Source organism: Carassius auratus, unplaced genomic scaffold, assembly GCF_003368295.1.
Source record: "Carassius auratus strain Wakin unplaced genomic scaffold, ASM336829v1 scaf_tig00007940, whole genome shotgun sequence".
Taxonomy (NCBI): Eukaryota; Metazoa; Chordata; class Actinopteri; order Cypriniformes; family Cyprinidae; genus Carassius; species Carassius auratus.
In genome coordinates, this window is record NW_020523892.1 from 36 (window position 1) to 72,124 (window position 72,089).

Here is a 72,089-nt window from a genome sequence, read left to right on the forward strand (position 1 = left end):
GACGCGGGTGCAAAATGGTGCCAAGCCCCTGAGAGAGGAGGTCTCTCCTCAGGGGGATGCGCCAGGGAGGGGCCTTGTCACGAGGAGCATGAGTTCCGAAAACCAGGTCCGGGTGGGCAGTAAGGCGCAACCAACAGGACCTGTTCTCGTCCTCCCTGACCTTGCACAGTGTCTGTGCGAGCAAGGCTCACTGGGGAAACGCATACTTGCGTAAAGCCTGAGGCCAGCTGTGTGCCTAGGACAGGGAATAGTACAGCTGGCAGTGAGGGGTCGTGGGAAGCAAACAGGTCTACCTGGGCTTCCCGAATCGACTCCAGATCAGCTGGACCGTCTGGGGATGGAGTCGCCATTCCCCGGGAAAGTGAGCTGTCGTGAGAAGCGCGTCGGCTGCACGATTGAGCTCCCCCGGATGTGGACAGCGTGCAGCGACTTGAGCCACGTCTGACTCCAGAGGAGGGAGATGGCGGGCGAGTTGAGACATGCAATGTGATCGTAGACCGCCCTGTCGGTTGATGTACGAAACAGCCGCAGTGCTGTCCGTGCAGACCAACACATGCTTGTCCGCAACACCGGACGAAACCGTCGCAAAGCTAGATTTCACTGCCAGCAACTCCAGACAGTGATGATGCCAAAGCAATCGAGGTCCTGTCCAGGACCCTGAAGCTGCCTGCCCCGTTGCATGTCGCGCCCCCAGCCCGAGTTGGAGGCATCTGTTGTGACAACACTTGTTCTAAGGCACGCCGGCCCGTAGAAAGGCAAGGTCCGACCAGGGCTGATAGGCGCCGACACATCGGTGTGGTGGTGACACGGTGTGTACCGCGGCGCCATGCCCATCTCGGGACTCGGGAGTGCAACCAATGCTGATGTGGCCTCATATGAAGCAACCCGAGCGGCGTGACTGCGGCTGCGGATGCCATATGCCCCAGGAGCTCTGAAAGTGTTTCAGTGGTACCACTGTCCTGCTCTGAAGGAACTCAGGCAGTTCAGCACTGACTGGGCACGCTCGCTGGTGAGACGTGCCGTCATACTCACCGAGTCTAACTCCATACCGAGATAAGAGATTCTCTGCACAGGGGAGAGTTGCTCTTCTCCCGGTTGAACCTGAAGCCCCAACTGACTGAGGTGCCGGAGCACGAAGTCCCTGTGATTGCACAGCTCGTCTCGGGACCGGGCATAATGAGCCAGTCATAAAGATAGTTGAGATCCTGATGCCCCTTCCAGAGTGGGGCAAGGGCGCCCTCCGCAACCTTCGTGAAGACATGGGGGGACAGGGAGAGCCTGAGGGGAGGACCTTGTACTGCCTCGCCTGACCTCGAAGGTAAACCGCAGAAACGGTCTGTGACGAGGGAGGATCGAGACATGTACGCGCTTTCAGGTCGATTGCTGCAAACCAATCCTGGGGCTGGACGCATTTGATAATGCATTGCGAACTGAATCGCGTAGCCGAGTCGGACCATCCGCATGAGCCAGCATGACGGGTTGGGCAGCGCAAGCCACGCTCCGAGACTCCATACAAGTGGCACCAAAGGGACACTCGACGCACCCGCAGTGGTGCAGCGATGGGGAGTCGTGTCGGAAGGCCCAGAAGGCATTGCGTCCTGAGTCATCACAGCCACACTCCCAGTGTTCCAGAAGAACTCTCAGCACGGGCGGAGCTGGTGTGGAGGATGCAGGGGGGCGCCCACGGCGACGAGCATGCTGAGGCGCTGCCAGCGACAGAGTGGTGGCAACCGGAGGAACACGTCGGGGCAAGATGTGTTGGATGGCCTTAGTCTGCTTTTGTACCACCGAGAACTGCTGGGCAAAGTCCTCGACAGTGTCGCCAAACAGGCCTGCCTGGGAGATGGGAGCATCGAGAAAGTGGGCTTTGTCCATGTCCCTCATCTCAGCCAGGTTCAGCCAGAGATGCCGCTCCTGGACCACCAGCATGGACATCGCCTTCCCGAGGGACCGCGCCGTGACCTTCATCGCCCGTAAGGCGAAGTCAGTCGCCGTGCGCAGCTCCTGCATCAACCCCGGGTCGGTACCACCCTCGTGCCTTGGCTTGGTGTACCTGCATGATAGCAATGGCATGCAGGGCAGAGGCAGCTTGGCCCGCAGCACTGTAAGTCTTGGCAGCGAGCGCGGCCGACAGCTTACAGGCCTTGGACGGGAGACTCGGACGATTCCTCCAAGTGGCGGTGTTTTGTGGGCACAGGTGCACCACAACCGCTCTCTCCACCTGGGGAACCTCCACGTACCCCCTGGCTGCCCCGCCATCGAGGGTGGTGAGGATGGAAGAGGGAGACGAGCGGCTTCTGGCCATGAAAGGGGCCGTCCACGACTTCGTCACCTCTTCATGCACCTCCAGGAAGAAAGGCACCGGAGCAGAATGAGGTTGTGAGCAGCGTCCCGCGCCGAGAAACCAATCAGCCAGCCGCGAGGGCTCGGGACTGGGCGGTGTAGTCACCACCAGCCCGATACTCACTGCTGCCCGGGCAAGCATGGCCGACAACTCCAAGTCAGATTCGGCAGCAGCGACAACACCCGAGGGGGGCAGCCCCTGCCGAATCCTCATCATCAGAGGTCGATAACCCATCCCCCAATGCAGCAATCGACATCTGATCTTCGGGCGGTGCACCGAAAGACACGCTGGGACCGCTGTGAGACGGCCCAGCAGGAATCAATCAGCAGCTGCACGGGACAGCACTGCGGGAGGAGTGAGAGGTCCGTGGGGCGTGGCCCGGCGGAGAAGCTCTCACTGTAATCCTCAGATCTCCCAGAGCACAGCCGGCGGTCCTCTGCTCGAGTCAAAGAGACCGGGACGGGTGGCGACAGAGGGGTCTGCTGCACTCCCCTTGAGGAGTGAGAGACGCGATCGCAGCGCTGCCATGTTCATAACCCCCACAATAGACGCACTGAATCATCCCACGAGCACAGCTTCAGCGTGTTGGACGCCCAGACACTGCAGACAACGCTCGTGACCGTCAACCGAAGACAGGAAATGACCGCATCCAGAAGGACACGGACGAAACGACATCTTGAAAAAGACACGAATCATCCGTGATTTGCTCTTTTAGAATACTCTCTCTTTTAGCCGAAGCGCCCAGGAGAATCGCCGTCACAGGGACACCGCTGTACCGCGCCGTCACACCGACCAGGAACAGCTTTCTTAACACAAAGATGAATTGGCTTTGTAGTGACTGCTCTCATCAACTACTCAGCTCCGAAGCAAAAATCTGAATGAGTGGATGCACCCTGTCGCCCTATTTATACCCGTTGGCACGGGGAGTGGCTCAGGTATGTTAATCTACTAGCCAATTTTCATTGGTGCTTTCTCTTAAATTCAGAGATGATTGGCCCTCCCAGGTGAGACCCATATGTCGTTCGACATAACTCCGTAGTGACCGACAGATAGGGAACCCCCTTTACACAGGAGATGCAAGTAACTCGTCCAGACATTTGCACTGGTGTATCTAATATAATTTTAATCTCATTGAGGAACTCAATGCGAGGGTAAATTAAGTTATTGATGGCTGTTCATGTCTATGCTGTAAACTTGGGATTCCACATTTTCGTTCTCATAAACCTCATTCTTCCCTAACTTTCTATCTTCCTGCAACTTGTGTGAATGTGTGAGTGCGTGTGCTTATGTGTTAGATTAGTTTATATGTCTTAGATTTATCTAATAAAGCCTTATTCATATTGAAAAGAGAAGTATCTTGTGTTTTGTGCTTACAAGTTAATGTCTAAGGGGCCGTTCACATATCGCGCCTAAAAAACACGTGGAAAACGCTAGTCGCCGCCGCTTTCTCCTTCTTTCCAAAGCGCTCTGGCAGTTGCGCCCCTGAGGCGTCTGCCTTTGCTAAACAACCATGACGTGCTCTCTCCATGAAGACGTGGAAAATTTCAGCAAAGGATAAATGAATTTGCAGCACTAAAAATCTGTTGCAGTAGCTCTGCTACTAAATTTATGTCAAAATGGCAATCCATATACAACTATGATCAGCTGTTCCTTCATCTTGGCTGAGCTTTCAACGTTGTTAAGGGAAAGGATGAAGCTGATTGGTTAGTTCTTGTCACATGACCCAAGGTGCGCTTGCGGCATTCTGAAAAGTTGAAATGTTTTTAACTCGATGCGGTGCGGACACGCCTGGAAAAAAACGGGCGCGTCGCACCACGTGCGCGTCGCGACCACTTTGCTTCCATTATGAGCGGGCATACTGAGCGCGCAAAAGACGCGATATGTGAATGGCCCCTTAAACTGCCGATCTTGTTACTGTGTTAATTGATAGTGTTTTCACTATACTTTGGATATTAATATCCAGCGCAGATTTGATGTTAAACGGCTCGTTCAGTGAATCGCAGGGCGTCTCAGTAATCAGCCGTGAAACAGTGATTCTGTTCAAATTCCATTTAAAATCTTAAATGATTCCCTTTGAGCTAAATTGACCTGTTTCGCTTACATCGCTGTCCCTTCAGAAAACTCGTGCACATCCCTAGTCCTCCTATGTATTATATGTAGCTGTTGTTGTAATGCTTAATTATTATTGTTTGGGATTTAAGACAAGTCTGGGGCTGTCTTAAATTTAAGAATTTATTTAAGATGATTTTTAAGAAGATTCTTTTCAAGAATTTGAATTATTCTTAGGTTTTGTCTTAAGAATAATTTTAAGAAAGAAGGTAAGAATATTCTTAAGATACATTTTTGGGAATACAAAATATTCATAAGTTAAAAATAAGAAGAAAATTAAAGTTAAGAAGAAATTTCTTAAGAATGTTTTGTGAATCCGGCCCCTGATGACCAGGTCATGCTTACCTACCGATTTCCTTTCCATGGGATCATGGTTAACGGCAATCACAGCGACATAGACTTTCAGGGTGGACAGAGACAGCCTTCGCTCCAGCCCTTGCTGACCATGTCATGATTACCTACGGATTTCCCTTCCACTGGGTCATGGTTAGCAGCGATTGCAGTGACATAGACTTTCAGGTTCCAGCCTTGACTGCAGCCCTTGCTGCAAAAAAGACAGCATGGCCCTGACCGGGCATCTACAGGGGTTTTCTCGACAAGAGGAACTTTGCTTTGCTAACTTTTCTCACTGTCCTCTATCAGTGTGCCAAATTTCTATGGACTACCAGGGCACTCCAGCTGGTGATTGTAACAGACGCATTAAGGTAGTTGCCCAGAAAAAAAAAATTAAAAAATTATATATATATATATATATATATATATATATATATATATATATATATATATATATATATATATATATATATATATATATATATATAATAATTAATTATATTTGTCCGTTTTGATATATCTGTTCGCCTAGCCGTCTATGTAATATTTAGGTGGCCATATGTGCCATTCATACGGGACACGTCCCGGACAGGATTTTAAAGCTGTCATGTGATGCGATTCCATGAAGTTTCTACTTGGCTTATATCAAAGCTGTCTTACATTCTTCTTTAATTTTTTTAATTTTATTTATTTTTTATTTAGTTTTGAAGCTGAAACATGCATTATATGCAGAGATAAAGATCTTTTTTCCCCAAAAAGTCTTAATTTGTGTTCATCTGAAGAACATAAATAAATGGGGCGGCATGACAGTACAAAGGATGGAATTTGCCTTTGAAGGCTTTATTTTTTGTGTTAAACTTTGTTGTATTTTAATTGCTTTTCTATGCACTAGATGACATGCAGTCATTGTACTTTCAACCAAATCTTTGTATTTCTGTCTGACCAAATATTTAGGAATTATTTTTCTTAAGCATTTTCACTTAGCATTGAGATGATTCAACGTGATGAAACACGCACCTCTTTATTTATTTATTTTAATAACCATTTTAATTTTACTCAAGTCTTTTAATTGAGTAAAATGCTCACTGAATATATGTATTTTCACTGGAGTATAATTTTTGAGTACTTTTTACACCCTGTTGAAACAGATTAATGGTATTAAATAAAACTTTTTACACTTTTCTAAACAACTAATGAACACAATCTATGAAACTTAAAGCACACTGTATATATATTATAAGACCTCAAAAGACAAGTTTTCTGTATATAAATCTAATACCTCACATATTCTATTTAACCCAGTAAACTACCGTTTTACACAGAATTGTATGCATACTAGACTTAAAACAGATGCCATGAAAATAGGTCATGTGTATTTTATTACTAGCTAAGTCAATAACAAATAGATTGTTTGGTTCCAAAGAGGAGTCTGTTGCCTAAATCTCTATATTAGTTTTTTAAAAAAGGATGTAAATTATAAATTAAAATAGAAATAAGCATTTTGCATCAATTTGACATTCAGCAGTACCTACTGTACATGACACGAGTACTAAAATATTTTCCCTCCACATTTACCAGTCAAGTCCTGTCATACATTGAGTGCATTGATAATATGCTAATAATGTATCAGTAAATATTAATTTGGTAAACTGGTATTAATGTGTGAAGCAATCATTTTTAAAAGGGGGTGAATGTTTTGATATAGTAATAAAATTGTTCTCAAATGACCCCTTGAGTTTGAGCTGCTCTCTGGACCCAAGATAAAATTATTAACCCTGAAAAATATTTTGTGTCACTATTCTTCTAATAATTCTGCTGTTTTCTACATCTACATTTCGATGAAAAAATGGTAATAGAATCCATTGCAGTCTTTTAGGTCTTAACATAATTCGTTTTTTGTTATTATTAAATATAGAATGGCGTATGGATGACTGTAATTATTTTGTTGTGTGCCGGGAAATTGATTTTCTTTATTTGACTTGAAGTTAAACATTGACCACTGAATGTAAATATAATCCTCCTGCTGACTATAAAAATGCCCCGTCCATTTGCTTCTGTATTTGCTTCTTAATCTCAGCTCAACTTGGAATAAACAGCATGGAGTGTAAGCAGCAGTTGAAATGGTTAATACTTGCAATGATATGTCCTCTTATTGCAGGTAGGTCTTTTTGCTTATTAACAATGCACTCTGAAATATACAGACAAAAAATTTTGGAAATAAAACAGCAAAAACTGACAAAAGTTACTTCCGTCATATTTTTTCGTGGCTTCCTCCAATAATCTGTCTGTTTCTGCTACAGGTGCCCCATCCTCCATGTCCAAACGAGATAGTTCATGTCCCAAAGAGAATCTAAACATTAAAGGAGGAACGATTGTTCTTTCTAAAGGCTATTCAGAAGGGAGTCTTCTAAAATACATATGTCCGGATGGATATTACCCGTCGGTTCAGTCACGTCTGTGTCAAGATGGACGCTGGACCTCAAAGATCAAAACCAGAAAAACCCCAGAGTGCAAAAGTAAGTAATTAGTAAAGTCATTATTTGTATCATTATGTCATGAATAAATGCTGGACTTATTTCTTTTTATTATACTTTTCTACTGTATGCATTTATCCATGCATTTATCCTAGAGATCACATGTCCAAATCCCCGTGTTTTCGAGAATGGAGAGGTGATTCCATATAAAGACAAGTACTATGTAAATGACACAACCACCTACTCATGTCATTCCGATTATACATTCCGTGGCACAGCCAAACGTGTTTTGCAAGCCTAATGGGAAGTGGAGTGGAAGCACACCAATTTGTGGACGTGACTGTGAGTAAACGCTATCGATTTTTAAATATGTAAGCACACAGAATTTTCCATGTGCTAGTCTGATTTAAAATAAATCTCTTAAAGTAAAATTCATATAACAGAGTCCTTGGGTTCATCTTAAAAATAGACTACTTTGTACTTCTATTCTGTTTTTATCTGATGACACTTGAGTTCATCAGGGTTTTAGCAGAAATTTCTCTCCATGCATCTGACTAAAACATGGTTTTTCAAACGTAGGTCCAACAATCTCCACTTCCATTTGTCTGTTTATTACTGTCTCACAGCCGATCACTGTCCTGATCCTGGTGTTCCCCCTGGTAGCAGTCGAACAGGGAACATGTTTAACATAGACGACAAAGTCACGTACCGCTGTCAGAGTCCATTGACCTTGATTGGCTCTAAAGTGCGAGTGTGTCTGGATGGAGGCCAGTGGTCAGGAACAGAGCCACAATGTTACGGTAAGTCTTCTAAAAGTTACATCCAAAATCATGTGCTTTACAGTACATGTTTTCACAAAAATAAGTTCTTGTAAGATTTAGCTAATAAAAAAATGGCTTTCCTGGACAATGCACCTATAATGTTGTTGTTGTGTTAATACTGTACAGCTGATTACACATATGACACCCCAGAGGAAGCATCAGAAGCTTTCAGCAGTTCTCTTAAGTCAAATCTAGCAGTTACTCAACAGCATGAAAAAGAAGGTAATTTTGTGTGTCTTAAAGCATAATCCTACAGACTCACAACTTTTTAAAATCTTTATTAATAATTGCAGTGCTTGGAATAAAAGACAAAATCATATCAGCATATTTAAAATGTTGTGTTCCTTCTTTCTTCAGATCAGCAGGGGAAGAAATTAACTATGAATCAGGGTGGAAAACTTGATATTTACATTGCCGTGGATGCATCTGAAAGCATAGATGAGAAGGATTTTGAAAAAGCAAAAACCACCATTAAAATGCTTATAGACAAGGTATGTCACTTGGTTGCTGTAGTAAACCACTTATTTAAGCATTGTATTTAGGCTACTGATATGTATGTTGTGCATCCTTTCCTAAAAAAAAAAAAAAAAACTAAAACAAACAAACAAACAAACAAAAACTTGTGACAAGATGCAGTGAAAAATGAACCTAACTTAGACTTATATTGTCAGAATCCTCCAATCTGAGCATTAGTGTGTTTCAGGAGGTTATAGTCTCTCAGAGTGCACTACAAACTTGCTGCATCTGAAAATCCTGTTTCACATTATGGAAACATGAACTGCACTGAAATCCAGCATTTTGATCAGAAAACAGACATATGTCTCAACCATCTTTGAATTCTCAATGCTCTTTCCCCAAAAGATTAGTTATTACCCGGTTTCCCCAAACTATGAGATCCTGATATTTGCTACAGAATTTACACGGATAATCTCTATGAGGGACTTCAAAACTAATGAAGATGCAAGAAACCTAATGAATATTTTTAAAGAGCTTGACGACTTTAATTATGAGCGTAAGTATTCTCTTTGAATTTCTCTTTTTGAGTCTTATTGTATAAATAGATATAATTAGATTTTTTTTATTATTATAACAGAGTAATGTACTATGCAAAAATTATACATTTAAACCTATAGTAAATTGAGAAAAATGCAATTATTTATTGTTGTCCAATGTGAAAGTAAAAATGATAACAAATGTTACATTATTATTATTATTTTTTTAAATCTCCTTTTATTTTCTGATTTTAATTCAGATTTAATCAGTTGTTTCTATCAGAAAATGTTTATCATAAAATTCTGATGTAAAAAAACAAAAAACAAACAGGTCAAGGTCAAAAAACAGGTACCAATATCGCCAAAGCCTATTCAGCCATTTTGGAGAGCATGAAACTAGAGGAGATGAACAATGGCACGATCTTCAATGAGACCCAACACATCGTCATACTGTTCACTGATGGTATTAAATTTTCAGTATTTACATACAGTACAATTCAGTATATGCATATATAACTGTACTTAATAAACATTTCCTACCTAAGTTCTTTATCGGAGCAAATAAATTAATATATTAATAAAATACTCAATGCACAGTATTACAGATTTTCAAATGAACAAATATTCACTGGGATTTCATCTTGCTTCATAGGTCAGGCAAACATGGGGGGGAATCCCAGACCTAAAGTGGAGCAGATCAAACATCTTGTCACTAAAAATCTTGCAAACAGAGAGAAGAATCTTGGTGAACATGAAATTTATTAATCATAATTATATTTTTAACTGAAAGTGTTTTTTTTTTTTTTTTTTAGTGTCTTTCATTTACAAGCAGGGACAGGAAAAAATACACATATTAGTTTAATCTTTATCATTGATTTCATATTGATATGGATGCGTCCTCTCTTTCCAGATCTTTATTTATTTGGAGTTGGAGATGAGGTGAATCAAGATGACGTTAATGACTTAGTGTCACAGAGGGACCAAGAAAAATATTTCTTTAAGCTTAGAGACTTGACAGAGGTGCAGAAGATGTTCGACGACATGATTGGTACTGTATCTGCACTTCACCCAAAAGTGACATTTCCGTAATTATTTATTTAATTAATTATTATTTAATCACCTTCATGTTGCTCATGTTTCTGTAAAACATAAAAAATAAAAACAAACAAACAAACAAAAAAAACAACACTTTTGCGTGACACTTTTGTTTGGATGAATCAGTTTCACAGTTCTTGACCTCTTGTAATAATTCTTTATAATTTACTCAGTGTTAATTGCTGTTGTTATTATTATTAACCCTTTATACCTGCTTCCTTACACAGATGAGAGCACCAGTGTAGGATTGTGTGGGATTGTGTGGGAAGGCTTGGAAAATAAACGCCGTGCATTCCCCTGGTTGGCAAAGATTAATATTGTAGTGAGCATAACATTTTTATCACTTTATTATAGAACTCAATGAAGTTAAAGGAAACATTTTCTCCCACAAGTAGAATTAAATATGCATGTTATGGCTAAAGAGTTGAATCATGCCAACAATATGAACATCAGACTTCTCTGCTCTTCATGTAGCGTCCTCCTCAAGGTTCCAATTGCATGGGTTCATTAGTTTCCTCAAGTTACATCTTGACAGCGGCTCACTGCTTCAAAGAGGGAGACACACCTGATAAGATTACAGTTAAACTGGAAAAAGACCTGGGTATGTCCTGAAATATTTTCATATTTCAAGACTGAAATAAAATGTGTCACAAGGTAAATCTTATTAATGATGTTTAATTTTCTTTTGCAGTAGTAAAAGTGAAAAATTACACAATTCATCCTGAATATAAACCAACAGCAAAACAGAATAAGGGAATACAAGAAAATTACGAATTTGATGTAGCTCTTATACAGCTGGAAAAAGCTGTTGAGATGAGTTTTAATTTACGGTGAGGAGCACAGACCTTCAACATGTGATGTTACTTTATTAAGAATATGAAAAAAGAAGAAGAAGAAAAAAGCTGAACTAATTAAATAATATCATGTGTATTTCACTTCAGACCAATCTGCATCCCATGCACAAGAGAAACCAATGGAGCTCTGAAACTTTCAGAAAGTGAAGGGACTTGCAAAAAACATGGTAAAGTCCCTGTCAGAAATTATATATACATATAAGAACCATATAAAAAATAAGAAACATAATTTAATTTAAATGATTAATTTAAACATGTGAATGCGTTTATACAATGAAACTTACCAAACATAAAATGTCAAACTTTTTTCTCCTTGCATTTGTTACAGAGGAAATACTAATGAACAATGAGCTTGTGGAAGCTGCTTTCACGTCTGATATGGATACTGATAATAGTCCAAAAAACATAAAAAGCATCACAATCAAGCGTGGAAAATATGTAATGATTTTTCTTATTTATAATATTTCCAATTTGTGTAGTTTGAAAAGCTTAATTTAAGATGATTTATTAATGCAGAGGCTGTCTATCCATACGGACCTCCATTATAGTTATAGTGTACAATAAAATATAAATCAACTAAAAGTAACCAATCTTTACCTTTGACTTCATGGGGCCTTTAGTGTCATGAATTTCTGCACAACCATTTGTAAGCGCTTGAATTATTGTTTTCGTATTGAACATTAAATAGGTGCAATATTCATCAGAAAACATTATGTGAATCTCTTATGTATATATATATATATATATATATATATATATATATAGAGAGAGAGAGAGAGAGAGAGAGAGAGAGAGAGAGAGAGAGAGAGAGAGAGAGAGAGAGAGAGAGTATATATATAGTACAGACCAAAAGTTTGGAAACATTAGTATTTTTAATGTTTTTGAAAGTTTTTTCTGCTCATCAAGCCTGCATTTATTTGATCAAAAATACAGAAAAAACATTTATATTGTGAAATATTATTACAACTTAAAATAATAGTTTTCTATTTAAATTTAAATTTACTTATTTTATATTATACTTATTATATAAAAAAATAATTTATTCCTGTGATGCAAAGCTGAATTTTCAGTATCATTACTCCAGCCTTCAGTATCACATGTAACATCCAGTCTATCACATGATCATTTAGAAATCATTCTAATATTCTGATTTATTATGAGTGTTGGAAACAGTTCTGCTTTCTAATATATTTGATGAATACCTGCATCTATTCAAAATAAATAAAAATTTCTAATAATATATTTTCTTTACTATCAATTTTTATCAATTTAACACATCCTTGCTGAATAAAAGTATTGATTTTATTTAAAAAAGTGAAATAAAAAATTACTGAACCCAAATTACTGACCAATAGTGTATATTGTTATTACAAAATATTTATATTTTAAAAACATAGCTTCTTTTTTTCTTCTTTTTTACTTTTTATTCATCAAAGTATCCTACAAAAGTATCACGTTCTGAAAAAATATTAAGCAGCAGAACTGTTTCCAACCTTGATAATGGAACATCATATTAGAATGATTTCTAAAGGATCATGTGATAATGATCCTAAAAATTCAGCTTTGCATCACAGAAATAAATGATAATTTAAAGTATAATGAATTTAGAAACAATTATTTTAAATTGTAATAATATATCACAATATTACATTTTTTTCTGTATTTTTGATCAAATAAATGCAGGCTTGATGAGCAGAAGAAACTTCTTTCAAAAACTAGTAATGTTTCCAAACTTTTGGTCTGTACTGTATATATATATATATATATATATATATATATATATATATATATATATATATATATATATATATATTTCAGTCATCAACAAGCTAAAAACACTTCTTGGTGTACTTTTTCCTCAGCGGGATGCTTGTGTTGAAGATGCAAAAAAAGCAAAAGGAATCAATGTGGAAAATGCCAGAGAAGCAGTTACAGACAATTTTCTGTGCAGTGGTGGTATTGAACCAAAAACAGATCATGTTGCCTGCAAAGGTATGTTTAATTCTTGCCGTCAAGATGATTAATTCATACAATTCTTATATAGTTTCTTGTATTGTGTTATTTTGAAACAGGTGATTCAGGTGGGGCCACTTATGTGAATAAAAAAGGTCGAGTGATTCAGGTGAGATTTCTGTTTCCTTTGAAAACAGTTTTGATGCAGCTGTAAAATCTCATGTACAGTGAGTTACATTTTACAGAGTGAAATTAAAGACTGATCTGAGAAAAGCTGAGAACTAGGAAAGTTTTTGATGTCTGTAAAATCTTTGACAGGTTGGTGTTGTAAGCTGGGGAGTGAAGGATGTCTGCAAGGAAAAAAGGAGATTCACTTCGGATGCAGACTCCAGAGATTACCATTCAAATCTTTTCAGTGAGAAGATACGATCATTCCTTAAAGTACACCTAGAAAATGATCGCATAGGACAACCTCTTACATTCTTGAAGAATGAAACTGATGAAAATATTCAACTTTAACTCAAACAGCTGGTCTTTGTTAAGAATGTTAAACATTTATTATCAACAGTCTTTCATGTTTTACTCATTCAGTGTTCTGTCTTTATGTCTATGTTGGAGTGGGACAGTCTGTACTGTGTATCAAATCACTGGCAGGCAGGGGAGTTTCATTATTGTTGCAATTTCACTACTTGTTTCCATCTGTCTTGAGAATGATAATAGCAAGACAGAAAAATAAAGCCTAACAGGCACTACACCTGGGCCCGTATTCATAAAGAATCTTAATGCAAAAAGTAGCTTAGACAATTCTTAGAAATGTGGGCGTTTACTCTTAAAATTAAAGAAAAAATCATAGTAAAGAAAAAAGTAATTCAGAAAGCATCTTAACCCTCAAAAGAGGTCTTAAGGTCAAATTTGTTAGGAGCAGAGACGAGGACTTTTAAGTGGCTTAAGAGTTTCTTTAGCAGAGGAGAAAATGGCAGAAAGATGAAGAGGCAGAAGAAATGTGTTGCAGACAATGGATGACAGTGAGTTAATAAGACGCTAGCTATATATTATATAATAATTTATAATTTAATATATAAATTAAAGTAATCACTACATGATATTTGGCAACTGGGAAAATGCAACAGTGCAATAATGATGATTTGGGTCTGTCACAACCTTCTGTAAGCAGTGATCACACAAACAATTACAGCATTTTCAGAACATCTTATTGTGTCGCAGTTCATTTCGTTTCCACTGGACATTCCCACCTTGCATGCTCAAAAAAATGCATTTATGAATATAGCAGGCTTATAGGTGCACACAAGCAGGGGGAATGGACCGTTAATAGTTTGTGCTATACGCTCCCATGTCTGCTTCTTGTCCCTTGCTGTGACACCTGGCCCAAATTTTCCTTTAAGAATGGCCTTGTGTTCATCCACTGGGCTAACAGTAAACACTGTTCCTCTGTCCAGTTTGGCTTTCTCGCCCTTCTTGGTTTTGATTCCATGTTTGATACATTAAAACCAACATTCAAACCGCCAGTTAAATAGCACAGCAATGACTGTAACTGGAAAGAGTGGAACAATTTTTTTCATTCTAAGCCAATCAAATACCTTATAGGAAATTAACAAGCATGATAAATAAAAAAAGGATTTATATACACACATAAAATGTGTGTGTGTGTGTGTGTGTGAAAGAGAGATTGATCAAATAGGAAAAATTACGCATTTAAATTCAAAGTGAGAATTAGAATAGACCCTATACTTAAAATCACTCTTTTTTTTCCTTCTTGGACAACCAACCAATCACAGTCTTCAAAAGATTGTGTCATACATAGCAACGGGGTCAACCCCGCCTCCTCACTAAGATTAAAGTTTTTGTCTTTTCCTTACTCAGAGTTGCTCTCAGATCGGTCCCTTAAGGTAAGACTCCTACATAAAAGTTTTTAAGCTAAATTAAGAGTTTTCTGAGAGGATTCTTAGAATCTTTATGAATACGGGCCCTGCTGTATTAGGGCTGAAGCGTAATGGAGAGAATATTAAGATTATCATACACGAAAAATGAAAGCTATGGCATTGATCAGACAAGAACCATTGTCGTACTAATATGAATTCCAAACACTTGTCAGGCTGGATATCCTAAAGTACAGTCATTATGTGCAAATAGCTGATCTTTGATAAAAAGAATAAAAATGTTAAACATTTATTGTGAACAGTCTTTCATGTTTTACTCATTCAGTGTTATGTCTGTGTGATGTCTATGTTGGTGCGGCAAAATAAGGGACACCTATTCACAACCAACCAAACCCCCCCCCCAAAAAAACAAACAAACAAACAAACAAACAAAACAAGAACATGCTCAAGCATTAAACTTCCAATTGAACGTACTAATATTATCATTTTAAATTAGAATATTTATTATTATTACCTATTATAAGTCTTTTTTGTCAGATTTGCTGCTGTTACCTGGATGGGATTAATTATTTAGTTTTTATTAATTTGCTCAAAATTAGGGCAACATGTATTTGTCCCATTTTTATGTAAATAATTTTGCATTTAAAACACTTTTTAAAACTCCAAATTGTATATGACATTTTTTGTATTATTTATTATGTGTTTATTTATAATTAATATAAATGATAAATTAATAAATAGGGTCTAACATTAATTATAATTTATGAATTCATCTGTCTTATAATGTCTAAAAATATAATAATTCTGTCTGACAAGCTCTGATAATGTATGGAATATTTTATTAACAGACTATCCAAATTTGTATAAAACAATGGGGCTATAACTTGAAGCATAGATGTGTCTGTCACTTTAAAGGTATGGTTCACCCAAAAATTTTAATTCTGTCATAATCTACCCAGGTTGTTCTAAACCTGCATAAAGTTCTCTGTTCTGTTGAACACAAAAGAAAATACTTTGAAGAATGTGGGTAACCAAACAGCTTCTAGTCCTCAGTAACTGAAAAAAAATAATACAGAGTAACTGGGGACCAGAAACTCCTTGGTTACCCACATTCTTCAAAGTATCTTCTTTTATGTTCAACAGAAAAAAAATATATATATTATTATGGTCTTGGGTCTTGGAACAACTTGTGGGTTTGTAAACAATGAAAATTTTTTCATTTTTGTGTGAACTATCCGATATTTACAATCATTCTGGTAGCACGTTAAGGCAGCATTAAAGCTGCAGTAGGGAACTTTTGACGCTCTAGCGGTTAATAAACAGAACTGCTTGCGTCTTGCGGAAGATCATTGTAGCCGGAACTACTTCTCTCTGTTTATGTCTATGAAGAATCACAAAGGTACTGGGTTACTCCGCCGCGGTATCCCCGAAGCAATCTAAAATTGTCCGAATATAAACACTTATTATAGGTGCACCCTAGTGATTCAAGACAAGCTAAAAACACGGTTTGGAAAATGGATTCATGGTGTACTCGCTTATTTTATACATTCTTCTATATTTTGAACACAAACAAAGTTACGGACCGCAGCTCTGATTGGTTGTTTTTTACCAGGAGTGCATGACTTTCTGCAAATGGCAATAGGACCACTGGGAGGAGCCAGAGGAGCTTGATTTTTTTCACAGATTATCTGTCTCATATTCTACTGTCAGGACATAATGACAGGTTTAATAAATATGTACAAAATATTTTTTTACAAAAGTTCCCTACAGCACCTTTAATGAAAACAGGGAAAGACAATGGTAGCTTTAGCAACATTAGCCTTACAGAGAGCCAAGAAGCTCTTTTGGAAAACCAAATATGACGTGTGATGCTTACTTTGTCTGGAGTCTGGAAGTTTGCGCACGAAGCACTGGTATTGATCCCTCTTTTAGTAGTAATATTTGCACTGCAGCGCTGAACTGGCCCCGTTTGTGAGGCAGTCACAACATTAGCATGTTTGTAAGCACAAAAGTATTGGATTTTTTTAGGGTTTTTTTTGGAAAATGAATTTTTTACCACCGTGTCCTCTGTGGTCTATAGAGACTCCTGTCTGTTGGAGCATTCGAACACACAACACTTGTAATGGCTCTCTTGTTTTTTTTTTTGTTTTTTTGTTTTTTTTACATTTTGAAACAGTTCTAATGCCATGGTAAAAGCTTGAGACCAAACATGCTAACTATTCTGTCTTTGGTTGCACAGATGAGCACAGAACACTATTTAGAGTCCCAGCCTCAGAGGAGACAAGCGAGCAGTGGATTTATTGATTTATGTACTGTATATTGCTGCTGCCAAACAGATCTAAAATAAACATGTGATTTATTTCCCAGTCATTTTACCTTCACAGACATAACCGACTGTTTTTGTAACTCATATGTGTTTTTAACATAAACTTATATGAGAACTTATTTTACTACTCACATTCCGTGTGACAGCTGCTTTCTGTCCGTGTGCTTCAGATGTGTGCTCTCAGAAAACTGTACATCAGAAGTTACACTAATATGGTTTAAAACACATGATTTCAGCGCAATAAACATGATAATCACAACCAAAACAGGAGGTACAAGCTGTAATGATGCAGCTCTATTCTGGAAAAGGGGGCAGGGAGCATCAGCTCATTTGCATTTAAAGAGACAGGCACAAAAAAACAGCGTGTTTCTGCTTCCATTAAAAATGGGCATTTTCAAAATAATATATAAATTATTATTGGGGGTAGTTGGAGCTGAAACTTCACAGGCACATTCTGGGGACACCAGAGCCTTATATTACACATCATAAATGCGGCATTTGTCTCCTTTAAATTTCCATTTCCTTTTCCCTTATTTCATAAACTGTGAGTCAAGTGAGTTTTACCTCGACAAATTGTTTGACAGATTAGTGCATGTCTATAGTCACTTCCTCTGTTTACCTTGCTCTATAAATATGTGGGCTTCCTCGGTTGTTGTTTCACTTGCTGTGTGAACCTGACAAGAACATCATGGAGGGTGAACCATGGCTGAATCTATTCCTGCTCGCAATACTGTGTCCTCTCATAACTGGTATGTCTTCTGGACTTGGATTTAACCAGAAATATAAATATAAACTTCTGTTTTGCTTTTTAAAAGAAAAACTGATTTGAGGGAACTTTAAACCCATAAATGCATTAAATTATTAATTTATTTTCATTTTACAAGAGCAGCAATTCACATTTAATAGTCTGTAGTCCAAAGCAGTAGTCCAACATTAGTCTGTGGACAATTTATTGTGGTGTTTACACATTATATTGAAACATCATGTTTTTTAATATTGTAGCATTTTTTTTATTATCACAATTAATTTGTAATGACACTGATGGTACATTTTTATTTGATAAATAAAATGTAATGTAATGACACTGATGGTCCTATAAAAAAAAAAAACAAAAAAAAACTTTAATATCTATGGAATCTTTCCATTGTACAGTAGACTATTAAAATATTATTAAAATGTTAATAGAACTGTTCACTGAAAGATTCTTTCAATCCAGAATGGTTCTTCTATGAATGTGTAAAAAACCTTTTGGAATCTTTTGAATTTTTTGAAGAGTTTACATTTTGTGTTCTTTACATTGCACTTCCACAACACCATTTTCTTTCCCATCTGGTTCTCTGATATTTCTTGTAGGTGCACCATCCTTTATTCCATGCCCTGATGAGAATCTCAGTATTATTGGGGGGAGATTTGCTTTCTCAGAAGATGGGAGCGCTGTAAGATACAGCTGTTCAGAAGGCTATTACCCAACTGTTAGAATCCGTCTCTGTGTTAGGGGGAGATGGAACCCGTTGCCCAAAAAAAAACTCCCAGAGTGCCAGAGTAAGCAAAACATTATCGGACAAATAAGATCATTCATAACTGAAAACACAACACAGGTTACTCAGACGCACACAAAAATCCTTTATTTCAGAAATCACATGTCCTGATCCTCGCGGATTTGAAAATGGAGAGGTGTATCCATTTCAGAGGCAGTATTTTGTGAACGACACAACCAACTACTCATGTAATTCTGGCTATGATTTCCGTGGCTCGGGGACTCGTGTTTGCAAGGTGAATGGGAAATGGAGTGGAGGCACACCAGTCTGTGGAAGAAACTGTGAGTGGGAAGTCTCTCTGTGCTGTTTAGTGCAATAATAAACATGAATGCTTCATGAATACTCTCCAGATTAAATTGACAATTTAAGCACTCTTAGAAGAATATAAGCAAAGATCGTGTCTCAATTCACTTTTCTTAACTTCTTCACTTTCATTGTCTGTTCCTCTTTTCAAACAGCTGATCTCTGTCCTGATCCTGGGATTCCTGCCGGCTGTACAAGAGAAGGCCACAGGTTTAATATAGACGACAAAGTCACGTACCGCTGTGAAAATAAATTTACTCTGGTTGGTTCCAAAGAGCGAGTCTGTCAGGAGAATGGCCAGTGGTCAGGAACAGAGCCACAGTGTTACGGTAAACCTGTCACCATCCTTGTTTGAAGTACAATGCACTAACTGAAAAGTATCATTCAAAGCTGAACTGAAAAGTACAATTCAGCTTTGCTAATGTTGTTTTTTGTGTAAATACAGCTGATTTCACATATGACAGCCCAGAGGAAGCATCAGAGGGTTTCAGCAGTTCTCTAAAGTCCAGTCTAGCGGTTTCTCAACAACATGAAGGAAAAGGTAGTCTTTTGCAACTCATTTGCCTTCTTCCTGTGCAAGACAATATTTAGTCTTAGGTTACCACTAAGTTCTCTGTGTTCTCTGTGTTTTCAGATCAGTATGGAAAGCAAATACATGTGAATATAGGGGGAAAACTTGACATCTACATTGCTCTGGATGCATCTGCCAGCATAACAAAAGATGACTTACTAAAGGCAAAAACTGTCATTAAAACACTTATCGAAAAGGTATATGAAATAGTATGTTGATAAGACGGTCACAACCTTTCAACTGATTGAACCCTTTAAGCTATCTATTCTTTAGCTAGCTATTCTTTGATATTTCTGCCTATGTTTCATTGCTAGAACACTAGTGTCAATTCAAAATCTCGTCTCTTAATGTAATGTTTTATATTCCTAACGAAGCTCTATAAATCGAATGAAAATTTCACCCTATGTTCATTACCGACAGATCAGTTATTACGAGGTCTCCCCAAATTATGAGATCCTGATTTTTGCCACAGACGTTACACGGATAGTCTCCATGAGGGACTTCAAGAGCGAGCAAAGAAATAATCTGTTAGAAATTCTTCAAAGACTGGAGGATTATAACAGTAAGTGTTTTGTTTAGATTTTAATCCGCTTTAAAGGGCATTCATACGGCAAAAATGGAAATGCGTATTTTTGGTGTTGATCAGCCTGCGAGTAAAATGTCTGACACCATATCTTTAAGGACATATTTTAATATTTCACCGATTTGTGACTAACAGGTAAAGGTGAACGAACAGGAACTAATATCGCTCTGGCATATAAGAGCATTTTAGAAAGCATGAAAATCGAGCAGCTGAGAAACAAAGAGGACTTCAAGAAGACCCAACATATCGTCATCATGTTCACTGATGGTATTAGTGATACCACTGTTTATTGCAATATTGATTGGATTTTTTAATTTTTATAAATAAATAATAATAGTTATAATAATTATACTCGTTGGTTAGCACTGCATCTGTTTAAGTGTCTTTTGTTCTTGATGTAAACAAAGGATCACTTTTATTATTCGTTCTTTAGGTCAGGCGAACATGGGTGGTAATCCAAGACCATGGGTGGACGAGATCAAAGAACTTGTAAAACAGAATTCTCCTTCAGAGGAGGAAAATCTTGGTGCGGAAAGACATGAATGATCTTTGACATTCAGCAAATCTTCAAATGCAGCTCAATTGCATTTAACAACTCAGTTCCTTTTTTTCCCCTTTAATTATCGGTGATACCTTTTTTTTTTTTTTTTTTTTTTACAGAGCTGTATGTGTTTGGGATGGGAGATAGTGTGAATGCTGAGAGCATTAATGATTTGAAGACTGACAGGGGAAATGAGAAGTTTTTCTTCAAGCTTAGGGACTTGACAGAATTGCAGAAGACATTTGATGAAATGATCGGTAATTCCTTATATCTGTTTTCCATTTAGAAACATGTGCTTTGTTTAGGCTTGGTAAACATATAATGTTAAGTTAATTATTGTCCTCCATGTCTTTTTGTTTCTCATGTTCTTCTTGCCTACCTTTGATCAGATGAGGGCTCCAGTGTAGCATTATGTGGACTTTACAGAGATTATGACGATGAAACTGATTCCCACAAACGTTATAAATACCCCTGGTTGGCAAAGATCACTGTGGCTGTGGGTATCTCTATCCTTGTCTTATTTCTTATAAAAAAAAAAAATAAGTGGACAAATAAATGGCTTAGCATCACCATGCTAGTTCATCATTTCATGTTAAAAACCTCTACCTTTCTCTGATGCTTTTGCAGCGCAGCAATGGAAAAATGTCAAATTGCATAGGGTCATTAGTCACCTCAAGCTTTATCCTGACAGCAGCTCACTGCTTCAGGTTTGACGACACACCTGATAGAATAACTCTTGATTTCGGTTCAGATAATAAAGGTAATATTGCATGATTTAGAATAAGGGCCTTTTTAATATGTAATGGTGCAAATCTCATCAGTGGTGTTTCCTTTTCTCTTCTTAGGAATAAAAGTGAAAAATTACATACTTCATCCTCGCTATGATGTTGCAGCAAAAAAGAAAATGGGAATACCTGAATATTATGAATTTGATGTGGCTCTTATTCAGTTGGAGGATCCTGTTATTATGGGAGTCGGTCTTCGGTGAGGAGCGCAGGAGTGCATCGTTTTATGCTACTAAAACGTGTTAAAGTAGTGTATTGAATTAATGCTTATTGTATTTGTCTCTACAGAACAATATGCATCCCCTGCACCAAGGAAACAAGTGGAGCTCTGAAACTTTCAGATAGAGAAGTAACATGCAGAAAACATCGTGAGTTACAAACAGATATGTCTGTCAGAAATGTTGCATGTTAGGCACATGTATAAATTTAGGGTAAGATGACACAACCACATTTTTTTTTTTTTTTTTTGCTTTTGACCATGGACAGCACAAAATCTCATCTCAGAACTTTTGATGAATTACTGTGCTCTTTCATCTGAATATCTACATTAGTGAGATTTAATCAGCTGAAACAGTTTGGGGGTTAAAAGTTCCAGGTCTTTGGAAAATAGTAATCTATGACATCACATGGGAACACTTTCCAGTAAGGTTCATTAGTTAACTATTTCAGTTAACATGAACTAAGCATGAGCAATACTTCTACAGCATTTATTAATCATAGTTCAACATTTACTAATGCATTATTAAAATAAAAAGTTGTGCTTGTTAACATTAGCTCATACACTGTGAATAAAAATGAACTAACAATAAACAACTGTTCTTTGATTAACTAACATTAACATAGATTAATAAATGCTGTAATAAATGTGTTGTTCATTGTTCGTTCATGTTAGTTAATACACTAACATTAACTAAAGGAACCTTATTGGAAAGTGTTACCCATTATATTATCATTTTTAAATTATAAAATTATAATTAATTTAAATTATACCCTTGATTTGGCCTAGAAGCCCCCAAGTATGCTTAACTTAATCCTAATTGATTGAAGTCATTCAATTTAATTTAATAGTTTTGCTTTCATGACAAATCTTCAAATAAATATGATCAGTTACATATGTAAATATTCATATACCTGTAATAAACTATAGATTAAATGTACCATTCAGATGAATCTCTTTTACTGGGATTCTGCTTTATCTGGTATCAGTTATTCAGTTATTACAGTTGTTTTAATATTTCACAATATCGAGTGGCAGTACAAAATATGTATATTATTTACATCTAAAGACTTGCATTGCTAAAATGAAACATACATTTTAACTGTGTTTTTTTTTACAGAGGAAGAGCTAATGAGTGGAGAAACAGTGAAAGCTTCTTTCATGTCTGTCGTGGATAATGACATTGAAAATAAACTAATTACAATCAAGCAGGGAAAATGGGTAATGATATGTGGTCTTCTTATCCTTTATATTTTTATTCATCTGTGGTTTCATCATGTTTTTTAAGTTTTTAATGTCAAAGAACTCATAAGAGCAATTAACTAAAAAAAAAAAAAAAAACGTAATTAAATGCATACTTTGCTCAACAGTTATGATTTTATTTTGTCCAAAACTGATACGTCCCTTTTCTTCAGAGGGATGCTTGTGTTGAAGATGCCAAAAAAGCTAAAGGAATTAATGCGACAAATGCTAAAGATATTGTTACAGATAATTTTCTGTGCAGCGGTGGTACTGAACCTACTGTGGATGATGTTGCATGCAAAGGTAAGTTGGATTTTTTAAGAGGACATAATATTTGGCAGAAATATACCATATATGATGCTATTAAAATCACCATAAAATGTCATATCTTTAGTATCATTATCCTTAATAAATTGAATTTGACACAAGATCTAAACTCATAATGTTGTGCATATCATCAACAGGTGACTCTGGAGGGGCCACTTATGTGGTTCCAGGCAATCGACTAGTCCAGGTGAGTTTAAAAAAAAAAAAAATTTCTCATGTTTGATGATTGCTTTTAACAGCACACTGAGCTATTTCAAATCATGCATCCCTCTTCAGGAGACTAAATTGTTGTTATTCATGTCTAATTTGAGAAATGTTTGTTTTAATAATATCTGAATAATCTTGGACAGGTTGGTATCGTAAGCTGGGGAGTGGAGGACCTGTGCAAGGACACCAGAAAGCCTAAACCTCGTTCATACACCAGGGATTACCATACAAATCTGTTCAGTGCAGAAGTACGTGAATTCCTTAAACGCTACCTAGGAGATGAGAAACTGGGAACCCCTCTTACATTCCTGTGAACACTGTGTTTAACAGTATTCTATTTGCCTGCTCAGAAACATTATGCACATCTCTCAGTTAACTCAAAATGTATTTTCCTGCTCTGGAATTTGTAAGAAATGTGACATAATAAAAGCATTGTGAAATAATGAACATTTTTTTTTTTTTTTTTGCATTATTATTAATGTGTTTTAATAATTTTAAGAATAACTTTTTTTATCCAGTGCATGTAATCAGATGTGGTTAATTAACATATTCAGTGCAATCATGAGCAACACTTTTCATGAGTGGGGTACAAAATGAAGCTTGAAACTTAATTTCAGTTGATTTAATTGTCTTGCACAATAATAACATGGATATATACAAACATATAATAACACTTTTTATGTTTTTTCCCCTTTTTTCCGATAAAAAAAAATTCAGTAAAACAGTGAAATATTATTGGAATAAAAATGAAAAGTTTTTTATTTATTATAATTTATTTTGTCCCTGTGATGCAAAGCTGGATTTTCAGCATCATTAGCCTACTTCAGTCTTCAGTGTCACATGATTCTTCAGAAATCATTTTAAAATGCTAATTTGGGGCTTAATTCTTCAATTATTATTGGTGTTAGTTCTTATTATTGTCAGTGTTGACAGTGGAAAGCATGCTTAATGTGGAAAATATAATTTGAAAATGATTGAAAATAATTTAAAATATATTCTTTGATGAATAAAGTTCAAGGAACACAGCATTTCTTTAAAACAGAAATAATATGTAACACTATAAATGCTGAATAAAAGTATTATTTTGTTCGACTTACCCTATTATTATTTTACCCTAAACTTTTCAATCAGCACAACTGTTTTCAATAAATGTTTCTTGAGCACATCAGAGTATTAGAATGATTAAATGATTTATATTGAATATAATGTTATTTTTAAAAACACATTTCATTGCTTTTGATAACAAATAAGTTAAAACGGTCCGAGAACACCGAACTATTCGTTAAGACGAACTATTCCTGTTGAAAAGGTTCAATGTAGAGCACTTGTGGCTGCCATATGGAATGAGGAAAGCCGATCTAATGGTTACAGCAGACAGACAGTCCAAGCAACTTGATTATCACAGCTTTAAATCATTAATAAAAAGCATTTGCCATGTCCTATGTTTCCCAGGAGCTTAAAGACACATGAGAGGTTATATGCTGATTTATGAGGCTTAGAATTTCCTTAATCAATCCTTTTTTAATAGCAGGAGTGTATGTTTGGACACAACTAACGTTACTCTTATTTGCCCAAGTATGGCGGCACAACACAACAGAGTTTGTGTGTTTTCAAACCCAGTGCATAAAAATTAGTTCATATGCAGAGATGAGTTTTTAAGCAGGTCTATTTGAAGTAACGTTAGTCTTCCTGTGCTCTTGTAGTTCAGTCTCCAGTTTCAAATGGCTTGATGCTCACTATGACCCGGTCGCCAATCTATACACATTTTTCTCTTGCATTGGTGAGTCACTGTTGCATAACCTAGCAGGTTTACTTACAAGTCTGTTACACTTCATTCAGATTTGCATGGAGAGAATAAGGTGAGATAGTGTGTTTGTGCCATTGTAAGTGCGCTTAACTTAATGTGCACCAAAACAACAATATTCTTCAAAATATCTACTTTTTATGTTCCACAGAACAAAGAATGTCACGCATGGTCAAGTCAATACAGGTCAATGACATGATACCCACTTTTTATTTATATCAAATGGAGTTTATTTGAAAATAAGTCAAATGTGCAGCTCGTACATATAATGACCTAAAATGCCTTTAATATCTGTTTAAAAATTTTTATTTTAATCTTTCTTGGGGGCAGTAAAGTAAAAAAAAGAAATGTCAAGGTAATACAAATCTCATAATATCATAATGAAGAAATAATAATCCCTAATAGAATAAAAAAAAAATAATAATTTAGTTTTTTTTTTTTTTTAAGTGCTCTTTTACATTTGAAAACCTTTTTTTTTTTTCAGCAGATCAAAGTTAAATTTGTGCAACCAACATAAAACAACACAACTGGAAATGATATCACCTGAGAAGACCCATGCAGCTGCAATATTATCTTTTATCTGATGATTCATTGCATTTCTTGTGTAAATTATTCAGGTTCCTCATGCTTGAGCCACAGGAAATGGAGAATTTTGTTCTTCACAAAAAAACCAGCCTATACTTAGACAGGTGCCAATATCTACATATATGCAATGACTCACACATAGACAAAAAACTAAAGCACAAATACACAAATTTGTCTCTTTGTTTGTCTCAGACGGTCATTACCTGTAAAGGGATGTTAAAGAAGAACATGGCAGATGAGGATGCAGTTAGCTGCCTGGTGATTGGCACAGAGAACGGTGATGTTTACATATTAGATCCAGAGGCCTTTACCATCCTTTACAAGGTCAGCACATTTACACATGCTTCATATGTGCCTGTTACACACTATGTTCTTCTATTAGCTTTTGGCTTTATCATCAGATCATAAGTATCATCAGAACTTATGTTACTTAAAAAAAAAAAAAAAAAAAAACTTAAATATATAAATATATGAGCTGAGAAAGTTTGCTGGTTAAAGCCATGTAAATGTGTTGTAAAGGTTTTTTATTAAAGCAAAATGTAATTTATAATACACTTCATTAAACATTAAAGATGATTTATCTGCAAAATAGGAAGTTTAAATGATTTATTTACCAACTTTATTGAAAATCCTCCTAACAGCATTTTTTCCTATAGTTTGAAATTTTCTGAAACAGTGGGACATAAAGAGATTTTTGTTGAAATCATGTGACTTGTTCAGTGAGATACATGCTAATTATTGTTTCTGAACTAAAGACTTCATTATAGAGATCATTATCATTAATGCAAATAGCTTTCCTGCAGTGTTTAGGAACGTTCACACAAAGAACCTTAAAGTTTTAGTTATCATATACTAATTCTATTAGAATAGTCCACGATACACATTTATTGATAATGACACAAAAGAACAGTATAATTGGAATTTCAGATTTTTTTCCCCAGCTCATGAATGATGAATACATTGAAAGTCAATCCGCCTGACTTTAAAGAGGAGCATTTAAAAGGCAGCAGACAACATAACCGCAATGTGCACATATAATCCACAAAATGTTATCATCCTTAGGTGGATGTAAATATGTGTGTAAATATCGTTATAGTTATCAATCTTGATGTGAAGAGGCAATGAAGAATCTTTTTTTTTTTTTTTTTTCTTAACAAAGGTCAGACCTCCTGTTATGTAGATTTAAATGAATCTATTACTTTTCCTACATAATTTTTAACAAAAAACATTTGGTAAAATATATATTTAGGAGTCTTAGACCTTTCCAACGATATATATAGTTTGTCAAGATTAGATTAGATTTAATTGTAATATAGTGAAGTAAATGTAGGCGTCCCGTAGTGTGACATTTACAGTGTTAAACTCAGTTACAAATAATGTAGACAATTTGAATCAGAAAAGTGAGACTGATTATCTCTTGGCTAACTGCTAGTTGGTCAAACTAGTTCTTAACACAGGGGTTTTCAAACATTTTGGAGCCAGGGACACCTTACAGGGGAGAGGATTTCCAAGGTCCCCCTCATAATTATAGCAGTGTTTAAGGCTAAAGTTTAACATGGGTAGGATGAATGAACAACATATGATTTTTTTTTTGTTATTGGTGCAAATGGTCCCCATTGTATATGTACTTTTAAATAGTATAATATAATTAAAATATATTAATTTATATACATTTCAGAAACATAAGTTGCATCTGTGTGTACATCACTTTTTAACAATTACTATCAGAAATAATTTAAATACTGCATGGGTCTAAATAAAACAAATGTTAGAGGGAAAAAAATATATAATATTATAGTGCTGTACACATCCATGGACTCTTTTATGTATGTTTTCCCTCCCCATGTCCTCAGTTTCTCCCTTTTTCTGATTGTGTTCATGTCATCCATCTTGTAATCAAGCTTGTTACCCCTTGTATATAAGTCCTAGTCTATGCAGTCTGTCTCTGTCAGGTCTACCAGGTAGTTCGTATGTCATTCCTCATTCCTGTTGTGAATTTTACCCTGTGTCATATTATTAAAGGACTGTTTAATGCTTCTCCGTATCTCCTTCGTTCCTTCCGGCAGCGAATTGTGACAGAAGACCTGACCACAAGCACTCAATATAATTTATTACTGAGTCATTAGAATGTTTAAATATGTTAAGCATTTATTGCGAATGTGTATGATAACTTAGCACAGTTATCTTTTGTGCAAAGTTCAGACTGCATGATTTTGAAGTCATGAAGTCATGGGATCACAGTTGTTTTTACACTGCACAACTATTTGGGGTAGCTTTCAGTTGCTGCTGTATTCACATCGCACAATGAATCGGCGACAGGAGGTTAAACGCTGCATGACTTAACAATAGGAAGGATCGCCGACAACTCTGTCTGGCCAACAAACTATGTTTCACAACCAAATACACGAGAAAAGTGATTAAGAAATAATTCAAGATCATGATCTATAAAGTCCTCCCCGAACGCACGATAACAAATATGACTTCTTTGTTAACAACATCTGTTGGGAAAATGTTATATAGCCTACACAAATCAAAGTACTTGAAAGTGAAACCAACATTTTGTGCATTTCATAATGAGCTTATTTCATATACAAACGCTATCAAAGCGATAAAAAAAGAAAAAAATAATAGCCTTTATAGATGAATGTGATTTACAGGAATAAAAACGAGCAAGCGTCAACTACCGGATGCTGTTTTCCTTCTCTAGTCTCTATGAGATCACATGCCACGGTGAAATCATTCCTACAATGATCAAGTGTGTGTGGTCTCGTGGTCTGGTCTAATTGTCTAGTGTGTGCGTTCAGAGGATTATAAGGGTTGTGAACGAGCATCGATTTGCCTCAGATTTCAGATATTTGACGGCGATTTTGCAACACATGTCGATGAGTGAATATCAAGGCTCAAATCTGGCTACTTGTGGAAACAGCAGTAAAATAAATGCCTGTTTTCTCACCCTCCGGCAGAAACATAAATTGATGCCTATGGTTATGTCCATAACAAACTAAACCAAAGCCATGCTCACACTGTGCGATTTAAAAAAATAAATAAGCACACTGTGGAATCTCAGTTGTCCGACTATGGCTCAATCCCAATTCTATTTTATACCCCTTCCCCTACCACAGACTGTCAAGGGGTAGGGGAGAAAATATTCCCCTAAGGATTGGGACACCACTACCATGACCTCACAAGCCATCATTCGTCGTCTACCTCTTACAATACACACATCTACTGGTGTGCTGGTGAGCATTAGAGCCTTTAATTATCGTTCTGTATTAATCAGCTGCTTACTGACACACAACTTACTGAAATCGCGCAGCTCACACATCCAGGAGAAAATAAACTTGTCAACGCTGCCCCACGACTTTTACTAAATACAGTTTAAATACTGAATCGCTACATTATACTTTCCAGCAGCAAGAGGATATAATCGCTGTTTTTAAGTAAAATCACTCTAAAAAAATAAACGCACAGACGGGAATACACGCACCTTCCATTTCTCTCTCTCTCTCTCTCTCTCTCTATTTCTCTCTCAGATAGGCAATATTTGAGAATATGGTTTAGTGATTTCTAATTATTGGGGGGATTATGGGGTGGTGTTGCCGCAGTGGATAAGACACATGCCTTTGGTGTGAGAGACCCAGGTTCTAATCCACTGTGAGACACCAATGTGTCCCTGAGCAAGACACTTAACCCCTAGTTGCTCCAGAGGTGTGCAACCTCTGACATATTTAGCAATTGTAAGTTGCTTTGGATAAAAGCGTCAGCTAAAGGAATATATATAAATATATTAGTCTACGGCAGTTATTGCCCTGATCAGACATATGCTGTGGCACTAACATGCAGTCTGTAATGATATGATGTTAGCAAATATTAGCGATTTTTGCAAACATTTATTTAAGTTACATGACCGTTAATATGAACTCACAATTGAATGTAACATAAAACAAATGATTACATTTCGTTAAAATTTTATTTATGCCAAAAAAGCTTACATTTATGTGTCTTTTTGTTCGCTGTAGCAGCCATGTTGCCGTGACAATTCATACTCCTTCGTTTGAAGTGTGGTCCCGAAAAATCTTCGTTTGAAGGGCTACCTTGCATTTCCCCTTACCCCTACCCCTCCAACCAAAAGAGAATCGAGACACCCCTATACCCTTTCCCTCGAATGAGCAAAATGGAGGGGTAGGGGATAGGGGAAGGGCTAAGGGGTAGAATTGGAATTGGGCCTCTATGACAGTCAAGACACTTTATAAATGGGTGCATAAATGGGTGCGCACAAGAAAACTACTCTACAAGAAAAAAGTTCCTACATTATCAACCTACACACGTTTAGTGACCACTTAAATACATTGCACGAGGGGCTGTAATGTTGATTATCATTAAGTATATGAATGGCAGGAATATTGGCTTATTTAAGAAGAATAGTGCAAACAGCACTAAACACCCACACGAAAACAGCAGGGGTAACCTCTGTTTATAGCAAAGGCAATATATAATAAATTCAGTGAGCAATATATAATAAATTCAGTGAGCGGAGGACGGGAATGCCGAAGTTTATGCGCTTAGAAGAAATCTGATCATGGCTTGCTTCGAAAAACGGAGACAGTTTAATGTTCATCGTATGAGAACATCGTATTGGCTGTTGCGATCAAATTTGACATGTCAAACCAGAGATCAAAGACTACAGATTTTAGCCTAGGATTATAGGAATCTTTAAGGATTTTCTAAATTTATCTCCGATGACCAAATCATGGCCAAAATTGCACAGTGTGAGCCGGGCTTTACTTACTAAAAACTGAAACTTACCCATGCATATGGGCTCGCAAACCTATCATTCGGCATATGAATAGTTTCCATGAGTGAATCGTTGGATGCGGTATAACATTTGGTTGCTAAACTAATAGGCTAATTATTATGTAAAGAAAGTTATGTACTTATCTCGTGTCCAAATATCTACGAACAGCAACCTTCATGCAAAAATTTACCACCACTACTGTTCTCCAAATCATCATCAGAGACTTTCATGCCTACAGGATATAGAGACAAGCATTTGTTTCGGGGGTGATGGACGGGAAGATGGCTCTCTGATGATGACTACCAAAGGTAGTAAAGCATGTTTCATGGTAGATAAAACAGTTCAGGGTAACTATAACGCTGAACATATAAACCATTGTAAATGTCATAAACAGTATGTGATCCAGGAGGAGGTTTGATTGTGAAGATTCTCAAGAGGACGGCTGTGTTTGACGACAGGGACTTGGCCTCTGGACTTCCAATAGGCCAGAGCATTCGTCTGAATGTTCCCAAGAAAACCAAGCTCTACGTGGACCAGACCTTGAGAAAGCTTGAAAATGCAGTAGGTAAGTGATGACCAAAGTAAATTTTGTTCATGAAACACCTATGTTGAAATTAAAGTTTTGATTTAGCCAAAAACTGAAACAACTGTAAAACTGAAATTGGTATGCTGTTCAGAGTGTTTTTAAGGGAGAAAGTAAGTCTTAGAAAACTTTCCTGGTAAAGCCACATCTCAAAATTTCAGCTGAGCAAATTTTACATATTATATGCACACTATATACACTACCAGTCAAAAGTTAGGAATAATATTTTTTATGCTTAAGGCTGCGCTTATTTAATAAAAAGTGCAGTAAAAACAGTAATGTTGTAAAACAGTATTACAATTTATAATCACTGTTTTCTGTTTATTTTATTTGAAATGCACTTTATTCTTGTGAATTTTGAGCAACCAAAACTTAAAAAACTTCAGAAATCATCTAATCTCTAATATGCTTATTTGATGCTCAATTATTATCAGTTATTATTGGTATACAATTATTAATACAGGTTTTCTTATTATCAAAAAACTTTCTTTTTTTTTTTAAATTTTGTGGAAACCAAGATACATTTCATGGTTCTTGTTCTAAAGAACAGAATACAAATATTCTGTATCACTATAAAAAAAAAAACTTTCTCACACCAAAATTGGAATGGTAGTGTGTTATGGTATCCATAAAAATGTTTATCAGCAAAACTAATTTGACCATTGATAATAAGGAATAAATTGCATTTTTATTTCATTGTAACAATTTACAATATTGTTATTTTACTGTATTTCACATCAAATAAACCTGAAAGTTGAGACCGTTGTTGTCTTTTTCTATGAAGCCATGCACAGAGCTTTTCAGATGGACCTGAGCAGGCTGTGTCCCACTGCAGCACGGGCCTATGTCAAAGCCTTGGAGTCCAGGCTCACACCCATGTCAGCGAGCCTGACCCAGCTGCTCAAGATGAACGCTGTGGTGAGTTGAGCAATTCTGAATGTGCCAACAAGATGACACTGGACGGCTGATACCAACCTCAACGTCTGCTTCCTGTTTCTGCACAGGTTCAAGGGTTGGGCCCATCCTTTAAGCTTACTCTGAACATCCAGAACACTGCAGCGTGCCGTCCAGTCATGAACCTAGCCATCAGTTTTCTGTACGATGGAAATTTGTACTGCATGAGGATGGCCTTTTTCAAGATGACCTCAGTTGAGCAGTTTCATTGATAATATTCTTTTTTGATATAAGCAAATTCTTTTAATGTGTAGTTAATGTTTTACCGATTACAGTGAATCGTTGTGTGTCTATAGATCCCCCTACTGGTACCAGGGCTGAATTAGCCCAATGACGCTTTTGTGGAGTGCTTGAGTGACAAAGGGATCTTTGACATCATCAAAGAGAGACTCTCACCCTATATATTTGATAATAAAACAGTGTTTCTCTAAAATGCAGTGGCATACATATTCTATTCACAATAAAATGTGCTCAGTCTCTTGCTTGAAGCTGAAAATCCTCTGAACATTCACCAACAAAGATGGGTTCTGCCACTGGTGCCATCGCAAAAAATAGGAGCATGACAGCCCTGTACAATCCCATGATGCACGACATAAATGTTTATTACAGTACAACAAACCCTGGATGAAGTCAAGCAGCTGTTTAACGTTACGTTTCTGATTCCAGGTGTTTGTGCTGAGGGAAGGAAAGTGCTCCTCTCCTCACCGCCCACATCAACATGCCTGTGAGTGAAGGATTGCACTGAACTGAGAGCGAGTCAGACACGTCTAGTTAAGCTTCACAGGCATCTTCAACTCTTGCTATGCTCCAACCAGCAGTTAGGCTTCTCCACAGAGGTGCTTGGAAGGGAGAGCCTTAAATCATGGGAGTAAAGAGAAGCTTGCGCTGGCCCAATAGACGGTGCTTCCTGTAGCTTAGATCAGGATTGAAGGAGGCATGTCTTCACAGGTAATATTTCTGTACCTTTTAATGGCTAGTGATGGAGTGTTTGACTGATAGCTGCGAGGCCTAGCGCTCCATAGGTCACATAGTTTGGATGTAAGAGACACTATGATGTTCTATTTGTCAATACTGTCCAATCCTGCCTTAGCAACTTCACTATATTATCAGACAAGCTTTTGTTTTTATTTATTAAAATAGACGTTTTTGTTTTTTTTGTAACGGAAATGTGGTAACACTTAAAATAACGGTCCGTTGTTAATAAGTAACTACGCAGGAAGTAATAGGTAGTACTACATTTACACTTAACTTAATACTATTAACTAATATAGAAGCAAGATTAACTAATCAGTAAGTAATAGCTCATTTAGGACATAGGTAGTTCCTTATTAGGTATTTGATAATTACTAAAGAAAAATATCGTCATTGAGAACTACTTTGGAACTATGGCCAAGTAATGAAGAATAACCAATAAGTTACTAATCACAACAGCTACGTCTATAAAGTGAACAATTAGCTTCTTTATGGAAACGTATATATATATATAGCCTATCCATATCATATATTTAATGAGCTCCATTAACTTCAATGTCTCCAACTCTAATAACTTTAGTGATATTATGCTGGGGAGGGCTTCTCTTTAGGAAGTGACAATAAATAATGATGTTCTCTTTTCAAAACATATTTGCATCCTTCATGAAAACATTGACTGCATTTATAGTGTTAAGCACAAAACAACATCTTCCAGATTACAATTTATATACCAGATTATATTCTGGTAGAATATCACTAGTTCCTCACAGAAATATATGGCTGTACATTATGTGTCAGATAATTTTATTGTAAATTACTTGTGAAATCCATGACTCATTACTTGAGTGTTCAACGTGATCTCATGAGAATACGTGTGTATTTTCACGTTAAATGTGGTTCTATCACACGTATATTTACTTACGTTTCCATGCACATAGAAACGTACAATTTAGACGTATTTATAGCAGTAAAACGTACAAATACTTACGTGTTAGCAGCTAAAAAAATGTAAATATTCTAACGTAAAGTGTGAATGTATATGAATTCCCATGTATTAATATTAAAATCGTGGCTTTAATGATTTAAATCTGTTGTATTTAATTGTAATATCAATACATGTTTTTATTCAATTTATTGAAAGCAGTTTACTCGTCTATTTAATAGGAAATAACATTTCTGTGCATGCTGCAAACCATAGATACACACAAAAGCACAGCATACAATTACAAATCACATCCATTTTATTTGTTTGCTGTACTGCATATCTTTAGAATCCAGATGTTTGCAAGGAACATATCCAAATTCAGCCCTTTATCAATGGATCTTCATATTCATTCTCAGCAACAGCGTCCGTCACAGTCAAAGCTCGCGCTGTTATGATTCGAATTTGAAAATAGCGCCACTGCGCCACGTTACGACATGGTTTACGGCACTGATATCGAACGCTCATTGGTCCTCATCCAATTCGTCACAGATTGCGACATGTCGTGTTTCAGTTTATGACATTTGAGCAGGGGGCAAGGAACTCGACCGGAAGTTGAAGTCGGGTGGGGGCTGCCATCTTTTAGCAGAACTTCACTTGCGTTAGCATTCCCATTGACTCCCATTCATTTTGGCGTCACTTTGACAGCGAATAACTTTACATCTGAGGCATTTAAAGACTCCATTTGTCCATTATTTATTTCTAAAGATACACGACAATGTATAAAGGGCTCCATTACCTTCTATGTTACATTATGGCCCCGTATAAACAGTTTTTGTAAAAAATAGGCTAACGATTGCGTCATAACCACTCGTCTCTCTGTCGCATTACCGTACAGACAGGAGGAGAAGCTCGCAGGCAATTAACTTAATATGGCATACTGGCGTTACATTTTAAAATACTATACAAAATAATTAATCAGAATACTTACTCCTGCTCACTCACGCCAAACAACTCCCCGCTCAAGCTCGCCGTCTCTGCAAGATTAACGATGGCATTTTGCACGCACAGCCACTTAGAAGATTTAGATCTGTCCGACAGGTTGCTGACGTCGTCAAGCTTCGTTTGAGTCTGCGCGTCAGAAACGGAAGTGCTAATAAACGCTAAAAATGGGCTTCACTTGTCTCAATTGAGTTCCAATGGGGTCACTGTGTCCATTTCTTTTACTGTCTATGCATTTGAGTACTGCGCCAGTGCGCCTTCACGGAGAGAAGACACATACATAATTTCATGGATTAATAAATTAAATTCTGCTCTGTACCCTATAAAAACTATGACCTCCATATAGAGGACTGCGACTAGAACTCATTATCATTTGAACTACATTTGGTACCACTTTTGATATTTTCGCAAAAAATAAATGATTAACGTTACGTTTGTTTGTTTGTTATTTGTTTATTTATAACAGTAACGTTATGTAGTTTTAAGAAATTTTGTCTTTAAAATAAAAAATCTTTCACTTTAAAGTTAAATCTTTCACTTTAAAATAATTGTCCAGATCACTAGTAGTTCCTGTGGACTGACAAGGTAACACTTGAGTAATTAGTCAGGAGTTAACATGTTTTTCACTTTAAAATAATGGTCCAGATCACTAGTAGTTCCTGCGGACTGACAAGGTAACGCTTGAGTAATTAGTCAGGAGTTAACATGTTTTTCACTTTAAAATAATGGTCCAGATCACTAGAAGTTCCTGCGGACTGACAAGGTAACACTCGAGTAATGAGTCATGGAATTCACAAGTAATTTACAATAAAATTATCTGACACATACTGTACAGCCATATATTTCTGTGAGGAACTAGTGATATTCTACCAGACATTGTAATCTGGAAGATGTTGTTTTGTGCTTAACACTATAAATGCAGTCAATGTTTTCATGAAGGATGCAAATATGTTTTGACAAGAGAACATCATTATTTATTGTCACTTCCTACAGAGAAGCCCTCCCCAGCATAATATCACTAACGTTAAAGTTATTAGAGTTGGAGACATTGAACTTAATGGAGCTCATAAAAAGAAGAGTTTATTTAACAAAAACAGCAAAAGGGAACAAAATATCCTTTGTATAGAGTTAGGTTATAAAACAGGAAAATCCTCAGACCAGAACGGGTCAAAAATAGTAAAATAGTCTCCAAAACAAAAACTCAGAGAAAAAACTGCAAAACTATTCACAGGAAAACAATTCAAAAAATACTTTCAAAGAATAGATCTTGGAACTAGAGCAGACTTACGGCAGCAACTTGCTTAGGAACAATAATAACCAAGCAAAGATACAAAGGAAGTGATCAGCTTAAATAGACAGCCCAGAATGAGAAACATGTGAAAACAATTACACTGATTACAAAAGGCACAATGTTGACTTGAGTGCACATTGGGGACCTCTAGTGGCCAAAATAACACATTGCAAAACAAAGGTTCTGACAGGACCCCTCCCTCTAGGAACGGCTCCTGACGTTCCCTCCAGGACAACTGGTCTTGCGAGCGTAAAATTCTTGCACTAGTTTGGGGTCTAAGATGTCCTTAGCAGGAACCCAGGAGCGCTCCTCGGGACCATAGCCTTCCCAGTCCACAAGATACTGCCGGGACCCACGTACTTGACGGACATCTAGTATTCTGTGGACTGTGTAAGCTGGCTGGCCCCCGATGATACGAGGAGGAGGAGGTCTTCCTGTCGCAAGAAAAGGAGAAGACAAAACAGGTTTTAACAGGGAGACATGAAAAGTTGGGTTAATTTTCAAAGACTTAGGCAAGTACAATTGATAGGTAACTGGGTTCACTTTCCTGGCAATCCTGAAGGGGCCAATGAATCTCTGGGAAAGTTTGCGGGACTCCACCCGCAAGGGAATGTTCTTAGTGGAGAGCCAGACTCTTTGGCCAGGGCGCAGAGTGGGGGCAGGTCTGCGTCTGCGATTTGCCTGGTGCTGGTATTGCTGAGAGGCCCTAAGGAGCTTGAGTCTGGCTTTTTTCCATGTCTGGCGGCAGCGTTTAACAAATTGATGAGCAGAGGGAACTGCAACCTCCACCTCTTGTTCAGGGAATAGTGGAGGGGTGTAACCAAACTGGCACTCGAAAGGGGACATGCCTGTTGCAGAGGAGCGAAGGGTATTGTGTGCGTATTCTGCCCACATGATGAATGAAGACCAAGAGGAAGGACTGTTAGCTGCCATACATCTCAGTGTAGTCTCAAGATCTTGGTTAAGCCGCTCAGTTTGTCCATTGGACTCTGGGTGAAACCCAGAAGACAGGCTCACTGTAGCCCCCAGAGATTGACAAAAAGCCCGCCAGAATCGGGAGGAAATCTGGGGTCCTCGATCAGAGACGATGTCTTGTGGAATTCCAAAGACTCTGAACACATGATTTATGACCAATTCAGCAGTTTGTTTTGCGGTGGGTAGTTTAGGCAGAGGAATAAATCTGGCGGCCTTGGAAAATCTATCTACTATGACCATGATAGTGGTGTTGCCTTGTGATAGTGGAAGACCAGTGATAAAATCCATGGAAAGATGGGACCAAGGTCTATGAGGTATGGGGACAGGGTGCAATAGCCCTTGAGGAGAGCGGTGAGAGATTTTATTTTGGTTGCATGTGGGACATGCGTTCACAAATGTGGTCACATCCTCCTTGATAGTTGGCCACCAAAATCGTCTTTGGAGGAACTCAAGAGTGCATGAGGTACCAGGATGACAAGTGAGACGAGAGGAGTGTCCCCACTGGAGGATCTGAGAGAGGACAGCTTTAGGGACAAACAGACAGTGGGTAGGTCCCCCTCCTGGGTCTGGTTCTCTGGCTTGGGCTTGTTTTACTGTATCTTCCAGATTCCACCTGATAGGGGCTAATATCTTAATAACTTGGGATAATTGATGCAACACAATCTTCCTGTGGAGTTTTAACATATGCTTGGGACAAAGCATCAGGCTTTAGGTTCTTAGAGCCAGGGCGGTAGGACAAGATGAACTGGAATCTATTGAAAAATAAGGACCAACGTGCCTGGCGGGGGTTGAGTCGCTTTGCCTGCTGAATATATTCCAGATTTTTGTGGTCCGTCAGTACTTGGAATGGGTGTTTGGCCCCCTCAAGCCAATGTCTCCACTCTTCAAGCGCTAACTTGACTGCCAGTAACTCTCGATCCCCTACATGATAGTTGCTTTCAGTTGGTGTAAGGCGGTGGGAAAGGAATGCACATGGATGCAGCTTGTTGTCCTCTCCTCTCTGGGATAATACAGCTCCAACCCCTACATCTGAAGCATCGACTTCCACGATGAATGGTCTATTTGGGAGAATGAGAATAGGTGCAGAGGTGAAATATTTCTTCAGTTTGTTGAAAGCCAACTCTGCTTCAGGTCCCCAAGAAAAGCTGGTTGTGTTCCCCTTGGTGAGAGCAGATAAAGGAGCCGCCACAGTACTGAAGTTCCGGATGAATTTGCGATAAAAATTGGCAAAGCCAAGGAAACGCTGTACCTCTTTTACCGATGAAGGGGAGGGCCAATCCACAACAGCTTGAACCTTTTGAGGATCCATTTGTATTTGGCCAGGCTTGATGATGAACCCCAGGAACTGAACCTTGGTCACATGAAACTCACATTTCTCAGGTTTAACATAAAGATGGTTATCAAGAAGGCGCCTCAGAACCTTACTGACGTGTTTTACATGCTCTTGGGGGGAACTCGAGAAGATGAGGATATCGTCTAAGTAGACACAAACAAATTGGTTTAACATGTCTCTGAGAACATCATTGATGAGAGCTTGAAATACTGCGGGAGCATTAGTGAGGCCAAAGGGCATAACTAAATATTCATAGTGCCCAGTGGGCGTGTTGAAGGCAGTTTTCCACTCATCTCCTTGCCTAATGCGAACAAGATGGTAGGCATTGCGCAAGTCAAGCTTAGTGAAGATGGAGGCTTCTTGCAGCATTTCAAATGCAGTTGTCATTGGTGGCAAGGGATAACGGTTTCGAATGGTTATCTTATTAAGGCCCCTGTAATCAATACATGGTCGAAGTCCGCCATCCTTTTTCCCAACAAAAAAGAATCCAGCTCCAGCAGGGGAAGTGGATGGTTGGATGATGCCTGCCACAAGAGCTTCATTAATGTATCTGTCCATAGCAGTTCGTTCAGGGGGAGACAAAGAGAATATACGACCTCTGGGGGGACAGGTACCCGGGAGTAGCTCAATGGCGCAGTCATAAGGCCGATGAGGTGGTAAGGAGGTGGCCTTCCTTTTACTGAACACTGCTTTGAGGTGGTGGTATGGAGCAGGGACTTGAGACAGATCTATGGTTTCTTGGGACTCGAGAATAAGGTCAGGGGGGTTCTGGGCCAAGCATTTAGTCTGACAGGTGGGACCCCAACCTAGAACAGTGCCAGTCGACCAGTCAACGTGTGGATTATGCTGGAGAAGCCATGGGTGACCGAGGATAACAGGGAACTCTGGAGACTGTATAAGGTGAAAGCACATTCTCTCCTGGTGCTGGTAAGTGGTGAGACCAAGGAGAGAGGTGAGGTGGGTTACTTTCCCGGGAGACAATGGTCTTCCATCCAAGGCTGTCACAGTTAGGGGTGCAGGAAGAGAATAATTAGAGATCTGAAGACTCTTAGCAAGAGAAACATCCATGAAATTCCCGGCAGCGCCAGAATCAATCAATGCCTCTAGTTGGTGTTTTTGTCCTCTCCAAGTGAGTGTGATTGGAAGGAACAGCCCAGAGTTGGAAGGTGAAGTGGTGCGTGTAACTCCCGTCACAGTCCTTCCTTGCCTGTATGGGACTGGGCGTTTCCCGAAAGCTCGGGGCAGGTGGAGCGAAAATGACCATACAATCCACAATAAAGACAACAGCGCTCTCTCATACGACGGTCTCGTTCCGAGGGGGAAAGTCTAGTCCTACCCAATTGCATGGGTTCCGAAGAATCTTGGGGCACTGGTGGCATTTGAGCAAGAGCTGGACTGGCAGACCATGAAGAAACAGATGGACGGTTCCGGCTTCTCTCTCTCAGGCGATTATCCAGTCGGATTGTTTGATCCATGAGAGTTTCCAGATCAACAGCAGGTTCTCTGGTAGCCAGATCATCCTTGATTGCCTCTGACAGACCATTCAGGAAACACACCAGGAGGGCCTCATTGTTCCAACCACTCCCTGCTGCAACGGTCCGAAACTGAATGGCATACTCAGCTGCACTGCCATTACCTTGACGGAGGGTGAGAAGTCTCTTTGAGGCTTGTCGGCCACTGAAGGGGTGATCGAAGACTCGCTTGAACTCCTTTTCGAATGCGGAATAACTTGTACAGAAGGGGGCTTGTGCCTTCCAGACCGCGGTTGCCCAAGAAAGAGCTTTGCCAGAAAGGAGGGTGATGACGTATGCGATCTTGGCTCGATCTGAGGAGAAGGACGATGGTTGTAGTTCAAACGTGAGAGAGCATTGAGTCAGGAACCCATCACATGCACTAGGGTCACCTGAGAAATGTTGTGGTGGAGGTAGGCGGGGTTCACTTAGAGGAGAGAGCACTCGAGAATCTGGAAGGGGTACAGAGGCAGCAGGAGAAGCAGTAACTGAGGTAGAGGGCAGCCGGTCAAAGATCTGACGGACCGAAGTCATGAGATCAGACAGCAACTGGGAGTGTCTAGCCATCAAAGCCTCCTGCTGAGCTAGTGCTGACTCATGGCGTTGGACTGTGGACTCATACTGAGCAGCTGTGGCAAGGAGTTCTTGAGGATTTGGCGCCTCTGGGTTCATCATGTGGCTTGGTTATTCTGTCAGAACTGGGGCTCGAACTTGGGTCTCTGAACTTGAGTCTTAATTCCTACCGCTGAACCACAGGAGGTAGTTGAACCCAATAGTCAGACGCCTTGTAAACTTAACTCAGAAGAGTTTATTTAACAAAAACAGCAAAAGGGAACAAAATATCCTTTGTATAGAGTTAGGTTATAAAACAGGAAAATCCTCAGACCAGAACGGGTCAAAAATAGTAAAATAGTCTCCAAAACAAAAACTCAGAGAAAAAACTGCAAAACTATTCACAGGAAAACAATTCAAAAAATACTTTCAAAGAATAGATCTTGGAACTAGGGCAGACTTACGGCAGCAACTTGCTTAGGAACAATAATAACCAAGCAAAGATACAAAGGAAGTGATCAGCTTAAATAGACAGCCCAGAATGAGAAACATGTGAAAACAATTACACTGATTACAAAAGGCACAATGTTGACGTGAGTGCACATTGGGGACCTCTAGTGGCCAAAATAACACATTGCAAAACAAAGGTTCTGACAAAGCTATATATATATATATATATATATATATATATATATATATGTTTCCATAAAGAAGCTAATTGTTCACTTTATAGACGTAGCTGTTGTGATTAGTAACTAATTGGTTATTCTTCATTAGTTGGCCATAGTTCCAAAGTAGTTCTCAATTACGATATTTTTCTTTAGTAATTATCAAATACATAATAAGGAACTACCTATGTCCTAAATGAGCTATTACTTACTGCTTAGTTAATCTTGCTTCTATATTAGTTAATAGTATTAAGTTAAGTGTTAATGTAGTACTACCCATTACTTCCTGCGTAGTTACTTATTAACAATGGACCATTATTTTAAAGTGTTAACGGAAACGTCTTAACTGCCACTTTTGATCAACTGTATGCATCCTTTGCTGAATAAAATTATAAATAAATAAATAAATAAATCTTGTTGACTCCAAACTATTAAACAGTACTGTTTGTCTAACATTTATATATACACCATAAAGCAGGCAGAAAATGTTGCCACTGACAAGATATCATTTGATCTTCTCCCAGAGCTCACGGAAGTCTGTCAGTCGCAGCTTTCCAGTGCCAGTTATCTTCAGGGCAGGTTAAGGTTTGACTTTGACTTTAAAGCAAACTATTCACAGTGTGACCTATAAAAATGGACCACAAATGCTAACATTCTTGAGTGTGGAGTCTTCAAAGGATACATTCAAAAGATTTATCATGGCTCGACAAGCCTCTTTGTCAAATCCGTCTGTCTTTATAATTTTTATCTGTAAAAAGAAGAATCATATGGACATTCCACATATACTGCAAATAAAGTCATAGTCAAGACTTTATTTGCAGTACATGCGGAATGTTGTCAATTACCACAATTGTGAAACCTGTGACATTTGCTTTATTTGTCAGTAAGCACACTCATGTTTGCTAACAACCTGGTTTAGAATTATCTGGAGTTTCAACACATTAATCTCCATCTAGACCAGAGTAAGTGAGTGAGTCAATCAAGCTATTGGGCACTACAGCAACCCGTGAAGTCCTCCCACTTCCTGCTGTCTTACCGCCCCTGCCAGCTTTGTGAAGACCGCCTTGAAGCCCTCGTCAATGTCGCTCTCCTGGAGTGCAGGCTGCCATAGGAACAACACATTATTTAGCAGCAAAACTGTGTGCAGTACTGCTGAAAAAGTTTTACAGGAAAACTCACCTCCTCTAGTACATCTATTGAAATTTCATCATCTAGCCCCTTATAGAGAAAATACTTGAATAATATACATATATACACACAATTTTAATTGCGTTTTTAATTTAGATTTCTACATGTGCATTAAAAAGGTTAGAAGTATTAATATTTTAAATGTGTATATATTATATTATATCATATTATATTATATTATTGTAGGGGTTAAAAAATTTGAAACGGACTAAGATTTTCTGTATTTTATGCCACAGTTCAAAATGATACAAGCTTTACTCTAGAAATGACAACATTTCGATTAATTGGTTCTGTTGTTCCTGCTACGTTGCAGCCCATCAGGAGCCTCTCTCCACAGCTCTTCTGATGATGCTGAAGAGGTTGGGTGGAGTTTTATTTAGCTCATACATCTCTGTCACTCCACCAGTGAAGTCCTCAAATTTCTCAGAAGTACAGCCTCCTGACAGAGCCTCATAGCAGCCGTTCAACTTGCCACATTCATAACTGAACTCATTACACAAGCAAACAAGATCCTGGTCTGAAGACTACCTGTGAAATCATTCTTACTTTGTATTTGCCTTCTCCACCAGGGACGCTCCAGAACTCCTTCAGCTGAGAGGACGAAAAGTAGCTAGGCAGCCGGTCATCACCACATCCATCCAGTCCTCTAACTTCCAAAACTCGAAAATCCATGTCACATGTCATCATGTCACAATTACTGTAATCGAAAAGATGACAACTCTTTAAGGGATACTCCACCCTAAAAAAATGTTTTGTCATTAATCACTTGTTGTTCCAAACCCATAAAAGCTCAGTTAATCTTCGGAAAACAATTTAAGATATTTTGGATGAAAACCTGGAGGCTTGTAACTCTCTCATAGACTGCCAAGTAAATAACAGTGTCAAGGTCCATAAAAGGTATGAAAAGTCATCGTCAGAATACTCCATCTGCCATCAGACGTGCCATCTGGGTTAATTTAAGCAACAGGAACACTTTTTGTAAGCAAAGATAACAAAAATAACGACTGAGATGACATGAATGCATTAAACACCAGTGCACACAATGGTGGGATGGGTGTACTATGTTTTTGTAATTCACTGTAAATATTCATAAAATTATGTTGAATGTCCCAGATCACAATTTTCATTATTAGGCTTCAACAATAAGGATTTTTTTTTTCTTCTGTTGACCCATCTTAATTGGTTCAAATGTTAATCTTAATTCAAATGTTTGGGGTCGGTATAATTTTTAAGAAATAACACTTTTATTCAGCAAGGACACATTAAATCAATCAAAAGACATTTCTAATATTCCAAAAGTTTCCTATTTCAAACACATATTGTTCTTTTTTAACTTTCTATTCATCAAAGAATGCAGAATTTATTTTTTTTTTTTTTATCACAGTCTCCACAAAAATATTAAGCAGCACAACTGTTTTCAACATTGATAATAATAAGAAAAGCAAATATTAGAATGATTTCCGAAGGATCATGCGACACTAAAGACTGGAGTAATGATGCTGAAAATTCAGCAACCAAAATATATTAAAATAGAAAACAGTTATTTTAAATTGTAATAATATTTCATAATATTACTGTTTTACTGTATGTCCAATGCAATAAATGAGCATTTGCTTGGTGAGTATAACAGACTTATTTCAAAAACATTTAAACAATCTGAAAACTTTGAAGAATAGTGTATTTTATCAAGCATTAGGTTTCTGTAACAACAACAACAAAAATGATATATATTTGATAACTACATATATGTGATATATTTGAATTATACAATAACAATTTCTGTATTTCTCTTCCTATGTAAATATTAGTACACTAGATGTTGCTGGCTGTTCTTCAAGTCTCTGTGCAGCACTAATGCTCTGAACATTATACATTCACTAAATGTGACTGAGCCTAAATAGCTCCTGGCTGGAGAACAGAAGGGGAATTTGGCGAGTTAAATGTGGCCATTTCATTTTCTGGGTGAGGTTGGTATATAGTCATTGCAGCAGACAGGGTGGGCTGACGTTTAGGGACTGTTGCTTAATGTAGATCTGCTGAGCTATGGAGAATCAAATGGAATTGGAACAGATTGGTTTACACGCTGCATTGAAAAGGAGTACTGGGATTTTTCAAAAATGTGGCAGAGAATTAAATAATGGGTTCTAAATGTATTTTCCTCAATACTTGTATGACTGAGGGCATAGATTACCTTTATCTATACAATGGTTTTCTTTTATAAATTACTGTCCATATAATTAATGGCACACTCAGTAATTTGGCTGGAAATATGATCTTAACATATATATATATAATTTTACGCTATAACATTAGAATTATCATACATTTCTACATGAATGTAATCATATACATGTATATGAAGAGTTTGGTTCCAAAACGCCATAAATCCATTTTGATTAATTTGAGTAAAAATGTGTTTTCTTTATCAACAAAGTGGGAAGGTGAAAACCTCTATTCAAATCAAATCCAGTTTTTGACTTTCAAAGGTTTATTATAAAATTATATAATTTTTCCTCCCCAAAATGCAACAAATCCATTGAATCAATATGAATGTTATTCATCATATTGAAACTGTTGAAAATACACAGCATTGGTAAGCTGATCCACACATGACATCCTCTGAACTTGGTCAATACTAATCTTACACACAGGCACTGCACTAAAAATACATTCATCAGTCATCACTTCCAAAATGAATTTAACGGGTCATCTTGTTTGCTAAAAATTAATTACAACAATAAAAGAAAATGTAATTATGAACAAAAACATGAACAACAATATCACATTAGACCACAAAAATTCCAAAATGACAATTCCCTTACATTTAACTTCCAAAAGTGCATTTATCTTTGCCATGTTACATTCATTCAGCTGACTAGTGCTATATGCTGTATTAACAATAATTCTATCCTGACGATCCAATGATAGCTGCTCGCATCTCAGCTTGTGTAACAGACATTTCTTGTTTGATGAAGGACCATCACCTTCAACTCAACCTTGCCAAAACAGAACTGCTTGTGATTCCAACAAACCCATCATTTCATCTCAATTTCACCATCAAGTTTGGCACATCAAACATAACTCCTTCAAAAACAGCAAGAAACCTAGGAGTTATGATTGATGATCAGCTGTCTTTCTCAGACCACATTGCTAAAACTGTCCAGTCCTGCAGATTTGCTTCATTCAATATCAAGAAGATCAGACCCTTTCTTTCAGAACATGCTTCAAAAATTCAATGCATTAATGTTTGCATACAAAACTCCCACTGGCTCTGCATGACCTTTACATAAATTCATTATTTAAGACTTATGTGCCCTCTAGAAGCTAGTGTTCTGCAAGAGAACGTCACTTTATTTTGCTATCTCAAAGAAGCACAAAGTCACTTTTACGGACTTTTAAATGTAAAAACACATCTCTTTCATCTTCATTTGGCTCTCTAACTCTAGCATTCTCTATTCTAATTCTATTCGTAAAAAAAAACTAGCTTTCTAATCTTTTTGTATTCTATCTGTTTTCTTTTCATTTATTACAAAATTAACAAAAGCAAAAAGACCTCTAACACTAGCTTGCTCTATTCTTTTTCTATTATATATTAAATATTTAAATACTTGCTATGTGTACTGCATTAAGCTAACTGAGACTTGTTATGGCATTTGTATATCATTGTCCTTTGGTTGATTTTGATTGCTTTCATTGTCATCATTTGTAAGTTGCTTTGGAAAAAAAAGTGTCTGCTAAATGACTAAATGTAAATGTAACAAAAACATAAAAGGCATTAATAAAACCACTAACTCAGACAAGTTACGCAATATGGCATTCATAATAGAATGCGATTCATGTAATAAATGTGATATTGTGTAGCTTGTCGGTGATCTACAGCTAAACAAAAAATCTCTGCTTGACAGATAAAACTAGGGTTGCCTTTTTTACCAGTTATAATATTTTGCAAGTAAAACATGAGTAAATTTTTATTTTTATTTTGGGCTGAACTATTATGCAAATATACATGCAAATGTAAATTTGTGAGCAAAGACTTTGCATAAATTTTGTAGGCTGATTCATTTTAAGCTTATGTTTTTGCTCTTACTAGGGTTGAAACAGTGGCGGCTCCAGACATTTTTGATTGGGGGGGCAATGGGGGGGTCCTGGTATTTTCAAGGGGGGTCTCATGAAAACCAACAAAAAATACAGTGGACATGGCTAATAACTGCATATTTCTGCTACTAAACAACAAAAACACCTTTGCAATGTAAACAAATGACAGGCTACATTTGTTATTCATATCCTTCACACTGCACTTTCATGTCAGGTATATTATGCATTTTTATTGACATTGATATTTTTACATTTATTTCCAGATAGATATTATTGAGTTTACAGGCTAAAGTGGTCTTGCTGTTGTAAACACTGTTGCTATTGTAGAAAAAATATTTGCATCACATTTAAAATCTGAATTGTTTTTATTTTTATAATGATAATTCAGAGAATGAGAAAATCTGAATAAACCTTACCAGTGTTGTGATAATTATTTTTACGTGTTAAAATAAATAAGTACTGTAATATAATAAAAGGTTTATTCAAATAACATAAAAAAGACCAGACCCCTCGATGCCTGTGAAACTTTTCTCCCTCAAACAGCACGCTAGTGTTACTTCTACACTACAGGCTACACACAGCAATATAAACAACGTATCTGCATGTTCTCACATCACATCGTTCTTGTAAAATAATAATAAGTAAATAAACACCAAAATCACTTCGCTGAGAATGAAACACCACTTACCAGCTGCCACGATGTTGAAAATATCCTCTAGCAATTAAAAAATGCGCTTGCAGCATGAGGAATCTTCCCGGTTGGATGAGGTCGTAGTCAGGTGAACGGCCATCATGTTGGTCATTTTATTTACGGCTAAATTATTATTAATAAATTGTACTAATATTATGATTGGGTGTGGGCGGGCATTCACAAAAGTTTATGTTATTACAAAAAAAAAATTTGAGGAAATTTTGCTTTGACAAAAGGGCACTTAAGGGGCAAAGGAGCAGGTGCTCAAGTGAACCGGTTCTTTCGGACAATTCGATCAAATAAACCAGCTGAAAAAAAATGGTTCACCGGTTCTTTTGCGCTCGATGTAATGCCGTCATTGGCGATGATTGCCCTTCATTCAAGCCTTTGGTTTACCCACGCTTATAATATTAGCACAGAATCAGTTCAGAATCAATCACCAAAAGAATCAGTTCGGTTCAGATGCGCTCTGTGTCAGTCTGCTTCGCGCTGAATCACGCATGCGCAGTAACATCAGCTCATCGGTTCTCGAATCGGACGCGTCCGACAAAAACGGTTCTCGGTTCAGTGCATGAATAAATGTCGAAATAATTATTATTTATTATTGTTCTGCGTAGTTTGAAGAGAAACATTTTGGATCGTTATCCCGAATATATATATTTTTTAATCAGGAAGAGGCTGGGGGGTCAAATGGGGGGTCAAGGCATTTTTTGGCAGGGTCTTGAGACCCCCCAAGACCCCCCCTGGCGCCGCCGGTGGGTTGAAATCTTGGCCCAAGCTATAGACTCAGTTCATTCCAATGTTCTCACCGTGGGCCTCATCCAGCAAACAACTTTGGTTTTGACAGAGTCGAGGCCAAACTCCTTGAATCCTTAAAAAGACTGCTGGGCTTGGAATGTTTCATCCTCAAAAAGACATCCACTCTGAAGGCAACGGGCATGCAAGGTTTCAAAATCTTGGCCCAAGAACTTCATGATCATATTGTTTTTACCCAATCCCTTATTTCAATCCCATTCGCTCCTCAAACGAGCAGCAACTCCAATGGCACTAACTGGCCCCATCCAGGACTGTCAGAGACACCCCCAAAATATGGATTACTGTTGCATTTATTTATTTATTTATTTACTAAAGAAAGTTCTGAAATATTAAATGCGGTGTTACTGCCATCTACAGGCGAATGCTGGAAATCACTGGCGATTTTTTTAAACGTCCTAGGCAACAAGAGCACTGCGCCGGAGTTTTGTGAATTCTACATTTTCATTGTTCTTCATAATTTAAAAAAGAGGCTCAGGCTGTATAAATTTAAATGTCTCCCCTACCAAAAATATAAAAATTGTGCTTGACTATGAAGTGGGCACTATAAAATCCATACCAGTTTGGAATACGATCAAATCAAATGGTTTCATAATGGCCACAAGGGGGCAACAAAGAGCTGCAGTAATGTGACTGTCATCTGATTGTTGTGTTACATATGACCTATATTAAAAACCTTTAGGGACAGAAGCAGAGAGAGAGAGAGAAAATTAAAAGCATCTTATCCTTCGATGGAAAGCTTGTGTTTGTGTGTGCTATGTTAGATTTTGTGTGTAAAGGACAACATCCTACACATGTTTGATTCTGTGTAGGCCAATATGAGAGATCACTAGAACAGACTAAATCAAACATGCATTTAACTCAGTCCTGTTTTGTACTTGATTGTGCTTGTCATGCATCCAAATAAGCTGCAAACAGTAAGTGGGAATGTGTAGGAAGTACGTTGCACCAGTATACTGTATAATAAAAGCAGAGCCCTTAACATTTCCAGGACAGTCTTGAAATAAAGTAAACATTATAACCTTTAGGGAATAGCCTACATATCAGTTTTAGCTTTATCCAAAAGGATTAAATGCAGAAAGTGTAAAGAACTCTGGAACTCTTTTTGATTAATCCTCGGCAGTCTGCAATGTTTCAGGACTTGAGCTCATGAAACTTCACTTCACTCTGGCTTCAATCTGTCAGGGAGGGATAAACTACAAATGGTGCCAGCGTGGGTGGCTGAAGTGTTTTAGGAGCTGCCACTACCATAATAGATTCAAGTGGGTTGCATTTTAAAAAGAAAATACATAGAAAGAGAGCAACGGAGGGAGATGAATATAAACTTATGACTTAATATTTTCTGTCTTTTCAAACAGTTTCAGTTGAAGCAACAGATGATAAAATCCATTAGCCTAAATACAAAATCTGTAAATAAACAATATTCAAATGAAACGTGATGTGCTCATAATTAATTAGCTGCAGCTACAGCCTTAGAAATCAAATGTTTGTCTTATATTCAATTTAAAATTATAGGTTTATAAAATACTTTTAATAATAATAATAAATAATCCAACATTATATTATTGGAAATAAAACAAAATTAAAATCTCTGTATTTATTTTTGTTTGTTTGTTGTTTCTAATAGCCTACTGACTGATCCTTAGGGGACCTTAGCTACTCGATAAAACCAGAGACAATTTAAGTAACGCGTTCAATTTTGTTGCGTCGCGTCGCTCGCTTGCAGTACGTGCGTCTTGAACGAGAGGCTTAGTAGCTTTACTATATGTTTTTAAAAAAGAGATTTCCGCTTCCTGCTGTTGTTTTAAACGTTCAATTGACCAGAAGCTGATCACAAGCCGGCAGCTGAACTGACTGGCCTCAGCAGCAAGTTTAAGTGAAGTCTCCTATGAATCCACCGCTGAGCGGAGGCGGGAACATTAGGAGGCGCGTGCCATGAAAGTGTCCATATCTGACCAGACTTCACGCTTGAGCGCGTGTCTAAACTGACCGAGACCGACAGCACAGCACCCGAGACTAGAGCATGTCGGAGCGAGGAGGGCTTCAGCAGCGAGCGGGAGCTCCGTCTCCCCACTTGCAGCCTCTCAGGACGGTCACGGTTTCTTCGAGTCGCCCGGTTCAGATGAACCTGTTCGCGACATGGGAGATTGACAGCTCCTCTCCCAGCTGTGTGCCCAGGTACGCCGCTTCTTTCCTTTCTAGTAGACATGCGCTTTTTTTTTTTTTTTTTTTACAGTCGCCAATAGAGTTACTTTGTACCAGAGTAAATCGTTAATCCAGATCACGCTGCACTGGAAATCACATGAAACAGTGGTTTCTTACTTTAGACCAGGGTGTTTTTTTAACCTTTACACACCCATATTCTGTGCCAAACAGTTTGAACATTTGTACGTTTCTGTTACTTGTACATGTTTTCTTTTACGAAATTATGATTAACTAATTCATCATTGTCAAGTTCAAATTCATACTAATATTTAGTATCATAATAACAGGCTTTGTTTAATTAGTCACTCACTAGTACTCCAACATTAGCTACTAGCCTACTTATTACTTTTCCCTTGCACTAATATGTAATCATTTGTATTAAAATTATATATATTAGTTCTGTAACACTTGTTTATATTTTACTGACACTTTGGAACATATGCAAATGTGTGTGTGTGTGTATGTGTGAAAGAGTACAGGTGCTGGTCATATAATTAGAATATCATCAAAAAGTTTATTTCACTAATTCCATTTAAAAAGTGAAACTTGTATATAATATTAATTCATTAAACACAGACTGATATATTTCAAATGTTTATTTCTTTTAATTTTGATTATTATAACTGACAAACAACTAAGGAAAATCCCAAATTCAGTATCTCAGAAAATTTGAAAATTGTGAAAATGTTCAATATTGCAGACAACTTGTGTAACACTCTAATCAGCTATTTAACTCAAAACACCTGCAAAGGCCTTTAAATGGTCCCTCAGTCTAGTTCTGTAGGCTTCACAATCATGGGGAAGACTGCTGGCTTGACAGTTGTCCAAAAGACGATCATTGACTCAAAAGGTCATTGCAAAAGAGGCAGAGCTCTGTGTCCAAGCATATTAATAGAGATGCAAAGGAAAAGATGAGGAAGAAAAAAAGTGTACACGCAATAGGGATAACCGCACCCTGGAGAGTATTGTGAAACAAAAAACATTCAAAAATGTGGGGGAGATTCACAAAGAGTGGAGCAAGTGCTTCAAGAATCACTACGCACAGATCTATGCAAGACATGGGTTTCAGCTGTCGCATTCCTTGTGTCAAGCCACTCTTGAACAACAGACAGTGTCAGAAGCATGAGTGAGTGGTCCAAAGTTATGATCTCAGAAGAAAGTAAATTTAGCAAAATTTCCTTTGGAAATCAGGGTCCCAGAGTCTGGAGGAAGAGAGGAGAGGCACACAATCCACGTTGCTTGAGGTCCAGTGTAAAGTTTCCACAGGCAGTGATGGTTTGCGTTGCCATGTCATCTGCTGGTGTTGGTCCACTGTGTTTTCTTAGGTCCAAGGTCAACGCAGCCATATACCAGGAAGTTCTAGAGCACTTCAAGCTTCCTGCTTCTGACCAACTTTATGGAGATGCAGATTTCATTTTCCAACATTACTTGGCACCTGCACACAGTGCCAAAGCTACCAAAACTTGGTTTAAGGACCACAGTATCCCTGTTCTCAACTGACCAGCAAACTCACCTGACCTTAACCCCATAGAAAATCTATGGGGTATTGTGAAGTGGAAGATGCGATATGCCAGACCCAAGAATGCAGAAGAACTGAAGGCCACTATCAGAGCAACCTGGGCTCTCATAACACCTGAACAGTGCCACAGACTGATCAACTCCATGCCACGCTGCATTGCTGCAGTAATTCAGGCAAAAGGAGCCCCAACTAAGTATTGAGTGCTGTACATGCTCATACTTTTCATGTTCATACTTTTCAGTTGGCCAAGATTTCTAAAAATTTTCTTAAGTAATATTCTAATTTTCTGTGATACTGAATTTGGGATTTTCCTTAGTTCTCAGTTATAATCATCAAAATTAAAAGAAATAAACATTTGAAATAAATCAGTCTGTGTGTAATGAATGAATATACTGTAATATACAACTTTCACTTTTTGAATTGTTCTAGACAATTTACACTAAACCGTTTTTTTTTGTGCAAAATGTTCTTCATGGTAACTTGCTACAGTAGATAAAAGTACTAAATGGAGCAGTTTTCTAAAAACAACATGTTTTATGCAGAGCCACCGTTAAATCTGAAGAGTTAAAATGGCATCCTAACATTTTTGCTGCAGTGAAAACTAGAGCAGGAAGAGACACGTTTTTATTAAAAAAATGTTAAGCAATGTATTTCCTCTGTATAATGCACACAATATTGTGGAAGCATATGCTGTTTACTACTTGTCAATATTTAGCCTCAGTACTTACATGAAGGGACTGTTATATGGAAATATAGAGGAGGGGCTTTGGGATGCTACATCCAGAGAGTGGAAGAGAAAATGGCCATGAAGAAGCAAAGAGCCTGACTGTAAGAGCTGCCAGCAGGGAAGAAAAGCACCATTGAAGTGACAGGCGCTCAGAATAAAGAACATTACTTGTCTCTTTCTTTGACGTTGGCTCCATAATGCATTCAAAAAGGTTTAATTTCTTACTTTGTACTATACATTCAACCACATGAGTAAGATTATTGCTTAATGTAAACCCAAAACTGATGTTGCAGCACAATGTCTCATTAGACTCTTGCATAAGATCATTGAAAGGTGAGATGTGCATCTGGTTCTCCCCTCCCAATTTCATTACCTATGTGCTCTAGAGTTACACTCTAATGCACAGGGACAGACTTGTAAGTGAATTAGTCCCAGTTCAATAAAGCTCACTTTGAAGACAGCACTGGGTTCAAGCTGCTATTATGTGTTAATGTCTTTTCTTGTTTAGCTTAGCATGAGATGTTGCTTGTAGGTAATGCAACACCATCTGTAGCTGAGAAAAAAAAGCTGATTGTATGTCAAGATATCTATTTTATCCTATACAAATACATACATTTATCACTTGAGCCCAATTAACTCAGCAATTATGAAATGTCTTTTCAGGATGTTGTATTTTAAAGATAATTTAGTAATACCCAAATAAACTTTACAGATCTTTATTAGAAAGTGTTTAAACAATTTTCCCTGTTCTGGGACTCATTTCTGGTTGTCAAATGAAATCTGTTCTGTTTATGTCTCAGTTGTTGAATAATTTTAAGAAATAAAAAAAAAACAATTGAAACTTGAAGAATTTAATGTATGTTTTAGATATATAGCCTACTGATTACTGGTCGAAACACTGGTGCATGCATAACATAGCCGACATAAATACATTAACAGTGTATAGGCAATTATCTGACTAAAATTATTTTTAAATGATTATTTAAGATGTCAGATTGTATCCATCAAAAGCGGGTGGAAAAATGTGTCAGATCATACATTACTGTGTCTTAAGAAAATATCTCTTGTGTAGAATTTAGGCCCATCAAGATTAACGCAATCTCATTTTAAGGTGGTTAAATGAAAATGGCGCGTTAATGCAGGTTCTGTTTGACCCTATGAATCACCCGTAGTTCAAGCCAAGGTTTTCAGATAATATTATTTGTAACTGTCCAGTTTTATCACAAAATTAGAACAAAAAATCTCGCTCCTAAAATGTGGCGTGCCATATGCCTGACTCATTTCAAGCTATCACACTGGTCGTGAGTCGTCTATTTTACGTTACTATAAGTTACAGCATGCAATAAACATGAATGCGAACACCAGAAGGTGGTTGATTCTAATAGTTTGAGCTCTGTTGTTGATGTTATACTAATGTAACAAATGAGAGGATTCAGTGTATAGATTACTGCCTTATTTGTTGGCACATTTGTAATGTAGACCAGAGCACAGACATTCACTGATCAGAGCGAGAGACCGAATTGTCACAAAAGAAGTGTGTTTTTGGTTGCCAGGGCAAGACAACCCTGCACAGATTACCAAAGAAAAAACAGCATTAAGGGACCAGTGGATGGAGTTTATTTTTACAGAGCATCAACGGAGTTGTGCAAGTGTTTGTGTTTGTTCCCCTGCATTTCGAAGATGCTTGTTTAACAAAAAGGCCCAGTTTGACGCCGGATTTGCACATCGTTTATTTCTTAAGGATAATGCAGTCCCAACGAAAAAGGGTCACGATCGTGTGTTGGAACCGCATGCGGTGAGTAAAACTGCCTCAAATATCTCTGTGTTGTTAACTTAGCTATCGGCGCGTAAGCACATCAAGTAAACAACATACGATGTTGTCATCAAACTGCACTTTCCACATGTACAGCTTAAAAAAAAAAAAAAAAGACGACATAAAGTGGTACTTAGTCATTTTCCAAAACCGCTAAGCAAATATATACAGTTTCAGTACATACCACATAAAGACGTCGTTGCTGATGCTGCTCTTGTTAAATTTCAGCCTCTGGATCTGATTCTGGATCATAAATATACGCTGAATCTGACTGTTAGCGATGGTTTGTTTTGGATGTTTTTTTCCTCACGGTAATGTCACAGCTTCCAAACGCTCTCAACGCAAAAGCTTACTCGTGCTCGTGATTCTTTAGCTCCGCCCACACGTCACGCCTCCAGGCGCTCGTGTTTTTCCGGGAACAATCGGTACAGACCATCTTTCTCTTATGAATATAATAAAACTAAAGACTTTTTGGAGTTATGAAGGATGCAGTACTACTCTATAGGTACTCAAGATTAACAGGATATTGAGTGAAAACGAGCATTTCACCCCCCCCCCCTTTAATGAAAAAACTTATGACAGTGTTCCTGTCGTTGTATATATCTTCAACCTGTCACAGAAACTGAATGAGCCCAGCGCTAGAGTGCTGTGTCACTCTGAGATTTCTCCCCCTAATCTAATATCACCAATGCAGTGTTCTTGATTTCAGGCCAAACACATCTCAGCACCCCTTCTGGAGATGTATCAGAGGACAACCCAGATTTTGGGACATTGCATTCTTTGTCTGTTACCAGTTTACATCAAATGTCCTATCTTATGTGCAGTGGAGAGATTCATTTAGAAATGGTTTTCATTTCTAGCTATCCTTAGATTTCTAGCTTGATGTTGAAGCTATAGTCATGTTTGTTTTCTGTACATATAGCCTATTCAATAGTTTATTTAATGACTGTTCATGATGTCAAGCTCCAAAAAAAATAAAAATTCACAAAGTTAGACGGACAGAGGCACTAATAGAAAAGAACTGTGTAAATTATTATTACTTTGTGTTCCACTGCAAAAATTAATATAAATTGCATATTGGTTTGGCACAACATGAGGGCCATTAAATCTCAATCCCTTTGAAATATATGAGGCACATTTCAATTTGTAATTGTGCCTGACAGTGACATATATTAAAAGCCATCATGACTGTTCTCAATCACAGTACAAAAAAGATGCAGTGGTTGTGTGGAATTTAGGTGAAATGTCAGCCAAAATGTCAACTCTGTAAGGTAAACTTGATAAGCTGGCTCGGGGACAGATTATTCATTCAGCTGCCATAGCAACTTGTCCTCCGAGCAACTTGAGCATCTCTCTCTTGTTTTCTTTTGCAGACTTCTCAGTCTAACTCTTAAAAAATTAGCAATTTTGAAGGAGCTGGACCGAGATCTCACATCGGTGGTCATCGCAGTTAAACTTCAGGTGATATAGTGAATAGTTTACTGGTTTACATCCCTCAAATATAAATCTTGTGCTTAATCTGTGTTTAGTTGACTAATGAGGCTAAATGTCTCTTTAGGGCTCAAAACGCATTTTGCGGTCAAATGAAATCATGCTGTCTTCTGCTGGCCTTACCGAGACTGATCTTCAGCTGACCTTCTCTCTTCAGGTTAGCTGTGTTTGACAGCGTTTTGGATGAGATTAGTACTAAATTGACATTTGCAGAGATAATGTTACACTATTATGGTTTTATGATGAAACCTATTGGAAGTCCCTAAGTGACTCTTCCCCTTTGTTATAATAAATTCGATCCGGTTACTGTTACATTCTACAGTATTTTATTCCTTCCGTTTTGTCTTCAGTACCCACACTTTTTGAAGAGAGATGCCAACAAGCTTCAGATTATGCTCCAGAGACGCAAGAGGTACAAGAATCGCACTATATTGGGCTACAAGACCCTCGCGCTAGGGATGATAAATATGGCTGAGGTGAGGAACTGCAAAACCCTACAAATCCGGTTTGTGTGATTCTAGACCGCTTGTGTAACATTAAATAATAACCCACGTTTTAGCACATGTTTGAAAATGTTTTTAAAAATGTCATACATGAAAGGCTGTTGTAGGAGGGGGAATAGAACAACTTTCTATGCATCTGAAAGTTTTTTTATCACTTTAATGGAGTTGATGGTTCTAATCCCCTTGTCTTTCAGTTTACTTGATGGCTTCAGTTCTCCTTGTCTGTAGGTGATGCAGCACCCTACAGAAGGTGCTCAGGTGTTGAGCTTGCACACGACCGTGAAGGACACATCAGTGCCTGTTGCAGAGATCAGGGTCTATTCTCTCTCCAGTCAACCCATCGACCCAGTGGGACCAAAGGCCAAGCTATCCGGTGAGACTTGCACCCTTTGATATATATTTCAATTTAAACCAGCTAATGAGAATTCCAAAAGTAGGTCAAGGCTGCTTTTTTATATTTTTGAGAACACTTTTAGTAAGTCCTTTAGCAAGGCCTGCTCTGGTTGAATTCCTTCCTGTTTTCTTCCTTTCTTCTTCAGATCGTTCACCAGACATCGATAATTATTCTGAGGAGGAAGAAGAAAGCTATTCGTCAGAGCAGGATTGCAGTGATGACCCTCTGCAGGGGCAGGTAAATGCACTACATGGGTTTTATAAAGCAAAAAATGATCAGATAAGAAGTGTAAGAACTGTGGCATGAAAAGACCCTCTGGCAAAGAGAGGAAAGAAATTTAAAGAAATAAAGAGAGCCAAAATGAGTGATTTAATAAATTAGTTCATTCAGAAACAAACATTGTCGTTGTTTACTCATCATCATGCAGTTTCTTCCTCGGACCACAAAAACGAGGTGTTTTGAAGACTCCATATAACATTAAAGATGTAGATTAATTTGTTTTTTGCATAATAACGGATTTAATTAAATGTAGCATTACATCACTTGCCAGTGGATCCTCTGCAGTGAATGGCCTGTTGTCAAAATGAGTTCAAACTGCTGATTTAAACAACATAACCCACTTGTAATCGAATCCATGAATCCAGTTCATCATCTTGCGAAGCAATAATTAAAGCATTTTAACTTCAAACCATTGCTTCTGGTTCCGTACACCATAATAACACTTTCTCCAGAGAAGAAGTCCATCCCCTGTTGTCCTTTCACATCAAGATCCACCATCATATTTGTTTAGAACCGTTTTCTCTTGTAAACAGTGCTTGATCTTTACTATTTCTCTCCTGAATCAGACCACGCAACTTTTTCACTGGATAAACCAATTTTATGGAAACAGGACTTGTATTTTAGCCAAAAGAAACAGTTTGATATTAAAAAAAAAAAAAAGCTTTTTGCTTCACAAGATGTTAATACGGTGGATTTCTTGTGAATTATAGTGATGTTTTATAAGCTTTTTGAACTCCTGATGTTAAATTTCTCCAAATCTGTTCAGAGAAATAACTCATCTGCATCTCAGATACCCTGAGGTAAATTTTAACCAAATAATTTTTTTTTGTGTGAACCATTCTTTTAAAAATCATATTGCAACAGACTTTTAATATAGTGCACAACTCGTTTGGATCACCCTGGCACTTGAGAGACATACAGTAGTCACTGTGAACTGTTATTTTATTCAAGTAAGGTTTTTGATCTTTAAATCATGGCTTGTCATTTTTGTGCAGTACCTCTATGATGACGAGGATGAACTGAGGAAAAAGAAACCTCGCCGTAAACTCCCCTCCACAGCCTCCATCACCAGAGCTAACGTAGGTGACGTAAGTGATCGGTCCAGGATTAGAACAAAAACCTCACAGATCAATAGCAGCTTTCTCTGTGCCTCCATGTTGACTCAGGCTTTGTCAAGAAGCTAACCAACTGCATTTTTTCACCTTGGGGCCACTGATGTTCTTTAGATGTAGAAGCAGTAGCTATGGGAGCTGCTGCGATTTTTGCAGTCATATAGAAACTCTAGGGATGGGGCTTCTGAGCACATTAACATGTTATCTGCTTCCTCCTCTCAGATGCCTTCACAAATCTGCTTTGTTTTCCTGTGTGCCCTGTCTTCTAGCTGACAAGCCTCTAGTCCCTTCGCCAGCGCTCTGTGGATGTTGTGACAGCGTTTTTTTTTCGCTCTCTGCTTGGTGCTATTTTTGTCCCCTGCTTTTGCCAGATACGCTGTTAATTTGCGTCTGTTTGCTATTGTTGCTTATGACTCCCCCGTTTTCGGTCTAACAAGGTGTTTGTGTTTTAAATCCAGCAACCTAACATCAAAAAGAAGCTTATGGCATTGGTGAAATGGTTTAAAGTGTCGGATGAGGTAATTGCATCCTGCCTACAAATGTACCCGCTCTTTAGTGTAATGCACCAGCAGAGGTCTTTTCCCTTCCACTCTCAATTAAGTTTTGCATTTGGTCACTTTGGACATTAGGTATCTTAATACGAATAAACATCTGATCATCAAATAAGATGAATCATTTTTAATTAATAGCCAATAACCAATACATGGCTGATATTAAAATTCAAAACTATTTTTATTTAATCATTAAAAAAAAAAAAATTGCATTAAGTGAGTGCCAGATTATGAGAAGGTAATCTAAATATAAAATAGGGTAAATGAACAAATATAATAAACTTCCTGTGTCAGTGTATTGAAGCTAAATTCTCTAAACTGGTCAATACATAATATTGTACAATTGTACTTTTCATCTCTATTAGTAATTGATGGGTAATATTTTGCAGGTGGGGTTTGGTTTGGATCATGTGTCCCAAGAGCAGATCCGGGATGTGGAAGAGGACCTGGATGAGCTCTATGACAGTCTTGAGATGTACAACCCCAGTGACAGCGGCCCAGACATGGACGAAACGGACAGTATTATCAGCAACCCCAAACCCAAACTCCGGTACTGCATTATAATATTTATTCTAATGGCACCCACTTTCAGATATCGATTTAGTCATTTTGCTCTGCATTACACAGATGTGATTAAATAATGGAGGAGGCAGCCAGTAAATGTGGTGGTGTTGCTGTTTCGTAAGATTCTGGAATATATTGTATATGATAGGAAACATGTACAAGCAGCATATTTCTCTATACTGACATAATAACTGACTGAGCTTTTTTAGTCATACACTGAGTGGGCATACTGCCTACACCTCAGTTTTCTTATTCTGACCCTGGCTTTGTGTGTGTGTTTTAGGCCGTTTTTTGAAGGCATGTCACAGTCCAGCTCTCTGACAGAGTTTGGGAGCTTGAATAGCAGGTGCAGCCACGGAAAAGACAAACGGAGTCCTGTGAGTGTCATTCAGAGAGAGACCTTATTTCAACACTGCAATTTAGCTCTACTGTGCTTCGCCTTATGGCTGCTGCCCTTAAAGGGATAGTTCTTCCAAAAATGAAAATTGCCCCATGATATACTCAACCTCAGGCCATCCAATGTGTATATGACTTTCTTCTTTCAGACGAATGCAATCAGAGTTATGTTAAAAAATGGCCTGGCTCTTCCAAACTTAATAATGGCAGTGAATGGTGGTCGAGATTAAGCAAAATAAAGTGCATCCATCCATCATAAAAAAAAAGCACTCCACACAGCTTTGTGGCTTCATTTCAGAAGGCGTTTATAAACCCCCGGAGCCGTGTCAAGTACTTTTTAAAGATGGATGGATGCTCTTTATTTTGCCATTATAAAGTTTGGAAGAGCCAGGACATTTTTTAACATAACTCTGATTGTATTCCTCTGAAAGTCATATACACCTAGGATGGCTTGAGGGTGAGTAAATAATTTTTAGGTGAGCTGTCCTTTTAAGGCCACTGTTTGTCTCATTACTTTTAAATGCTCTCTCTTTCCCCATCCATTCCTTCTTCTGAAGAGGGTTGAGCAGACTGTATCTAGTAAAATCCAGCGTTCACCCAGTGCACACGTGGACGAAGCTTTCTCAGAGATGGACACATTGGTAAGACTTTATCTGCCCCTTTCTTAGATTCTTTTTAGGGCAGTTGTAAAACTGGTAAAATCGTATCCTCTATGAGACCATGAACTAGTATTTATTGAGAGGTTAATGCTATAGGAACTCAATGAAGTGGAGGTGATCGCCGACGGGACCCCTAGCATCATATTATCAGTGGCAGAGACGCCCCGGACCCCTCAGAGGAGCAACAGCACTAACATGCCGTCTCCCAGGTTGGTGTTTCACTTAAAACCTGTATTTAAAGACGAAAACTTGTCATTTACTTACCTTCAACTTATTTCAAACCTGTATACATTCACAAACACAAAGCAAGTTAGTTTCAAGATGGACGATAACCGAACAATTTTGTTTCTTTTTCCCCTTCATTGTATTTTTGTCCATATAATGGAACCGAAATTGTTTGTTTTTAAAATGTTTACCGCAGACCATTCTAATTTATAATAAATTACCTTATCTTGTGGTTTTATTCCATCAAGTACCAAAGAAAAAAGAAAAAAAGGGCAACGTACTGTATAAACATTTATTTACCTAAATTTCTTGTAAAATTAACAATATTGTTATATACAGTTCCGGCATGATTTAAAATGATTAATTTCATTATATTTTTCTCATACGGCCCTCTTAATCTAGTCTATCCACAAACTATGTATGCAGTCCCTTTTCATTTACTGAGATCTACTACAGTGCATGAAATTATACTCTTAAATGGAATTGTTGTTTGCTTTTCATAGACTCATGCACATATAGAGATGAAATGTTAAATGAAATGTGTTACAAATAAATAAAAGCAGCTGTGCATTTCTCCCCAGACTGGATGGCAGTTATACCCCCAAACAGAGGCGAGGGACCCTTATGAAAGAGAGACAGCTGTCCAAACCACTCAGTGAACGCACCAACAGCTCAGACAGTGAGAGATCACCCGAGCTCAGCCTCACCCCTCAGGTAACCACCTCCATAAACACACAGAGCTAGCACTTAACCAAGAAAAGCTGCCTTACTGCTCTTAAGTTTATCTTACTGAAGCTCAGCAGAATCGATAAACCCCCAAGGGCTATTTGCTCAGGATATTGTGCGTGCACCATTGTGTGTGTGTGTGTGTGTGAGAGGGCAGAGCAGGGAATATGGTGATTCATTTGGGCTGTTTGTGAGGATAAGCGGGCGGGAGGAGTGGGTGTGTTGCTAGAGGAGAGAGAGTGGGCGATAATTCTCCTTATGTAACTCTGTACTAGGTCTGGCATGATTAAACACCTGGCTCTAATGGCGGTCCACTTTTGTGCAGGGGTGTCAAAACAAACTCAAGGTTCATTGTGATGAACTGCCGTTTTTAAACTGCCCTGCCGTTCATTAAAATTCTCATACATTTCACTAATATATTTTTGTTGCTCGCAAACTCTGCTACTCTTTATCAAATGTTTTCGAGAAACCGCGCAGTTCCTGAGACTGAAATAGCCGCTTCTGAGTCATCCAGAATACGAGAGCCCTTAAAGGTGAAGCACTTTCCCTTATCCCAGTTTAATGTGCAGAGACGACTGTAAGCGTGCTATTCATTAATTGGATAACTGAAGAGTGGAGGTCCAACATGTCAACATCTAAATTCAGCCAATGCCATGAGCTTAGGGTTGGACTGTCTATTTGACCAAACAAAGACATGGAAGAAGGCTTTTGGAAGTGTTTTCGTTTGGACACAATTATTTGTGCAATTTTGCTTGCCGCTTCTAGTTATGTAGAAATGATCAGTTAATAAGGGTCACAGTATTTAAACTTAGACAGGAAACTGGAACTATAGTTGAAAAGTTTGTGAAAATAAATGTTTTGGAAAGAAATCTCTTATGCTGACCTAAGCTACATTTATTTGATCAAAATACAGTTAAAAAAGTAATATTGTGAGTTAATACAACCTAAAATAACCATATATATATATATATATATATATATATAATATATATATATATATATATATATATTAGGGGTGTAACGGTTCACAAAATTCACGGTTCGGTTCGATACGATACACTGATGTCACGGTTCGGTTCGGTTCGATACGTTTTAGATACAGCAAAATGTAAAAACATCTCAACTTTTCAGAATGCCGCAAGCGCACCGCGGGTCATGTGACAAGAACTAACCAATCAGCTTCATCCTTTCCCGTAACAACGTTGAGAGCTCAGCCAAGATGAAGGATCAGCTGATCATAGTTGTATATGGATTGCAATTTTGAAATAAATTTAGTAGCAGAGCTACTGCAAGCGATTTTTAGAGCTGCAAATCCATTTATCCTTCGCTGAAATTTCCGCGTCTCATGGAGAGAGCACGTCATTGTTGCTTAGCAAAGACAGACGCCTCATGAGCGCTTCTGCCCAAGCGCTTTGGAAAGGAGGAGAAAGACGTGCTTAGCGTTTTCCATGCGTTTTTAGGCACGATATGTGAACGGCCCCTAAGGCGCTCGCTCACTCAGCACGCGCTGAAGGCTCGTTGCAAAATGTCGAATGCCTTTAACAGACCAGAAATATAAGATCCTAAAATAACCAACAGGTCTGGTGTTTGGGTTGGATTCCCTGTAAGCTATAGTTTCTAAATGCTGCAGGGATAGTTTGCTGCGTGCATGTTTCTCCTTTTTTTCGTCTTTTCCCAGATATTCCCGCTGGTGTTTTTTTTTTTTTTTTTTTTTATTCCCGCTGGTGTACCCTGTCATGTTGCAGATGCGACATACCGTTGTTTTTTTATCCACCACTCTCTTGCCATCACCATTATAGCTTAAAGGGAATCCAAAGTGCACCCAAACACCAGACCTGTTGGTTATTGGAGGATCTTCTCATTTCTAGTCTGTTAAACGCATTGGCTATTTTGCAACGAGCCTTCAGCGCGTACTGAGTGAGCGAGCGCCTGCTGAGTAGCCTAACATAAACATATAAGATGGTGTTTTTTTCTTCTTCGGGAGTGTCAGGGGCGTTGCCTGTTACGTTGTTTGGGTTATTGGGCTACCTTGTTGAACGCATATCATTATATTTCTCTCTCTCTCTCTTTTTTTTTTTTCAAATATAATTAATTACTCCAACGAACCGTTCGGTATACATAATGCGTACCGCGTACCGAACCGAAAGCGTCGTACCGAACGGTTCAATACGAATACGCGTATCGTTACACCCCTAATATATATATATATATATATATATATATATATATATATATATATATATATATATATTTAAAATTGTTATTTATCGCTGTGATGGCGAAGTAGAATATTTAGCATCATTTGTCCAGTCTTCAGTGTTACCTGATCCATCAGAAATCATTCAAGTATGATGAATTGCTGCTCAAGAGACATGTCTAATTATCTATTTTGAAAATGGTAGTGCTGCTCAATATTTCTATTTCTAGTATTTTTGGATGAATAGAAATACTGATTTACTGATTTAGAAATCGAAATCTTTTGTAACAATTTAAAAGGTCTTTACTCTCATTTTTGACCCATTGCTGAATAAAACTATAATAAAAAAGAGAGAATTTTACTCACCCCATTTCATTAAAACTAATAACATGAGTAAAACTGTTTACTGAGGCAAACTCCTAATGATAAATAGCAGCATTTAATTAAACTTTTACAAAATAAATGAATGCATCAATGACTCGTCTGGATTCATGAACTGTTCAAACCCATTAAATACATTAAAAGCTACATTATTTTAAAAGTAACTGAAGCACTGAAATTATACACTGCAACTTAAATGCTTAAAATGTAGGGTGTTTTTTTTTTCATTATTAGATGCCGAGGAAGATCGTGTATGACCAGCTCAACCAGATCCTGCTGTCTGACAGCACACTTCCTGACTGCCTTATCCTCGTCAATGCCAGCGATTGGCAAGGACACGTAAATACCAGTCCATTTCACTTCCTGTCTGACCACCCTGTACAGAACTTTGCCATTCTTGTGTTCAATTAATAACTGATTTAACTTGAAGTTGAACATCTGTATTGTGTCAGTATCTTAGCACATACTTCAGTTTTTATCCATCCTGAAGTAGAGAAATATGATTCTGTGTGTTTCTGTAGTATGTGGCCGAGCTGCTGCAAGCCCAGAAGCTGCCGGTGGTCTGCACCTGCTCCGGATCAGAAATCCAGGCCGTCCTTTCCGCCTTGCTCACACGCATACAGAAATTGTAAGCGTAACAGTGGTGGAATGAATCACTGAGAATAAACCCAAATGTGAAATGACATGGTTTATAGTCATGACTGGCTGTCAGAACTGATATTGTTGAACCTGATTCTGCATGGCTGATCAGAGATTGTAGTATGGAAGTCTACCACTAAGTGTGTCTGCATCTTTTCATTGTCCCTCCTTTATTCTCACAGCTGCAACTGTAACTCAGTCATGCCCAAACCAGTGAAGGTGGTGGCGTTTGGAGGTCAGAGCTACTTAGGAGCCGTCTTGAGATTCTATGTTTCTCAGCTTGCCAACAAGATGTCTGACTGGCTCAGTCATATGAAGTTCCTTGTGGTGCCTACAGGTGTGGATAAATAACCTTTAAAAACAATTATATTGCACACAACAATGACAAAAGCTTTCCAAAAATCAAGCAGGCTGTATCATGTGAGTGTCTCCACAGGCTCTCACCCTGTGGCCAAACACCTGGGTTCTCTGGACAATCGCTACAGTTCTTCCTTCCTGGACGGCTCATGGCGAGAGTTTTTCAGCCACCCAGAGCCGCCTCAGCCTGGTAAACGATTGCTTCTACAGTTCTTTATTTTTCATGTCTTATCTCATTACTCTTTCCTGTGCCTGTTGAGATGCATTTTATAAGCAGTCCGACTAGGATTTGTTCTTGTATCTCTTCAGCTTCCTCTGCTGAATTTGTGGATGTAGCTGGGCGAATTCTACAATACATCAACGGAGCTACGGTTACTCATCAGTTTCCCATCGCTGAGGCCATGCTGACCTGCAAACACAAGACGTGATTGACATGATTTCTTTCACCCCATCATTTCATATATTTGTGATTTATATTTTATTTATTTTTTTCGATTTTCTATTGTACTCTTCTAGGCAAGATGATGATTCCTACCAAAATTTTGTTCCATTTGTGGGCGTGAGTGCATTTTATTACACTAGTGTTCACAAGTCTTTAGTCGGTAAGCTTTGTGAAAGCCATTTATCTAATCTGTTGATCAATTTAATGGCTAAAAACAACAATGCATACTGAGGCCAAACTTTATTCAGTAATGTATATTGCAACATAATCCACAAAAGCATTTTAATTTCCAATGATGGATAGATTGATGTCATTTTTTTGTTTGTTTTTGCAACAGTTGGTTAAGGTGGGATTGGTAGAACCCAGCCAAGGATCCTCAGGTTTGTCAAGGTTTTATTTACTTTTAGTTTTGTTTTTAGCGAGGCTAATTATTAGACCACCTCTGAAAGACTGAAAAGTCCACTTTAAAAAAAAGTTTCATTTGAATATTTGACTCTTTGTAGGAGGAGATTGTGAGGAGGGTTTGGCTTTGAGTTTGGCAGTTCCATCGACTTCTCCACCTGCTCATGGATCTCTCACTGGGATGATGAAAGAATCTGCAACGCCTCCTCCATCACCATCGCTAAGCGGACTGGCTGCTCTAGGGTTTGTGTACATCATTGTACAGAAATCTGCATGGCTCTGCTGTTTCTCACGTTGCTTTAGCTTACAGCTGCAATCGCTTTAAAAATGCTGGCCTGGTAAAAACTAAATCTGGTCAAACTGATTCTGTTATCTAGGAGCCCCAGCATGTCTCATGGTATGGATGCCATTGGGCTTCAGGTGGATTACTGGGTGTCTTCAGGGGCTGAGAAGCGCAAAGATGGAGAGCGGAGAGACATGGGTAATAAGAACACTTTGAAGTGTGCGTTCAGATCCTTGCAGGTTAGCAGACTGCCCGGCTCATTTGAGCTCCAGACTGGCTCTAACACCATGTCCATGACTGTGGTGACCAAGGAGAAAAACAAGAAAGGTGAGGTGGACCACTAGATTTACACATTTGTCTAAAGATCATTTTTTTATTTTTTGGACTAACCATGTTTTCTAGCCCCTTAATTTAATTTGACATTTTCTTTCTTGCCCTCTGCTTTTTTTTTATTTGTAGCTCTCTGCTACAAAACTGCAGTTTTTGCTACTTTTTTTGTGCTCCATATTCATGTACTTCACCAACTATATTTACTCATGTTGCCTGTCTTCAGTCCCGAACCTCTTCCTTGGGAAGAAGCCTAGAGAGAGAGACGCCGAGTCAAAGAGTCAGGTCATTGAAGGCATCACCAGACTCATATGCTCTGCCAAGAATCAACAAACCAGTCTAAGAGGTACAACAGATTTTCTCTATTTTATGTGATGCAAAGGAATTGAGCCAAGCTTACCAAGACATCCACTGTTTAAAAGGTTTACACATAATGCAGATAATGTGAAGAAATGATTCCTAAGTGTCGCGTGATGATAACCAGATATTTCAAATTTGTGGGGTCAAAGTTAAGATTAAGAATTGACCACTAAACTAAACGTCTTTGGTGTTTATGGGCCTGAAAGGTCTGAGACCACTAGAAAAATGTTTCGTTTCCATTTTTCCAACTGAAAGCCATGTCACACATTTGCTTAACTATTGACCTAGAAATACTTCAGAATCACATTTGACTCACAAGATCAACATGTTTCAGTGTCTGTAGATGGAATGGAGTGGAACGATGTGAAGTTCTTCCAGCTGGCATCTCAGTGGCCCACTCATGTGAAGTACTTCCCTGTGGGGCTGTTTGGCTACAACAAACCATCCTCCTAGTGCCCTCTGGAGGAAAAAAAACATGGTAAAGTTTCCCGACCCTGCTTGCTACGGCCTTCAGACTGAATAGATGGCCAGATGTTATTCTTGAGATGGTCATGCTTACAATACGTCAAAGATACTTGAGCCAAAGTGGGAGATGTTGAATTTCTCATCTGTGATTGGTGGGATTATGTGATCTTGTTTTGGCCTTTAGAGTGCCAGAGCAGACCAAGACTTGAGGATAGATCATGAGTGGGTTGACAATATTATGAACCTTTTCTACAAGTGTTTTGTCTGCTGTGCGATTCATTTTGCAATAATATCCCAATACTGTATTGAGTTTGTATTCAAATGTTAACTTGATATAAGTGATGTAACGCCCTCAGAATGTTTATTTTTTTGCTGTACAACTTTAAAGTTATAAGTATTACTTCACCCGACTGAATCGGACATCCAAAGATTCTCAAAGAAATTTTGTTTTTATATATATATATATATATATATATATATATATATATATATATATATATAAAACCTTTAAGATACTTTATAAAGAATACTTTTGTCTATTTATGAAATATTCTAATGTCCACTTGTATAGAAATATATATTTGCTGAAGTGATTTTCTCTCTATGTAATAAAAGCATGTACTGTATGTATATATGCTTACATCAGGGTTTGTCTAAGCTGCTATGGACACCTAATCCATTCCACTGCGGTTATGAGATCTCTTTGTCGCTATTAATTTATAAATCTGCCATTACTAAAGGTAATCACTGGTCTCTACCTCCCTGATGCCTTCCATAACAACGATTATCTGAGATGACTAATAAGGATGACATTATGGTTTTGTACCATCTAAGTGACCGAAGACCATGTCTGGAAATTGTGGTACTATTACTGCCTTTCTAAATCTGTTGTACTTAACCTAGTTAGTTTGCATGATGCAGTATATTGATCAGTAGGATTGCAGTAAATGTGGTTATTTTGATAACACACTACATGTGAAGAGTCTGTACTGTATATTTTGGTCTAAAATGCTCTAGTGTGATATTTTGACATTTTATAATAAATGTAAATTAAGTAATAAATCTATTGTAATTGCAATCTCTGTTTTAATTGACTTTTTATTCGTTAAAATGTCCGAATGCTGAAAAAGTGTACACACATTGCATTGTCTGTCAGAAATGGCCTCAGCTGAAGTCCATTTAGCACAGTGGCTTTCAAACTCAGGTCTGCAAAGGGGTAGAAAGGGGTCTACAGAAAATCCATAAAAATATTTTGTTAAAATATTTGTTTCCCAGTTAATATTGAGCACTAATGTTTTTTCCCAATATACAGGTGCTTCTCAGTGAATTAGAATGTCATGAAAAAGTTCATTTTATTTCAGTAATTCAACTCAAATTGTGAAACTCTGGTATTAAAATAAATTAATTGCACACAGACTGAAGTAGTTTAAGTCTTTGGTTCTTTTCATTGTGATGATGTAGGCTCACATTTAACAAAAAAACACCAATTCACTATCTCAACAAATTAGAATACTTCATATAACCAATAAAAATATATATATATATTTTTTTTGTGAATCGTTGGCCTTCTGGAAAGTATGTTCATTTACTGTACATGTACTCAATACATGTACAGTTATGTATAATTTTATAATGTATAATTCAAAGTGATGTATTAAGAATAATAATATTTCTTGAGCAACTAATCAGCAAATTGGAATGATTTTCATTTCAACATTTCAATGATTTGATATTTACAGGAATAAATTACATTTTAGAAATAGAAAACAGTTACTTCCCAATGGGATCATCACATTTGTGGTTCTGTGCCATAAAGCTCTGATTCAGCAGATGCTTACTTATTGAACACTACAGGGACTATTCACTGTTTGGAGGGACAGTGAGAAAGAAAGAGAGAGGGGGGGAGGGAGGGTGAGCTATAAAGGGAGAGAGAACGTGAACTACACGCTTTTATGCCGAATAACCCATTTATGCCTGTCCAGTCAGTGCCTGTGAGGTTTGAAGGGGGAAACACACTGACCTGTATGGAGGAAAGTGCACACCGATCCTCTGTGATGGGCTGTACAGAATGGAGACACCTCTGGCTGGCCTGCTTTTCTTCAATATGGTGCGTTGTTTTCATTGTTAATATTAGGCTGTTAAATATGATGGAAAAAAAGTGACCTGGGCAGAAGAAAATTTTAAAAAACAGTACAGAACTTCTGCTTTATCATTTTCAGAAAGCTGATTTTAGTTTTTGCACATTTTAAAACCAGGGTTAGCATACTGTAACACACTATACCAACGTTGTTCATTTTACACAACCTTTAGAAATCAGTCCATTTGATGTGAAATGTTTAAATGAAGTATCATAAAACCGGTGTGCAACAAATATCACAATGATCATCTTAGCTTTTTGTAATGGGTGTTTTAAATGTAATGTTACAGTAATAGAAATATTTGTAATTTGGGTCAGGTTTTTTTTTTTTTTTTTTTTTTTTTTTTGAAGAAATTAACTCCATTGTTTTCTCTCTTGGTGTACTTGTCCTTGCCAAGGCTGTCAGCTGTAATTAAGACCTCACACACACACACACACAAACCTGAGGTTGGCAGGGTAGTGGGATCATCATTACAGTAATGAGACAGCCATTGAGATGGAGGGAGAGGGCTTGAGATCTACACAATAGACCTGTGTAATAAATGGGCCTGCAAGTGAGGTATCATTGCCAATTGTTGATCCTGCTTGAGTGTTTCCCTCCACTTCATCCAGTTACAGTCTGGATGACTGTAAGAGAGTCTGGTCTCGAGGTTGATCGAGGAGATTCTGTCACGTTGCCCTGTCTGTTCTATACCATGATGCCCTTGTTCAGACTTAGCATCATCTGAACTCTAACCCCAACTCCCACATACAGGTATTGGTCTATTGATCGGTCTATCAATCTATCTTAACTGATAACAACACAGGGGAACAATACTGAATGAGTCACTTTCAGAGTTTTTTTTTTTTCCTCACCTGATGAACAATTAAAATACTGACAGCCATTCAAAATCCAGCCAACTTTAAAGCATTGAACTTAAGGATACAGTCCTGCAAAAAATGAAAATTCTGTCCTTTCGAACTCAACACAATGTTGTGTTGATTCAGACTTTCTTTTTTTCTGGCAGAACACAAACAGGCTTTCTTCTGGTTTTATTAAGTTACATTTAATACTTTTTAAATGTAAGAATATTTGAGAAATGAATTGAAAGAAACAAAACATGTTTTTAAAGTAAATGTCTAGGGAGAAGCACACACTGAGTTGTATTAGCAACACATGTAACTTCCAACTAATCTCCATAACTTTTTAATTCCCCATACACACACACACACACAATGCATAAAATACAATTCCTCTGCTCCCAACCAATAGAACATTAAAATTGGGTATTTCCATGTTTTCTACAAAACAAAACCGGTAATCGAAGGGTAATGACGTCACTGGCAGGCGACACAATGGACACGGTCTGTGTCACTAGTTAAAATTGCTTATTTATCTTGATTTAAAGATTCTTCTAAACATTTGAGATGATAAGACATTTTAAATCATAAAATCTTGCATATTGTGCCTTTAATGATTAAAACAAATATCTATCAGGCTCAGAAAAATCTTGATAGAAATTTGTAAAAAAAATAAACTATTTTTTTTAAACTATTTGTTACATTTTTCAAAACACGTTTTTTTATAAGCAATATAATATACTTTTCCCATTCTGATTTAAGACCTTTTTAAGATCTTTCATTGTATTTGTAATCCATATAATGCGAGTCAATTAACCCTTTTTCCAAAGTAAGCGATGAGCGCCGCCATGATGGATTCTAACCTCCGTTAGAATGGGGTAAATGAAGAGACCGGCTGAATTAGTTAAACAAACTTTTTAAATATAGCTACATATAAAAATGTGCACAGGGTTAACACCAGAGACTGGAAATGTAAAGCATCTTTCCATTGAGGCAGAGGTGACTTCTGCATTCAGGAAAAGGTGGATAGGAACCAAAACGTCTTTGCTCCCTGCACAAATATAAAGTCATACAGATTTAGAACGACACATGGGTGAGTAAAAGACTGACACTTTATTTTTTATTTATGTTTAACTATCACTTCAACATACTGTACCTTAAAACCCATTGGTCTGGATGCTAATAGAGTTATTATTATTATATCGTTCTTGGTGTTAACTTGATGTGAACAGTCAGGGTAGACCGGTAGACGTGGCTAACCCACCTGAGACCAGTGTTGCCAACTTCTTTCAATGGAGAGTAGCTAAACCCTGCCTGAAAAGTCGCTAAATGTCGCTAGATGACGTCATATGCTAATTAGCATATTCATGACGTAAGTGCGTCATATTATCTTGCCCTTTCTGTGCTCATGTACTGCATTTTAAGGCAGTCAAAATTCTCATTAAAAATTTTTATTAGTATATTTGAATGTTTCTGTTGTCCGACAACGGAATTAATATTATAATGACTGAAACGAGTCTATTAAGACTAACTTACATAACCAGCTCTCAAAGATGTTAATCTCTGCACTAAAATCCTATTCACGACATTGTCTAATGAAATCACATACAGATAATATTAAGATAATGATTGTACTGTGATTTCGGCTATACTTGTATGTAAAATAGAGTTAGAAGCAACAGAATATATTTTTTAACTGAAAGTGCTGCTCCTCTCTGCTTTTGTTGAACATAGCAGATGCACAGAGAGAGAGAGGCGTGTGTGCACGCTGGGAGAGAGCGAGAGAGAGAGAAAGCTCGTGCGGCAGTACCGGAGAGTCTCAGAGACTAAGGTCTGTCAAAAAAGTCG

The 72,089-nt window shown here is 37.8% G+C and overlaps 2 protein-coding genes and 2 pseudogenes across 4 annotated transcripts; all 4 read left to right on the forward strand.

Moving 5' to 3' along the window:
- Positions 1 to 6,813: 6,813 nt before the first annotated feature.
- Positions 6,814 to 13,734, forward strand: LOC113071731 (complement factor B-like; annotated as a pseudogene). The gene is made up of 18 exons (XR_003280227.1): positions 6,814 to 6,944; positions 7,087 to 7,302; positions 7,416 to 7,602; positions 7,887 to 8,060; positions 8,208 to 8,303; positions 8,439 to 8,572; positions 8,943 to 9,093; positions 9,405 to 9,536; positions 9,726 to 9,818; positions 9,984 to 10,121; positions 10,396 to 10,490; positions 10,643 to 10,769; positions 10,860 to 10,998; positions 11,110 to 11,189; positions 11,351 to 11,460; positions 12,885 to 13,014; positions 13,095 to 13,144; positions 13,294 to 13,734. The product of XR_003280227.1 is annotated as a complement factor B-like (transcript).
- Positions 13,735 to 17,846: 4,112 nt separating this feature from the next.
- Positions 17,847 to 23,960, forward strand: LOC113071732 (complement factor B-like). The gene is made up of 18 exons (XM_026245026.1): positions 17,847 to 17,948; positions 18,553 to 18,741; positions 18,833 to 19,018; positions 19,196 to 19,369; positions 19,486 to 19,581; positions 19,675 to 19,808; positions 20,032 to 20,173; positions 20,330 to 20,461; positions 20,628 to 20,720; positions 20,855 to 20,992; positions 21,125 to 21,231; positions 21,363 to 21,495; positions 21,581 to 21,719; positions 21,809 to 21,888; positions 22,858 to 22,958; positions 23,153 to 23,282; positions 23,444 to 23,493; positions 23,657 to 23,960. Exons 1-18 carry the CDS (start codon positions 17,888 to 17,890, stop codon positions 23,825 to 23,827), a joined length of 2,256 nt encoding a protein of 751 aa, XP_026100811.1. The 5' UTR covers positions 17,847 to 17,887; the 3' UTR covers positions 23,828 to 23,960.
- A 1,130-nt stretch (positions 23,961 to 25,090) lies between these two features.
- On the forward strand, positions 25,091 to 33,023 carry LOC113071730 (Bardet-Biedl syndrome 1 protein homolog; annotated as a pseudogene).
- A 16,935-nt stretch (positions 33,024 to 49,958) lies between these two features.
- LOC113071733 (phosphofurin acidic cluster sorting protein 1-like) lies at positions 49,959 to 67,698 on the forward strand. 2 transcript variants are annotated; one of them, XM_026245027.1, is made up of 24 exons: positions 49,959 to 50,425; positions 55,885 to 55,972; positions 56,070 to 56,159; positions 56,353 to 56,478; positions 56,734 to 56,878; positions 57,045 to 57,136; positions 58,174 to 58,266; positions 58,749 to 58,808; positions 59,231 to 59,391; positions 59,689 to 59,782; positions 60,359 to 60,442; positions 60,557 to 60,669; positions 61,267 to 61,399; positions 64,224 to 64,328; positions 64,511 to 64,617; positions 64,811 to 64,965; positions 65,065 to 65,175; positions 65,295 to 65,409; positions 65,502 to 65,544; positions 65,765 to 65,807; positions 65,931 to 66,072; positions 66,207 to 66,439; positions 66,666 to 66,785; positions 67,134 to 67,698. In XM_026245027.1, the coding sequence occupies exons 1-24, from the start codon at positions 50,271 to 50,273 to the stop codon at positions 67,250 to 67,252; spliced, it is 2,727 nt and encodes a 908-aa protein (XP_026100812.1). In that variant the 5' UTR covers positions 49,959 to 50,270; the 3' UTR covers positions 67,253 to 67,698. The 2 variants fall into 2 exon arrangements, with proteins under 2 accessions (XP_026100812.1, XP_026100813.1); XM_026245028.1 differs by having other exon boundaries at positions 58,174 to 58,257.
- The last annotated feature ends 4,391 nt before the right edge of the window (positions 67,699 to 72,089 follow it).

Coding starts and splice junctions, on each gene's coding strand:
- LOC113071733 (XM_026245027.1), top strand. CDS start 50,271: ATGTCGGAGCGAGGAGGGCTTCAGCAGCGAGCGGGAGCTCCGTCTCCC. Junction 58,809..59,230: donor GGTTTAAAGTGTCGGATGAG/GTAATTGCATCC, acceptor AATATTTTGCAG/GTGGGGTTTGGTTTGGATCA. Junction 64,618..64,810: donor CTCACACGCATACAGAAATT/GTAAGCGTAACA, acceptor TTATTCTCACAG/CTGCAACTGTAACTCAGTCA.
- LOC113071732 (XM_026245026.1), top strand. CDS start 17,888: ATGGAGGGTGAACCATGGCTGAATCTATTCCTGCTCGCAATACTGTGT. Junction 19,809..20,031: donor TTAAAACACTTATCGAAAAG/GTATATGAAATA, acceptor CATTACCGACAG/ATCAGTTATTACGAGGTCTC. Junction 20,462..20,627: donor CGTCATCATGTTCACTGATG/GTATTAGTGATA, acceptor TTCGTTCTTTAG/GTCAGGCGAACATGGGTGGT.